This window comes from Tursiops truncatus, chromosome 7, assembly GCF_011762595.2.
Source record: "Tursiops truncatus isolate mTurTru1 chromosome 7, mTurTru1.mat.Y, whole genome shotgun sequence".
Classification (NCBI taxonomy): domain Eukaryota; kingdom Metazoa; phylum Chordata; class Mammalia; order Artiodactyla; family Delphinidae; genus Tursiops; species Tursiops truncatus.
Window position 1 is genome coordinate 57,184,158 of NC_047040.1, and position 72,089 is coordinate 57,256,246.

Here is a 72,089-nt window from a genome sequence, read left to right on the forward strand (position 1 = left end):
AAAAAGTGATTCTGAAAATGCCATCTCTTGTAAGAAGAACTGTAAAAACAAGTAATTTCACTCTAGAAGTGAACTTCCTACTTGAAGGGGAGAAAAATAAGAAAGATGGATGACTGTGGAATTTTCATAGAAGTTTTTCACGCAGGAGATACCGTGGGCATGTCCTCCCTTTGCAAAGCAAGTGGCTCTTTATGTGTGTCTCAAAACATCCTGTGGATTTTACCGTCTATTTCAGTGGGAGTTTTTGAGACATGGAAGGGAAAGAGACTTACTGACCTTTAAAAAGCAGCTGATCCATTTGTAGTCTCTACTGTCGACTTAGCAGTTGCTTCAATATTTCAGTGGAGGTTTTTAATAGAAAGGAGGTTCAGGAGTCACACATTTTATTTTGACTTGACCATTGGGAATTACCATATCTGACCATCGGGGAGGAATTATAAATGTTCTTTAGTGTCACTTTACTACATGACGATCAATTAATAGAGCTTGTGCTGAGGAGGATAGAGAATGGTAGCAATGAAGGAACTAGTTGATGTGGAACAAAAGAGCTAGTGAAAAGATTCGTTTTTCTGTGAAGTTAAAATAGACGAGTGAGTCTCTGGACTCAGTCTTTCACAAAGTACTAATGGCTGGCTTTCATTTGAGAAGGGACAGATTCAGGGCAGTATTGGGATAAAGGTTCATGTTCTCTTGTCTGGATAAAAGTTGTTCCATTCCCATATTGGAAAATTCTGAAAAAGTATTTTTCCTGAAAGTTAGTTTTAGTGTTCTGGTTTCAGTGAAACAACCCAGAGGGTTCTATGATAGTCCAAGAAGTACAAAAGGGATAGTGAGAAGGAGCCGTGCTTGGAGGGGACCTACATATCCCTTACAACCAGCTGGAGAGGAGTCCCTTGATGATTATAGGTGAGATATCCATAGCTTTTGAGTAATTGCAAAGGTAAAGTTAGAGAAAATAACTAGAACCATGATGGTGGAATGTTGTAATCATCCAGGAGAGAGCTGATCAGAGCCTGACCGAAAGAATGGAGTTGAAGGGGAATAGTAGAGAGATTGCATGAAAGGACAGTTGGCAGTATTCAGAAAGAGACAATTGCTGAGTGAACGGGAGTGGAAGAAGTAACAGTAATTCTGGGATTTTAATTTTTTTACTTGAGAGTGTATAATTGGACAGAATAGCCATGTGTGATGGGTAAACAAGGATGAATTTGGTGTTTGTTAGCAATTATGATTAGAGCCAGTCTTGAAAACAAAATGGACAAACAAAAATGGACCAACAAGGACAAAAGGGACCAGACAGATCTAGGTGTCATCTATGACTCTTTCTAGAGTTACTTGTGGTTCTTGCAGAGTGGCTTATTTACGGGAGTGGAATACAAAGCCATACTGAGCTACAGATAGAGTTAGAGTGTAGCGTATTTTGAAAATGTTTCCCAGATGATTTACCAAAGCCACAAAAAATGTAGTGAAAGAGGAATAAGCAAAGTGTATTGATCAAGCAAAATGTAACTGAATGTAATTAGCCAGTGAATAATTATATTAGAATCAAGGTAAGAATATCTCAATGCATAAATATCTTCTGAAAATTATACTGTTTTGAATTCATTAAAAATTCTAAAAAATCTGGATTACTTTTACTTTACTCCATTGATAGGAAAAAGAATATTCCTCAACTTTGTTCACCCATAATAAGGGGAAAAAAGAGCTTTACATAATAAAAAGATTAAGTACATGAAAGTTCCAACATATTTCTTAGCATAAAGTTAGTACTTTATAAGTGTGAATGTGTTGAATAAAATTAAGTGAGATTCCTACAGTTTGAGTTTTATTGCTAAGCTATTTTATCCTTTCAGTTGAATTTGTATAATATATAGTCTCTCCTAACACCTGCATCCATCTTTACCCTTCTTAAAAGAATAATCCAGCTTCATCTTCCCTGTTTTCTCACTTTCTTCCAATCTCCTGGCTTTGCCCACTCACCCTCTGCTCAAACTCACCTGGACGAAGTTGCTAATTGCCAACTTTCAATGGCATTTTCAGTTCTTACTTTACCAGACCTCACTGGAGTATGTGACACCACTTTTTCTTTCCTGCATCTGTATCCACCTTTGGCTTGCTGGACATTTCTCTCTCCGTTTCCCCCCAGTCTTTCTGAATTAATCTTTCTCATTTTCCTCTGAAACTTCCACTTCCTCTCTCCAGGCCTTGAATGCAGTACTTCTTTATGAGTGTATCCTTCTATTCTGCTCTCTTTCCTCTTTCTGCTTTCAGTTTTAGTATAAAAACACATCCATGGCTTCAGTTACCACCTTCAGGCCCGTGACTCCAGAAATACATATGCAGCTGAAGTCTCCCTTGTGTTCCAGAGGAGCAGTGCCATCTCCCTGGACACTTCCACTAGGACAGCCATGGACAGTTCAACATTACCACATCCAGAACAGAATTCATTTTGACCCTCTAACCCCATAAGCTGCTTCTTCTGTATTACCTATCTCAGTGAACCATAATACCATCCTCCCAGTTGCCAAAACCATAATCTGAGACTCATCCTTAACTCTTTCCTCATGTTCAAATGATGGAGATGTCAGTCCTCAACTACTGTTGATTATGTTTCACTCCTACTGCTATTATTCGAGTTCAGACTCTTATTATTACAGCCGTTTCATCCTCCTTGCCTCCAGTTTTGCCATTCATTCATTCATTCATTCACAACACAATTATGGTGTGTTTGCTAACATCCAGGCATTGTGCTGGGGATGCGTTCCAAGAGATGAGCATGGCCAACCTGGATTCTGCTGTCATGGAGACTCCACTAAGGCCCATAGTCACCTTAAAATCCAAATATGATCATGTCATTCTTTGTTCAGCATCCTTGAGCAGGCTCTCAAGCCTCAGGGCTACGTCTGCCTTTCTTAGATTGGTGTGGAATGGCTTGTGTGAGACACTGCCCATTGCCTCCCCAGGGGAACCTCAACTGCAGCTGGACACAGGGCCACCCAGAAGGCAAGGCATTGTCTTCCAGACTTCCATGCAACCAGGGTGGTGGCCACGTGACTCAATCCTGGCTGATGAAGTGTAAGGCTGCTTAAAGCCAGTTAAACTAACCTGGGAGGGGTGGTGGAAGGGGGCACTTTTTGCCCTCTGTCTTTCTTCATTCTTTTGCCCTGCTACACAGATGTGCTGACTGGAGTCCAGCAGCCATCTAGAACCACGAGGAGACCTTGAGTATGGAAAGGTGTGTACTAGGATAGTGAAGCAGAAAGATGGGAGCCTGAGTCCCTGAAGAAACTGAAAATTGTGGAGCCCTATACCATCTTTGGCCCCCTTACCAGCACATCTTTTTGTGAAAGAGAAATACACTTTTGCTCTTTTAACTTGATTAAAACACAGTTAGTTGGGGGTTTTATATTACATGTAGTGGAACTTAACTAAATAGATGAGACTTATAAAGACCTTTACAACGTGAGCCTTTCTTACCTGTCCAGAATTAGCTTATCTTTCTCCTCACGAAAGTCCTAGAATCCCCCCAACTCTCTCTTCTCTCTTCTCTCCCTCTCCTCCTCCTCTCCCCCCTCCCCGCCCCTGCCATGCACTCCCACTCAAACAGTGCACACTCACACCTTCATGCTATTGTCCCTGCTGCTCCTTCTACCTGGACTTCCCTCTCCCTTTACCTTCACACATTCTTAAGTCTAATTCTTACTGGCTTGGTTCAGATATCACTTCTTCAGACCTACTGGTTTGGTTCAGGATCCTTCACTACCCCTTCTCAGCCTGGCTTAGGTGGTACCCTCCTAAGTGCTTCTTCTGTATGCTGTGCTTATGGTCTTTTTAGTCTACTACCTAATACATTTCTTGTTTCCTTATCTGAGTTCTTCACTAGCCTGTAAGGGCAGAGGGTATATGTGCCTGTTTGAATGAATAGCTTGCACTCTAATTTCTCTTGCCCGTGCTGTCAGTTTCATATCTAGTCAATGGAAGAAGTTTAAACTAACAGGGTTGGGCTTCCCTGGTGGCGCAGTGGTTGAGAGTCCGCCTGCCGATGCAGGGGACACGGGTTCGTGCCCCGGTCCGGGAAGATCCCACATGCCGCGGAGCGGCTGGGCCCGTGAGCCATGGCCGCTGAGCCTGCACGTCCGGAGCCTGTGCTCCGCGACGGGAGAGGCCACAACAGTGAGAGGCCCGCATACCGGTAATAAATACATAAATAAATAAAATTAACTACCGGGGTTTTATAACTTGATGAAGGATGATCTTAGAATCAATTTGCCTATCTTCCTATTTTCTTTCTTGTGTCCTGGGCACATGTGTGGGTGGGGTGACTTCATGTGAGTTGGGACAAACTTGCTGAAGTGGAACTGTTCCCTCAGGGAAGATGGGGTAAGTGTGTATAGCAGTTTTCTAGGTACTCTTACAAGTCTTCTTACAATTGGCCACAAACCTATGAACCTGCTCCACACGTTGTTAATGTTCATTTGGAAATCTTTTGCATACACTAGGGCTAGGCTGAGCCGTCTCAAATCCAAATCTTCACCCTGCATGGATCTGCTTCCTCTCTGGAGATGTCCAGTCTCTTTAATGGGCCACACAGACCTCTCTTCTACTTCTTCGGCCTCATCTCTTACCACCATTTTGCCATTTCCTTTGCACACTAAAAAGCTTGTTCTTTTGGGATAGCCCATATCATTTCTTACCTCCAAACCTTTGCTCCAGCTACTTCTTCTGCCTGGATTGTCTTCCCTAACTTCTAAAAGTGCTAACTCCACCCATTGCTTAGGGACCTTAGAACTTGACTCAGGGGACTTTCTCCTCCCAGAACTCTTCCCCAGGCCTCCACTGGCTGGGTTAGGTTTGACTCATGGCCCCAGTAACCTGTGCTTGGCTCACCCATAGCACTTGCCTCAGCAGTGAATAACCCATCTCCAGTGTGTTGGCCCCTCCAGAGCCAGGAACTGCATCCTGTTCATCTTCGAATCTTCCTGGTGCCTGGCACATGGCAGGCATGCAAAAATATTTTGCTTAATTAATAAGTGAAATATCAAATGGAAATGCTGTCAGAACCACACAAATTACCTTATTGCACAAATTTTCCTGGTCTCACTCTGATGAGCCATCAGCTTTCCCCTTTGCACATTTCCACATCCTGGGTGGGACTGATGATTTAATCAGCTCATGTGAGAGTTTGGAGTGACATCTTGGGAACTAGCCTGATGTTGGAGGAGGCAGGGGGACCGACCGTAAACTCTTTATATGAGCAGAAGGCTGTTTAATAACTGAACATTCGCCCCTAGTTCTGAGCTTCGTCACAGCTCCCTGACATGCCATATCACACCAAACAGAGACCTGGGGTGCTCACTCTGGCTCAAGAGCGTTATCACCTGCCTGGAGCATAACCTGACATCCCAGGAACTTCCTCACCTGGGGAAACTGAACCAGAACTTAGAGGCTTAGAGGTTCTTTGGTGGAGGTGCCACTGTCTATGAGACCCTTGGCTGCTATCTATCCAGACTGAGTTCCCCTCCTTCCAGATGAAAAAGGTGCCAGAGATTCATATATGTGGGGGCCTAGTTGGTGCTGATAAAAGGTCATGTAGAACCTGTGTGATCTTAGATAAGTTATTTAACCTCTGTGTGGCTTAGACTCCTCATAAAAAGCATGAAAATGCCTATGTCATAGGGTTAATAGGAGGACTAAATTAGATAAATTACTGAGTCTTGCAGAGGCAAGGTCTGTAAGTAAGTGCTTATTATGTCAGTTGCTATTATTACTGTTGTCATAATACTGGTCTGTGGTGTCTACAAAGAACAAATCTTGAGAAGATAAGTGAGACAGAAAAATGTCCTGGAGGGGAACTGAAATGAAAATGTAAACCAGCGTCTCCGTGTTGGAATTCAGAATCGTTTCATTAAGGAAGACTATGTGTCATGTCATTTAATGATCTAAAAAACAAAAAAAAAACCAGAGTTTGCATGAAAAACTTGTATGATTATGACTACTTTTTCCCTTGCCTCCCCTTTTTGTGCTGTCACTAAATTTCCTGTGCAAAAGTCACATCTTGGGTCCCTCACATGGATTTTGCTCAATTATCTTTCAGCGCTGCTCTGACCTATTTATGGGAAGTGGCAGGAGCTTTCTGCCTTCCCCAGAGATCTCACTCCTCTTTTCATAAAGATAGAAAGTGGTCATTGTTTCTTTTAAATGCTAAGCTCTCTTGCCTACCTTAGACGATGTGGCTGACATCACCTTTTTGGTCAAGGGACTATGTTTCCTACTGAGGAAGCTTGAGATGGAGCAGAGGGCAGGTGATAGGCAAAACCAGGGAACACCTTAGGTCCAAAGAAGCCTCAACAGTAGGGAATCCTGGGGTGCAAGGTGCAGATAAGTAATCGTAACGCCAGTTTGCTTTTGCGTGTGTTGGTGGTATGCCCACATCCTCCTTTGCCTCTTACCTCTCTGCTGGCTGCTTCTCCATCTCCTTTGCAGAGTTCTCTTCCTCTGCTGGTCTTTCAGTGCTCATGTTTCTCATGGTTCTGTTCATGGGCCTGAGCTCTTACTTTTACTTTCCCTGGACCATCTCAACCATCCCAGGGCAACAGGAACCAGATCTGTCTCCCAAGCTCCAGACAAGTACATGCAACTTCCTTCCCGGTTCCTACTTGGATATCTCACAGGTCACTCAAACTCAATATAACAAAAATCACATGTTTATTCTCCCTCACATTTGCTTCTCCCTCAGTGTTCCTTGTCTGAGCAAACAGCACCACTCCCCACGCTGTTACCCAAGGAGCAACCTGGAAGTTGACCTTGACTTTTCCGCTTTCTCTCTCCCTTCCCATTCAATCAATCACTAATACCTGTCAGCTCCTCTAGTTCTTCTCTGCATTAATCCAGGCCACCAGCACTTCTCTCCTGGGCCAGTGCAGGAATTCCTCTGCTGCCTCCTCTGCTTCTAGGCTTGTTCCAAGCTATTCTCCATCCTGCAGCTAGTTGGATAGTCTAACACTGAAAATCCGCCTGATCTAACATTTTCCCCACTTTCCCATTGCCCTAAAAATAATACCCAGGCACCTAAACATGCTCTAAGGCCCAAGATTCAACCTTGATCTAGCTTCCAGCTGCATCTCTCCTCAGCCTTCTCCTATTTTTGTGCTCCAGTTACACTGAGCTTCATTCAGTTCCTCTCACCTCTGCACCTTTGCACATGCTAGTCCCTCTGCCTTAGCATGCCCCCACCTTTGGCATCCGGGTTAACTCTACTCCTCCTTTGCCTTCCAACTTAAACACCAGTCTCTCTAGAAGCCCTTCCCTAAGCTTGAATGGATCCCCTGCTCTCTCTATTCCTACCAGCATAACATGCATCACAACTGGCATCATTACTTGTTCAAGATTTGCATTGCTTGATAGTATTGGAGAGCAGGGAATATATGTCTTGTTCAATTGTATTTCATTGCCTGGCATACCAGGCACAGTCATTGCTCAATAAATATTTATTAAATATTTAAATAAATGAATAGAAATAACAAAAATCTCTTCATTGTTTTATTTTGAATTTTGCTGATCATCAATAAGATTGAACTGTTTTCGTATGTGTTTCTTGATCATTTATTTTTTATTAGTTGCCATTTCATATTTGTGGCCTATTTTTCTTTGTTTTTTTGTTATTGGTTGTTAAGAACTTTTTGTAAATTGAAGATTTTAGTTCCTTTGTATTTTGTAAATAATTTTTCTGATTTACCCCTTATTTTTTACATTTGGTATTTTTTCTTATAAATAAAGGCTTTAAGTTGTTACATATTCAAATTGACCAGTCTTCTGCATGAGGATTAGAAAGGGCTTCCATATAGGCATATGTTTGTATCTGCAAAGTAAAGAAGCATGCCTGACATATTTCCTCTGTAAGTTGATGTGGAGGGGAATGCCTGTGAGGAAACATTTATCTCTTACTTTGCTATAATGTTGTAAAGTATTTTGTAGATGCTTTTTATTTTCCAACAAAAATATTTAAGGATAACTGTTACGACTTCCACTTCCTAAAGATAGAGTGAATATGTTTTTCTCAATTCCTCCTGCTTAGCAAAACTAAAAACCTTAGACATTGTTTAAAAATCAAACACAAGACTCTGGAAAGTAGAAAGAGGAGGGAGATCATCTATGGAACTTGCAACCCCAGAAACAACATGGTGGTGAGTTCCTGGGTTTCTCTCGCATTATACATCCCAGTCTTAGAGTTGAAGAAGCCATTGCAACCCAGAAACGCCAAGGGGCACAGACAAACATAGCCCCCCAGAAAGCCTGCTGTCTAGTTAAAGGACCAGGGAAAAAGGCAGCCTACACACTCCCACCCATGCCAGCAAAAGCTAAGTTGGGCGGGTTACTTATGCCCACCCTAGGCTGTAACAAGGCACTTCTGTCCCCCTCCCTGCTGCTGGGGTGGTGTCAGAGAAGGCCAAGTAGGGAGCCAAGACTTTTCAAAGTGCCTTCCCCCAAGTATCATTGGAGACCATGTGGGGAGACAGAACTTTCCACTCCTCATGGCAGTAATGAGATACCTTTCTGTTCCCCACTGGGGTAGTGTCAAAGGAGACCTAGGGAGAGTCAGGACTTTCACCATCACCCAGGGGGTAATGAGGTCACTATCACTGCAGTGTTGATGGAGGCCACAGGGTGATCCAGAACTCCCATCCCCACCCAACAGTATCAAGCAGCCTCCCACCCTCTGTTGTCAGTGGAGGCCACGTGGGGAACCTAGACTTCTACCTCCACCTGACAATAATGAGGCAACCCCCTGCCAGAGTGGCATCAGAAAATGCCAGCTAAAACAACGTTTAAGTAAAATCCAGAGTCTCCTAACTTAATATGCAGCTCTTCAGGTTTCAGTTGAAAAGTACTCCTCATAGCAAGAACCAGGAAGATCTCAAACTGAATGAAAAAAGACAATCAGTAGATGCCTTACTAATTTCCTAGGGCTGCTGTAACAAATTACTACAAACTGGCATAAAACAATAGAAATTTATTCTCTCAAGAGTTCTGGAGGCCAGAAATCCAAAATCAAGGTGTCAGCAGGGCTGCCCTTCCTTCAAAGGTTCTAAGAAAGGGTCTGTTCCTTGCCTTTTCCAGCTTCTAGTGATTCCAGGTATTTCTTGGTTTATAGCTGCATCAGTGTAATATCAGCTTCCATGGACACATTGCCTCCTCCTCTGTATTTCCCTTATAAGGATACCTATCACTGGGTTAAGTCCTGCCCAGATAATCCAGGATGATCTCTTCAACTCAAGATCTAATCAACAGGATCTAATCAACATTTATAGAACATTTTACCCAACAGAAACAGAATATACGTTCTTTTCAAGTGCACTTGGAACACATAACAAGATAGATCATGTCCTGCACTATGAAACAAAACTTAACACATTAAAAAAAATCTGAAATCATACAGAGCACATTCTCTGACTGCGATAGAATTGAACTAGAAATAACAACAAAAAAAAAAATCACAGGAAAAATTGTAGCACTAAATGCATGTATTAGAAAAGCAGAAATGTCTCAAATTAATAAACTAAACTCCCACTCCAAGAGCTTAGGAAGAGAAGAGCAAGATAAGCCCAAATCAAGGAGAAGGAAAGAAATAATACAGATAAGAGTGGCAATCAATGAAAATGAAAAAAAATAGAAAAATCAATAATGAAAACAGCTGATTGTTTGAAGAGATCAACAAAGTTGACAAACCTCCAGAAAGACTGACAAAAAAAAAAAAAGATACAAACTACCAACATCAGGAATGAAACAGGGGCTATCACTGCAGATCCTGTAAATATTAAAAGGATAATAGGATAATACTAAGAACAATGTTACATGCATATAACTGACAACTTAGATGAAATGGACCACTTCCTCAAAAAACACAAACTACCACAATTCATCCAATATAAAATGGATATCTCTATATGTACTAAGGAGATTGAACTCATAATTTTAGAACAGAAAAATGAAATCACCAGGCTCCGATGGTTTCACTAGAAAATTCTACAAAGTGTTTAAAGAAGAATGGACTTCAATTCCACACAATCTCTCACAGAAAACAGAAGAAGGAATACTTCCTGATTAATTTTTATGAAGCTAGTAGTACTTGGACATCAAAATGACACAAAGATAATACAAAAAAAAGAAAGAAAACCACAGGCCAGTCAATATCCCTCATGATTATAGATGCAAAAATTCTTAACAAACTATTAACACAAAGAATTCAGCAATGTATAAGAAGAATTATACAGAAAGATCAAGTGGGATTCATTCCAGGAATGCTGGTTGATACCAGAAAATCAATATAATCCATCATATTAACAGACAAAAAAAATCATATCATCATATCAATTGATGCAGAAAAAGCATTTGACAATATTCAAAACATATTCATAATAAAAACTCTCAGAAAAATAGGAATACAATGGAACCTCCTTAACTGATAGAGAATATCTACAAAAAACCTATAGCTAACATTATGTTTAATGGTGAAAGGCTGAATGCTTTCCCCTCTAAGACTGGGAGCAAGGTAAGAATGCCTACGCTTACAACTCTTATTCAGCACAACTCTTCAAGTTCTAGCCAAAGCAGTAAGGCAAGAAAGAAACTAAAAGCTATAAATATCAGAAAGGAAAAAATAAAACTGTCCTTATATGAAGATGGCATGATTGTTTAGGTAGAATGTCTCAAGGATTTTAAAAACAAAGACAAAAATAAAAAACCTCTTAGAAGCTAACAAATGAGTTCAGCAAGGTTGCAAAGTACAAGATAAATGCACGCAAAAAAATTGTATTTTTACATACTAACAATGAACACATGGACACTGAAATTAAAAACACAATATTCTTGGGCTTCCCTGGTGGCGCAGTGGTTGAGAATCTGCCTGCTAATGCAGGGGACACGGGTTTGAGCCCTGGTCTGGGAGGATCCCACATGCCGTGGAGCAACTGGGCCCGTGAGCCACAACTGCTGAGCCTGTGCGTCTGGAGCCTGTGCTCCGCGACAAGAGAGGCCGCGATAGTAAGAGGCCCGCGCACCGCAATGAAGAGTGGCCCCCGCTTGCCACAGCTGGAGAAAGCCCTCGCACAAAAACAAAGACCCAACACAGCAAAAATAAATTAGTTAATTAAACCAGTCTCTTGGAGAAAGATACACATTATGGAAAAAAACAAAACAAACAAAAACCCCACAATATTCTTTATATTTATTCCATAAAAAAAGTATGAGTAAATCTAATGGAATGTATACAGAATTTTTATGCTGAAAACTATACAAAGTTGATGAAAGAAATAAAAAAATAAGTAAATGAAATAACATACCTTATATGTGAATTGAAATATTCAACACACTAAAGATCTCAATTCTTCCAAATTAATATACAGGGTTAATGAAATTCCTATCAAAATCCCAGCAAGATTTTTTTGTAGATATAGACAAAATTATTCTGAAACGTATATGAAAAGGCAAAGTAACTAAAATAGTTAGATCAACTTTGAAAAAGAATAATGTGAAAAAGAAAAATAATTTCAAGAACTATAATATAGTTACAGTAATGAAAGTATATGGTATTGGCAGAGGGATAGAAAATGGAACAGGATGGAAGGCCTAGAAATACATTCACACAAGTATATTCAACTGGTTTCTGACAAAGATGCAAAAGCCATTCAATGGAGGAAGCACATAATTTTCAACAATGCAGCTAGACATCCACAGGCAAAAAAAATCAACCTTGACCTAAGTCTCACATGTTATACAAAAATTAACTCAAAATGGTCATGAACTTAAATATGTAAGCTAAAACTTTAGAATTTCTAGGAAAAAACAGGAGAAAATCTTCATGACCTAGGGTGAAGCAAAGAGTTCTTTGACTTAACACAAAAAGCATGGTATATAAAAGGAAAATTGATAAATCAGACTTCATCCAAATTAAAAACTTTGAGAAAGATCCTGTTAAGAGAATTCAAAGAAGTTAAAGAGTGCGTAAAAGTACTTACAAATCACATATAATAAAGGACAGGTATCTAGAATATATTTTTAAAATTGTCAAAACTCAAACAAAAATTATAATTAGAAAATGAGCAAAAGATATGAAGAGTCTTGTCACCAAAATGACAACTAAGCACATGAAAAGATGTTCAACATCATCAGTTATTAAGGAAATGCAAGTGAAAATCACAATAGGATATTACTACACACCTATCAGAATGGCTAAAATAAGAAATTTGACACCACCAAATGCTAGTGAAAATGGGGAGAAACTGGATCACTCATACATTGCTGAAGGGACTGTAAAGTGGGTGGAGCCACTCTGGAAAATAGCTTGGCAGTTTCTTAAAATACTAAACATGCAACTACCATATAACCAGCAATTGTACTCCTGAGCATTTAACCCAAAGAGATGAAGACAGTGTCCATACAAGAACTTGTGCTTGAATGTTACAGCAGCTGTATTTGCAATAACCAGAAACTGGACACAACCCAGATGTCTTTCAGTGGCTGAGTATTAAACAAATTAGCACATTCATACCATGGAATACTACTCAGCAGTAAAAAGGAACATGTATTGATGCAGAATAATTTGGAACATGTATTGATACAGAACAATTTAGACAAATCTCCAGGAAGAATAATTACGCAGAGTGAAAAAAGCCAGTCCCTAAAGTTTACATACTATATGATTCCATTTACATAACATTCTTGAAATGACAAAATTATAAATTGGAGAACCAGTCTAGTGGCTGCCAGGGGTTAAAAAGGGGGTGTAGGTGGGAGGGAGGGAGGTTTGGCTATAAAAGGGCAACATTTGGAATCATGATAGAAATGTTCTGTGTCTGACTTCAATGTCAGTATCCCAATTGTGATGTTGTATAAAGTTTTGCAAGATGTTACCATTTTACATGTGATCTCTCTATATTATTTTTACAACTCCATGTGAATCTATAATTATGTCAAAATAAAAAATATAATTTAAAACCCCGACTAAAACCAGGTTTTAAAATAGTTTTATTTAATACTTTCAAGATAATAATTCGTAGAAAAATTAACTTGGGTTTTGTTAATATTACCAGAGCTAAAACAATTTGAGTTTTGATAGTGTAAGATTCCTTTGACCCATGTAACTTACTATGTCATAAATTTCTGGATATGTTGGTTTTTTTGTTTTGTTTTTTTAAATTTTTTGCTTTATTTTGTTTGTTTCTTTTGAGAAACCATGTCTTTAAAAATCTAGAGAAAGATTTTTTTAAGTATAATGCAACACTTGGAAAAGAATTATGCTTCTTTAATAATTCAAATTACAATTGGCCTCTATCTGCCCTAAATTAAATCTCTGTGAAAGAATTAGGGGAAAATGCTCATGGCTTGGAAAAGACTAAGTTCAGGTAATTATACTCTTGGCCACAATAAACCTTACTTTTTTACAATATACTTTTCTCTTGGAAACAAAACACAGAAAACTGCATTAGAGTACCCTTGCTCTGTCGTGAATGGTGTTACACTATGAGTAAATCGTATCCCCTGTTTACACATCTTGGGACATAAGGTGCTTTATTTATGGAGGCCCCATGGCTTTGTTTTTGACATTGCTGGTTTAAGTTCTGTAATCAATGAGAACAGGACTAAATTCCAGCTTTGTTCCACTTGAGCTCCTGTTAGGCCAGCAAGGTGGGCTTGAAGAGTATTGGCCTCGGGGTCACAGGGTTTGGGCTCAACTCTGCCTCTCTCATTTATGAGCTATATGGCATTGGGAAAGTCACTTGAACTACCTGAGCTTAGAATTTTTTATTTGTAGCAAAAGAAAAATTACATCTTCCACCCAGGATGATGAGAAATAGAGAGAAAATATATATAAATAGACTTGCTCACGTTATTAGCTCAGTAATTGATCACTCTTACTATTACTGTTATTTGGGCTTGACACTTGCTATGCTGTGTTTCTGTTTATCTTTGATTTATCCTTTCAACTGGATTGTGAGTACCTGGAGGGCAGACATGCCACCAAACCACCTTTATAACCCTCACATCTTTCAGGATAATGTCTTGCACTCAATAGGGGCTAAGTAAAAATATTAGTTGATAACAAAGATGATGCTATAAGTGGAACAATTGAAGGTAGTATATCATGTTGAAGTTCCTTTAACACATCTGTGCACAAATTTTAGTGCATTGGAATGAACTAGGGAGTTGGTAAAACAGATCTCTGTTCTCTACCTCCTACCCCAGGGAATCTGATACAGCAGGCCTAGGAGTCTGCATTTTAGAAAGCTCCCTGGGTAATTATGATGCAGGTGGTCCATGTACTGATCACATTTAGAGAAACCATGCTTTAGTAGATAACCTATGTCTTGCTGACTGTTAAGTTGTAAAGAGATTACCCATATGATACATAAAGTAGGAACTGATGATTGTTGAAATGAAAATTTGGTCTGCAGGGTCATCCAAAAAATCCACTTTATCACTGAGCTGCCAGGCACATATTACAAAACTAATCAGAACTTACTTTTAATTAACATGTTTTATGTCCTAGTTATCTAAGCCAAAACTATATATGTACATGCTGTCTTCTTGGCTCCAGCTTGCCTAGTGAAGAGAAAATAGAAATGGAATAAAATGCCCAGTGGGCATTAGACTGCAAATACATTTATCCTGCAGCAAAGCATTAATTTATAAAGGCAACTGCAATGCATTATGCATACAGTCCATCCTCATTTGGACCCCAAACTGACTCTTAGAGAGACATGTCCTTTCTCTAGTGACTGCTATTTAGGACAAAGACTTGGAACTAATAACAAAATGATTGTACTTCCTAAGAGTGCTACCCTAAAGCACTTTCTTTCATTATTAGGAAGACTTGATACAAAATTAAGCAAATAAGAACTGGTGGCAAGAGTTATGTCCTCCTTCCACCATAGGGACATAGGGACCATTTAGAGACAAAAATAAAAGTGATTTTGTTCTTCATGAGAACAAGTAATACAGAAAAGAGCTGTTATTTACTTTTGGTTTTCATTCAAAGACTTCAAAATAGTGATTAAGAATAATGCCTGTTTTCAGATGGGTAATAAGAAAAAAAGGGGAACATTTTTTTGTTAGGCTATAAAACTGAAAATAATCATTTTGATATCTTCTCCTCCATCCTTACATTATTTACAAAACTACTTCTATTAATATGTAAATTATCCAAAATAAAATATAAAATCAGTTTACTAAGAAATCACGGTTCTGTAGAAGATACTAGTATATGATATATGTATTCTGGAACTCAATGATAATCCAAGTCCTTGACCCTAACATGGGTTCTACAGTGAAATGGATGTAACTGGTCCCTCTTGTAGGCCATCTCAAACATTTCCCATTCCTGAGAATATGAACAAAAAATGGACTTTGAAAAAATGTGTATTCTTAGATCTTGATTCTACTCCAACTCTGCAATAATTACAGTAATTACAAAGATAAAGGGTAAAAGTCACAAAGTGCTGGCTGGGACATTCCAGAGCAGGAGAAAGCTTGGCGCCATTTTTATAGTTATGCCTGTTAAGATTTAATAGATGGAAAGTTTCATTAGTGAGCTGTGCTGCAATTAACTTCAAGGAGGTTCCAGACTACTGTATGTTGCTGTTACCGACAGAAAACTGTTCAGCTTTCCCTCTTGAAAGAGTGTATTGGATTTTCAACACTTTAATTATAAAAAGTTATGAGGCATGATTTAAAAAAATTTAATGTAGAGCCTAGTTTCTCCTTATCATAGAACCCATAGTAATAACAGACTTTTTTTCTTCATTTGACACGCTAATTGTTGACTCTCTGGGAGTGAGTCATTTTGGGATTGTATCATTATTGGTATTAATTATTTTAGACAGAAAAAAGGTACAAAAATCTTTGTACCTCTTTTTCCTCTCTCTCCTCCTATCTCATAAAATCATGTCCTAATGGGATTGTGGCAAATTTGGAAACTATGATTTCTTTAAATCAAAGAATTTCCTGAATCACATACTCCACCTTTACTGTAAAATGCTTGCTCTCACCTCTGACAAGCTGGCAAATTTCAGAGAATAAACATTGGAATCCAGTGACTTGCTTTTCTCCAGTGGCTGGTCAGATTCCAGCCTACTTTTGGAGCTTTGAGTCTAGACTTGAGTAAAGTGTCCATAGGCAGAACTTTGCAGACTCCTCTTCGCTGGAGGTGAAGATGGTGCTCCCCTTTATAGTATAAGCAAACCGTTGAAGGTCATCCAGTGTTATTCCTCATGGAAATTACTGCCATGTTCTGGGTTTTGTGTCCTTCAGAAGACTTTCTCTATCTAGCATGTTATTTGATTTCTCTATCCTATGACATGGCTAAACTGTTATGGTCCTTACTGTTATGTTTTATTGTGTTAAACAGCAGACTGCTATGAGTCTTTTAATGACTTAAAGAATGAGATATGTATTTCATGACTTTTACAACCTGTCTTAATACTCCTTCCAGTTACAGTCCACCCACCCGCTTCCATTCTACATGTGTTTCCGTTAATAGGCTGCAGATTTTTTACGTGTGGTAAGTATGTAACCATGATAGGCACTTTCAGAGACATCTTAGCTTTTTCAGACACAAGGATGCAGTTTGGTGTCTGGGAACAGTAATTTAGTTTGACAAGCAGTTATGGAGTACCTAAAAAACTAGAGTTTTAATCTACATGGAATTATCCCACAGACAGTGTTTGCTGCTGTCTGAGCAGCACAAATGCATCAGTTCTTTTCTACCTAAGTGTGAAGTCTGGAAGTGGGTGACATATTATTGATATTTTATCATGTGGTAACACTGTTGCTGACTTACGAGTGGTTGGAAGACCATGGTCTGTCTATTGGACTAAACTTCTCCCTGAACTTGGCGTGTCCCCAAAGTCCTACCTCCTCCCCAGTGGATAATCTTTCGTAAAGTTCTACACCCTCCTTATTTTCCTTGTCTTCGTGAATTCATCAGACCTGGCCACGCCATGTCCCAAAATGTGACCAGTATGTGAAGAATGGCAGGAAGTCATGCTTAGAGATTCCACAGTCCCCTAAGAGGTTCCACAATAGGGTACAGATCAGGGCACAGGGCCCCATCAACCCTTTCCACACACCACAGTTTTCAGTACTTTGATGCCTTTTGATGTAGGGTCTGTTTTTTGGAAAATCTTTTTTGGTTTAGTTCTGAGAAAATTATTAATACTTGGGTTAAGGTTGGGTCAGAGTTTAAGAGATCAGTATGTTTATTTGGGTTTTATATATTTGTGGTTGGTTTTAGTTTCTGCTCTTAAACACCAGCAGCAAATTCCTGGGGTTTGTGAAGCATTGCATCACTTTCTTTCTGTCTTCTTGTGACATGGTGTCTGGATAATGCAGTTAGAAATCAGACTGGGAATTAAAGTCTCTTTGTCGCAACTGAGTGAGTTCTGACCTCCGGTGCAGTACCTTGCATCATGTTATATATTTTTTGACTTCTCTGTTAATCAACGTGTTTATCAGTTTTCTCACAGAAGGGTAGTTAGAATTAATCTTTAAAATGCAGGTAAGCAGTGTAACATTATTAGAACTGGTTTGTGTATGTCAAATGGATTGCTACATTTTGCATATTTAACTATCTTTTTTGGTCTGCATTCTCATTTGAAGAAACATTTAACTTTTTATAAGCAAGGACAGTATAATATACAATGCTACTAAGCCTAATATTCAAGAATGTTTTCATACATGTCTTAGTATTAATTAGGGAGCAGTTCTTGTTTGACATGTTTACTTGGATTCTTAATAGGTTTCCAAGTGGGGTAATGCAGTAAGTACCCAGAAAAACTAACAATTATCTAGTCTAAAGAGCTTTGGATTTCACTGTAAAATTAAAATTGTGTGGAAATTGTGTTTTCATTCTACTCATATTAACCTTTTCTTATCCATATTAGCTAAAGGTTAACTTGTTCCTGCCATTTTTATGAAGTGAGAAGCAGGAACTTTGTCTTTTTATGAAAGGAAGCACAGGAGTGACAAGCAGTCATTAGAGATTGAAAGTAAAAGCGACTGTGAGATTGTTATAACATAGCTTATTGTATAAGCCCAATTTTGACTTTTGTAAGTGCTGATATTAGGAAGAGTGAGCATAATTGCATATATGAAATTTATATTCATTTTACCCTGTCTGATGCCAGTGCCTGTTGGGAGACAGAGTGCTGTGACTTTCTGGGAGGGAAATGAATCTCACAGGCGGGTGTCACTGCCCCCAAGCACCAGAGTTGAGGAAATCTGGGTTTTTTTTTTGTTGTTGTTGTTTTTATATTTTCTTGGCTGGGCTGCACAGCATGTGGCATCTTAGCTCCCCGAGCAGGGATTGAACCCACGCCCCTTGCTTTTGAAGGATGGAGTCTTAACCAGTGGACCACCAGGGAGTCCCTAGGAGATCTGTTTTAAGTGTAGCTCAGAGACCAAGGGAGAGAATTCCTATTGTTTTCTTTTTTTGTTTTCCTGACTTCACCACTGTGTTCCCAAGTAGCTAACTTGTTTCTCTGCCTCTCACAAATGAACAATATGGCCAAAGGAAATATTATTAGTGTCTTCACAAAATGGCAGAGTGGAAAAGGATTGTTAGGTTTCCAGATCTCATTTCATAAGTATTCAGGGAAAGGGAGACCCTGAGAGGGGTGAGTAGCTGGTTATCTGGATGGGAGAGTTATCTCCAGTAATTGTAAGGCTTTCAATAATGGTAAATTCTCCTAAGAATCTGAGGAAACAAAAATGGGAAATAACTCCTGTTTACTAGGTTTTTTAAAAGTTGATTGGAAACATTTTTAACCTCCCTAAAGAGAATAGGAGAACCTCAATCTTTTAAAACACTAGTTTCCAGTCAGTGGGGTGAACCTTTTGCTAGAATTTGTCCCATAATTTCTAAATGAGTTAACAGAAATAAGAAAGGTATTATACTATTTTATGCTGAATTAACCTCACTATATACTGCTAAAGCTCTATCTCTGGAGACACATCATAAAAACTAAGCACTTTTACCACCATGGCACTATTAAAAAGTATTTCATATTTTATTATTAGGGTGTAAAATTACTAATCAAGGGTGGGAAATGACCAGGAGAAAATAGGAGAAAAAGAGAGTCATTGAAACATGCTGAAATATTACCAAGCTTTCATGAATGTATTTTTCCCCTCATCTTTTAGGGCCAGCACATTTTAAATAGAAGTCAGTATGTTTAGAATAATAGATCATAATAAATACTGTTGCAAATGAATGAATTCTGTTTTGTCTAGCAGGATCATCAAGGCAGAAGAGCTTCTCTAAACGCATCATTGATTTCAATGAAAGCAAAACTTCTTTTAGGTTATGAACCCCTCCTATATTGCAAAATTGCTTCCCCTCATGCCAACACAAACAGTACCACCCCAGAATTAGGGGATTATTATGTTGGTTCTAGAAGGAGGGTGTTGAATTGATGTCTAATTTTTAGTAAATCCCATCAAAATTACTTTTTGAATAAAGGAACAAATATAATCATATATTTGGTAAACCATAATCTGGAGAACATTCCACAGGTCTTTGTCACCCTTCAACGTATCCTTAGAATGTACCTCAAGAATGCCTCCAGAGAGAGAGCTGGAAGTCAAGGCACTTGCATCGCATTTTGAGTTCCATCATGCTGTGTCTTACGTAGGCTTCTGAGACCCTCTAATCTTTCATTTTCTTCTCCCTTTCTATTGTTCCTTTCTTCTACATGCCAACAAGGCATTGGGAGATTTAGGTGACGAGATTGGACCCTTTCCTTCTCATGAAAGGCAATATAGGCTCTGGAGTCAGACTACACACGTTCACATCTCAATTTGATCACTTATAATGTCTCAGTTTTCTCATTTGTAAAGTGGGAATAATGATGGTTTCTATCATGGAGGGATTAAATAAATATGTATAAAGTATTTAGAACAGTTCTTGAAAAGAAATGCTATTATTATTAAGTGATTACTACTGTCTTTCTTTTTATTTATTTTTTTTTTATTGGAGTAAAATTGCTTTACAATGTTGTGTTAGTTTCTGCTGTACAATGAAGTGAATCAGCTATATGTACACCTATATTCCCTCCCTCTTGGACCTCTTTCTCACCCCACCCCCCATCCTACCCATCTAGGTTGTCACAAGTGTCAGTGCAAAGGCTGCATCCACTGAGCTTTCCTGGTTCTCCTAGGCAGAGTGTTGTACTTTGTGTATAATCCCAGTAGAGCAGTTTGTTTTTTAACAGTTTGTTTCCATGTGTATTTCCTCACTAGACAATAAATCCCTTGAGGTAGGGATTGGAGGATGGTATTTTATTGGTGTATTCCTAACACTAGCACAGTTTCCAGGCATTCATTAGGCATCCAGTGTTTATGAATGAATGAATACATGGATGGATGAATGAATGCATGTTTCACTTGTTGTCTCCCAATATCCATTCTCTACTTGTTTCTTTAGAAATAGAGTCTCCAAATTTTAGCAGAGCATATGGCTGTCCAGCTAATGACCACATTTCCCAGCCTCCCTTTCAGGCAAGGTATGGCCATGTGATTACATTCTGGCCGATGGAATGTACATGGAAGTGTGGTGTTCCTTTTATAGGTTATGCCCTTAAAGAAAAGAGTCACATCCTCCATTTTCCCTTTTCCTCCTGCCAGTGGCTAGAAGGTGGATGTGATGGTGACATCTGAAATAGCTGTCTTAGACCATGAGATGGATGGCACTTGTTGAGGATGGCAGAGCAACAAGATCTAATAATTCATATGTTCTTAATGATGTGGAGCTGCTACACCAGCCCCGCACAGCTTGTATTCAAATATCTCTCTTGTTTGGAGCACTGTTTTGCTGTTGATGTTTGTTTTGGTGGTAGGTGGGTCTTTGTTTCACCATCTGAGTCTGCCCACAGAGCTACATTTATTGAATCTCCGCCCTTTGATAGATAAGTTTCTAATGCAGATAACATTGATAAAAAAATAGATAAGAATTAGCTTATCACAGCTGATTAGAATTGAGCAAGTGTGTGAATTAAATATAGCAACAAAGGCTTTGGTTTAACTATTTGAAAAAAGCATTTAAACCTTATTGTTCATCTATTCCCAGTTGTCTAATGGTTGCTCCGACTGGTAACGGGGGAAGAGGGATGAAAGATTACACAAAACTCTGGGTTACAGGACTGAGGCCAGGGAGCAGTATTTATCCTAGGAAGTGTTTCTATTCAGACCTCATTTGGATGGGCAGGAGGGACAGAGTATTCCCAGGAAATTCCCATCATCTCAACAAAACAGCCTTCCTCCCTACCCGGTACCCTGTGGGCGAGCACTGTGCTTGCCCGGTAACAGGGTCAACAGGGAAAGGGTAGAACCCTCTTTTCATCTGCTCTTCTATTTGTCATGAACTCCTTTTTGACTTTCTAAGCAAGAGCTACTAAACAGAGAGCTGCTTGGGTCTCTGGATCAGGGATTTGGACTTGATGTGTGGCGTGAGGTAACCAGTTTTCTAATGTCAACAAAGATTTGCCAAGAAATTTACCAAGATGCTGTTCCACAGATTTTCATTGTAAAGGAAAATCATTCTGGGGAAAATTAAAAAGGGGTAGTAACAGCTTGATCGTCATTTTGAGAAAGTACAGAAAATAGTGATGAAACATGAACATTCAGATCCACATAGATACAGTTTTGAAACTTTTTATTAACATACAACATACACATAAGAAAGTGTCTAGACCATAAGTGTACAGCCTTATATACTCTTACGTACATAATTTTTAATTTTCAGGAGCCATACACACCCATGTTTACTAGAACACAAATCAAAAATGTGCAGCATACAGTTTAAAACTCTGGAGCTTCATGGTAAAATGCTGAAATACAGATGATAATATTTCTCATGAATATGGAGATATATAGCATGTTCTTGGATTGGAAGAATCAATATTGTGAAAATGACTATACTACCCAAAGCAATCTACAGATTCAGTGCAATCCCTATCAAATTACCAATGGCGTTTTTTACAGAACCAGAACAAAAAAATCTTAAAATCTGTATGGAGACACAAAAGACCCCAAATAACCAAAGCAGTCTTGAGGGAAAAAAACGGAGCTGGAGGAATCAGACTCCCTGACTTCAGACTGTACTACAAAGCTACAGTAATCAAGACAATATGGTACTGGCACAAAAACAGAAACATAGATCAATGGAACAAAATAGAAAGCTCAGACATAAACTTACGCACCTATGGTCAACCAATCTATGACAAAGGAGGCAAGGATATACAATGGAGAAAAGACAGCCTCTTCAATAAATGATTCTGGGAAAACTGGACAGCTACATGTAAAAGAATGAAATTAGAACACTCCCTAACACCATACACAAAAATAAACTCAAAATGGATTAGAAACCTAAATGTAAGACTGGACACTATAAAACTCTTAGAGGAAAACATAGGAAGAAGACTCTTTGACATAAGTCACAGCAAGATCTTTTTTGATCCACCTCCTAGAGTAATGGAAATAAAAACAAAAATAAACAAATGGGACCTAATGAAACTTCAAAGCTTTTGCACAGCAAAGGAAACCATAAACAAGATGAAAAGACAACCCTCAGAATGGGAGAAAATATTTGCAAACGAATCAATGGACAAAGGATTAATCTCCAAAATATATAAACAGCTCATGCAGCTCAATATTAAACAGACAACCCAATCCAAGAATGGGCAGAAGACCTAAATAGACATTTCTCCAAAGAACACATACAGAGGGCCAAGAAGCACATGAAAAGCTTCTCAGCATCACTAATTATTAGAGAAATGCAAATCAAAACTACAATGAGGTATCTCCTCACACCAGTTAGAATGGGCCTCATCAGAAAATCTACAAATAACAAATGCTGGAGAGGGTGTGGAGAAAAGGGAACCCTCTTGCACTGTTGGTGGGAATGTAAATTGATACAGCCACTATGGAGAACAGTATGGAGGTTCCTTAAAGAACTAAAAATAGAATTACCATGACCCAGCAATCCCACTACTGGGCATATACTCAGAGAAAACCATAATTCAAAAAGACACATGCACCCCAGTGTTCATTGCAGCACTGCTTACAATAGCCAGGTCATGGAAGCAACCTAAATGCCCATCGACAGACGAATGGATAAAGAAGATGTGGTACATATATACAATGGAATATTACTCAGCCATAAAAAGGAACAAAATTGAGTTATTTGTAGTGAGGTGGATGGATCTAGAGACTGTCATACAGAGTGAAGTAAGTCAGAAAGAGAAAAACAAATATCGTATATTAATAACGCACATATGTGGAACCTAGAAAAATGGTACAGATGAACTGGTTCGCAGGGCTGAAATTGAGACACAGATGTAGGGAACAAACGTATGGACATCAAGGGAGGAAAGCGGCGGTGGGGGCGGGGGTTGGTGGTGCTGTGATGAATTGGGTGATTGGGATTGACATGTATACACTGATGTGTATTAAATTGATGACTAATAAGAATTTGCTTTACAAAAAAATAAAATTCAAAAAAATACTTCTCATGAATACAAAAACGTTTTCTCCAGAGTTTCTATAATTTTACATTTGTAAGTTGGAAATAGGAGGAACTCATGTTTTTAGATGCCTAAATTTTTTAGCTCAATTTTTGCATACGTAGATAATGGGAATTCAGAGCAATTTATCTCAGCCTCCTCAGCAACCATCTTCTTGTCAGTTCCACATATGCTCCATTTGTCTTCAGTGCTACTCTCATCCTTAAGCTCTTGAGGCCTCAGTTTTCACAGCTATAGACTGGGAACAATAGCTGAACACAAGATTGTGCTGATCAAGTGAGATAATGTATAGAAGGAGGTTCACGTGACATTTGCATGTAGGAAGACATCAATAAATGGTGTTTTGTTATTATTATTATCAATGCCAATATCAACTGATGCTGGATTTAGGGGACCTACAGAAACAGCGGCATAATTGTATTGAACTATATAATATTCTTTCTCAGGTGGATGGGCTAAGCCTGAAGTGAGATTGCCAGATTTATGTCCTTTCTAGATGAAATGTGGATCCTTTAGCAACAGGAGGTAAGAGATATATGGTTTACATGTGGACTTCTGGTTATGACTCTTTTTAACTGATGAGTTATCATGTTGGAATTGGTGTAACTCTGAAGAGAATATTTCCAAACAGTCTTCAAGGAATGTCATGTAGCATTTATTAGAGTCACTCCAACAGGGACACTTCCCACTTGCTTTGATTTAGTGACATTACTGCTGGTTAAAAGCCTTAGGTAAGGCCACACACAGTGGCTGGCGATTTGGATAATTAGAAGGAATGGCAGAGGCCTGTCTCTTTACAAGGAAGTTAGCAGTGACATGCAATTAAAGCAAACCACGGAGGGATGCCGGGTAGCTCTAAGGATTATAGTGGATCGAGTGGAATCAAACCATACTTACAGATTTCCCTCTCCCACAAAGGATTTCTGCTTGCTTATTTTTAAAACATATTCCGGAGATAACTATGCTATTTCACACAAGCAGAACAAAAGGAACAATATAACTCACTGCATGGTAAATTTCCTCATAGTTTTGTGGACTGCAATGGCCAGTTGGTGAAGCTGTTTGTCCATTGGAATCTTGATAAGGCATCTGAACCTTAAGTATCATACATTTATTGGGGTGGTGTTTTCTGCTTGAAAAGATGCTTTCATATCTGTTACCTATTTTGATGCCCACAACTGTATGAAGTGAGGTGAGGAGTCACTATGAGGTCCATTTCAAACATAAAGAAATGGAAACTGAGCTCTGAGAAGGGATTTGCCGCAGTTTGTTTATGGGAGAGGAGAGTAAAACACCAGTTATGTGACTTACAGTGCAATACTCTTTCCGACACATGGAACCGTCTTCTCCAGCATAAATGTGCATTCTTGCTTTCTTAGCTTTTCCAGGGTTCAGTTTTCTTTCTTTCTCCTCCTGAGACCCTGCAGTGGTCATGAGTGCCTTAGAGAATGAGCTGAAAAATGCACACACATGCACAAACGTAAAAAATTGTATCACCTTCAGACCACCTCCTTCTAAAATCTGTGTGGGCAGCAGTATAGGGTTTGTGGAAAATACTAGTCTGAGCTTGTTGGGGCACATGGCCTTCTGAGGGGGAAAAGTCGCACCACGAAGGTTTGTTCGGCCTTAATGGCACTGGGTGTCGCTCAGCTCATGTCAGCTTGGTTCAAACCTCACAGCAACCTTCAAAGGTGAATATTATTGGGCCCATTTTATAGATGAGGGCACTATGAACACTTTAGTGGAATTTGAAGCCAGAGGGAAACTTTTCACCACAGTGCTGCACAGCCTCCCAAAGTGGTGACAGTCTGTTGGTGATGAGCTATTCTCCTAGTGGTCAGCCCATGCTTGTGTGTAATGGTATGGCTGGGAAGGGGGAAAGGAGGTTTCTAGAAGCCTTTCAGCAGCAAGCCTTCCTTGGGGAAATCCTTTCCTTGGGGGTGACACGTTGGAACTCTTACCAGGGGTAGAAATGTGAAGTGTGAAAGAAGTGTTGAGATACAGGGATAGGAAAGAACATGGTGGCATCCACAGGGTGGTCTGTTTCTCTTGGGATGTGTGTTGGATATCCAGCTGTTGTATTAATTTTTATAGATTCCATGCTACATTCTTGCTAACTTGGCAAATGATTCATGAAGTTACTGTAATGGGGTGAGTAAACTCATGGGTAGAGCTGGGGCTGGGAGAAAGGAAAAGGCAAATCCCTACAGTTGGGGTTTCCTGAGCCATAAATAACGGCCATGTTGCCATTCCCAGCAATATGCTTCTGTCATTAATTAACTTTTATGGAAAGCTATGGTGTTCATGACTTTGGCCTCTCCTCACTCTTGATCTATGTGGTGTTATGTGGTGTAGACAGCAGTGCTCACAGGTGGGATTTGTCTGACAGGGGAATCTGAATTAGCTGATGTGAAATGCCCACTAATATATGGCATGGCCCTGCAGAGGGCGAGTGCATGGGGAGAAAGCAACCATGACACGCTCCCTGTTCCTGCCGATTGTTTTTTCAGCGCCTACACATGTGATCAGAATATCCTGTTCTCTGTTAGGTTCAACTTTAAGTGTGAGATTTTTTTGGTGTTGTTAGAGAATGCTGAGCTGTCGCTCTAGGATTTGGTGATGTGGTGCTCTATGCTTGAGACACGAGCAATAAAGATGGAAAGTTCCTAGAGACACAGGACAGCTCCCATCTATCAGAGCCAAATGGGGCGATCCCAGGCCAGCCTTTTGAGATGCCCCACGGTAGTGTTAACATCACACCAGAAAATTATCCCTCACCTTTAACCTAAAGTCTTCCAGCTTGGTTTCCAGAACAGTTGTTTTTAAACATTAGCATACATCAGAATCGCCTGGAGGGCTAGATAAAACACAGATTGCTGGGCCTCACCTTCGGAGTTCCTCTTTTCTCTCTAGATTAATTGAGATATTATTGACATACAACACATGTAAGCTTAAGGTGTACAATATGATAATTATATACATGTAATTATTGCAAAATGATAACCACTATAAGGTTAGTTAACACCTCTACTATCTCACATAATTATGATTTTTTTGTTTGTGGTGATATTTAACATCAACTCTCTTAATTTTCAAGTTTGTAATACAGTATTGTTAATTATAATCACCATAATATGCACTAGAGCCCGATCTTCTTACTCCTATAGTTTGGAGTTTGTAACCTATAACCAACATGTCCCCATTTCCCCCACCCCCAGCCCCTGGCAACCACCATTCTACTCTCTATTTCTATTAGTTTGGCTTTTCTTAGATTCCACATGTAAGTAAGAACATAGAGTTTTTGCCTCACTTTGTCTTATTTTGCTTAGCATAATAAGTTTTATTCATGTTGTTACAAAAGGCAGGCTTTCTTCTTTATGGCTGGATAATATTCCATTTTGTGTGTGTGTGTGTGTGTGTGTGTGTGTGTGTGTGGTGTGTGTATATATACACACCAGAGCTCTAGAGTTTGTTTTTTTTTAAAACATGGTCTTCTGTGCAGTTTTTCTCTCCTTTTTATTTTGATTTATTTATTTAACATCTTTATTGGAGTATAATTGCTATACAATGATGTGTTCGTTTCTGCTTTATAACAAAGTGAATCAGCTATATATACACATATATCCCCATATCTCCTCCCGCTTGCATCTCCCTCCCCACCCTCCCTATCCCATCCCTCTAGGTGGTCACAAAGCACCGAGCTGATCTTGCTGCTGAGGTATGTAGCTGCTTCTCACTAGTTATCTATTTTACATTTGGTAGTGTATATATGTCCATGCCACTCTCGCACTTCGTCCCAGCTTACCCTTCCCCCTCCCGTATCCTCAGGTCAATTCTCTACGTCTGCATCTTTATTCCTGTCCTGCCCCTAGGTTCTTCAGAACTTTTTTTTTTAGATTCCATATATATGTGGCAGTGTACAGTATTTATTTTTCTCATTCTGACTTACTTCACTCTGTATGACAGACTCTAGGTCAATCCACCTCACTACAAATAACTCAATTTCGTTTCTTTTAATGGCTGAGTAATATTCCATTGTATATATGTGCCACATCTTCTTTATCCATTCAGCTCTCGATGGACACTTAGGTTGCTTCCACGTCCTGGCTAGTGTAAATAGTGCTGCAATGAACATTGTGGTACATGACTCTTTTTGAATTATGGTTTTCTCAGGGTATATGCCCAGTAGTGGGATGGCTGGGTCGTATGGTAGTCCTATTTTTAGTTTTTTAAGGAACCTCCATACTATTCTCCATAGTGGCTGTATCAATATACATTCCCACCAACAGTGTAGGAGGGTTCCCTTTTCTCCACACCCTCTCCAGCATTTATTGTTTGCAGATCTTTTGATGATGGCCATTCTGAGAGGTGTGAGGTGATACCTCATTGTAGTTTTGATTTGCATTTCTCTAATGATTAGTGAGTGATGTTGAGCATTCTTTCATGTGTTTGTTGGGAATCTGTATATCTTCTTTGGAGAAATGTCTGTTTAGGTCTTCTGCCCATTTTTGGATTGGGTTGTTTGTTTTTTGGATATTGAGCTGCATGAGCTGCTTGTAACTTTTGGAGATTAATCCTTTGTCAGTTGCTTCGTTTGCAAATATTTTCTCCCATTCTGAGGGTTGTCTTTTGGTCTTGTTTATGGTTTCCTTTGCCGTGCAAAAGCTTTTAAGTTTCATTAGGTCCCATTTGTTTATTTTTCTTTTTATTTCCATTTCTCTACGAGGTGGGTCAAAAAGGCTCTTGCTGTGATTTATGTCATAGAGTGTCCTGCCTATGTTTTCCTCTAAGAGTTGTATAGTGTTACATTTAGGTCTTTAATCCACTTTGAGTTTATTTTTGTGTACGGTATTAGGGACTATTCTAATTTCATTCTTTTACCTGTAGCTGTCCAGTTTTCCCAGCACCACTTATTGAAGAGGCTGTCTTTTCTCCATTGCATACTCTTGCCTCCTTTATCAAAAATAAGGTGACCATATCTGAGTGGGTTTATCTCTGGGCTTTCTATCCTGTTGCATTGATGTATATTTCTGTTTTTGTGCCAGTACCATACTGTCTTGATTACTGTAGCTTTGTAGCGTAGTCTGAAGTCTGGGAGCCTGATTCCTCCAGCTGCGTTTTTCTTTCTCAAGATTGCTTTGGCTATTCGGGGTCTTTTGTGTTGCCATACAAATTGTGAAATTTTTTGTTCTAGTTCTGTGAAAAAAAACCATTGGTAGTTTGATAGGGATTGCATTGAATCTGTAGATTGCTTTGGGTAGTATAGTCATTTTCACATTGTTGATTCTTCCAATCCAAGAACATGGTATATCTCTCCATCTGTTTGTATCATCTTTAATTTCTTTCATCAGTGTCTTATAGTTTTCTGCATACAAGTCTTTTGTCTCCTTAGGTAGGTTTATTCCTAGGTATTTTATTCTATTTGTTGCAGTGGTAGATGGGAGTGTTTCCTTAATTTCCCTTTCAGATTTTTCATCAGTAGTATATAGGAATGAAACAGATTTCTGTGCATTAATTTTGTATTCTTCTACTTTACCAGATTCATTGATTAGCTCTAGTAGTTTTCTCGTAGCATCTTTGGAATTTTCTATGTATAGTATCATGTCATCTGCAAACAGTGACAGTTTTATTTCTTTTTTTCCGATTTGTGTTCCTTTTATATTTCTTTTTCTTCTCTGATGGCTGTGGCTAAAACTTCCAAAACTACGTTGAATAACAATGGCAAGGGTAGGCAACCTTGTCTTGTTCCTGATCTTAGAGGAAATGGTTTCAGTTTTTCACCACTGAGAATGATGTCGGCTATGGGTTTGTCATATATGGCCTTTATTATGTTGAGGTAAGTTCCCTCTATGCCTACTTTCTGGAGAGTTTTTATCATAAATGGGTGATGAATTTTGTCAAAAGCTTTTTCTGCATCTGTTGAGATGATCGTATGGTTTTTCTCCTTCAATTTGTTAATATGGTATATCACATTGGTTGATTTCATTTATTGAAGAATCCTTGCATCCTGGGGTAAACCCCACTTGATCATGGTGTGTGATCCTTTTAATGTGCTGTTGGATTCCGTTTGCTAGTATTTTGTTGAGGATTTTTGCATCTACGTTCATCAGTGATATTGGCCTGTAGTTTTCTTTGTTTGTGACATCTTTGTCTGGTTTTGGTATCAGGGTGATGGTGACCTCGTAGAATGAGTTTGGGAGTGTTCCTCCCCCTGCTATATTTTGGAAGAGTTTGAGAAAGATAGGTGTTAGCTCTTCTCTAAATGTTTGATAGAAGTCACCTGTGAAGCCATCTGGTCCTGGGCTTTTGTTTGTTGGAAGATTTTTAATCATAGTCTCAATTTCAGTGTTTATGATTGGTCTGTTTATGTTTTCTGTTTCTTCCTGGTTCAGTCTTGGGAGGTGGTGCTTTTCTAAGAATTTGTCCATTTCTTCCAGGTTGTCTATTTTATTGGCATAAAGATGCTTGCAGTAATCTCTCATGATCCTTTGTATTTCTGCCGTGTCAGTTGTTACTACTCCTTTTTCATTTCTAATTCTGTTGATGTGAGTCTTCTCGCTTTTTTTCTTAATGAGTCTGGCTAATGGTTTATCAATTTTGCTTATCTTCTCAAAGAACCAGCTTTTAGTTTTATTGATCTTTGCTATTGTTTCCTTCATTTCTTTTTCATTTATTTCTGATCTGATCTTTATGATTTCTATCCTTCTGCTAACTTTGGGATTTTTTTTGTTCTTTCTCTAATTGCTTTAGGTGTAAGTTTAGAATGTTTATTTGAGATGTTTCTTGTTTCTTGAGATAGGATTGTATTTCTATAAAGTTCCCTCTTAGAACTGCTTTGCTGCATTCCATAGGTTTCGGGTTGTCATGTTTTCATTGTCATTTGTTTCCAGGTATTTTTTGATTTCCTCGATATCTTCAGTGATCTCTTGGTTATTAAGTAGTGTATTGTTTAGCCTCCATGTGTTTGTATTTTTTACAGATTTTTTCCTGTAATTGTTATCTAGTCACATAGCATTGTGGTTAGAAAAGATGCTTGGTGTGATTTCAATTTTCTTAAATTTACCAAGGCTTGATTTGTGACCCAAGATATGATCTATCTTGGAGTATATTGCATGAGCACTTGAGAGGAAAGTGTATTCTGTTGTTTTTGGATGGAATGTGCTATAAAGATCAATTAAATCTGTCTTCTTTAATGTATCATTTAAAGCTTGTGTTTCCCTATTTAAGTTCATTTTGGATCTGTCTATTGGTGAAAGTGGGGTGTTAAAGTCCCCTACTATGACTGTGTTACTGTCGATTTCCCCTTTTATGCCTGTTAGCATTTGCCTGATGTATTGAGGTGCTCCTATGCTGGGTGCATAAATATTTACAATTGTTATATCTTCTTGGAGTGATCCTTTGATCATCATGTAGTGTCCTTTTGTCTCTTGTAATAGCCTTTATTTTAAAGTCTATTCTGTCTGATATGAGAATTGCTACTCCAGCTTTCTTTTAATTTCCATTTGTATGGAATATCTGTTTCTGTTCCCTTACTTTCAGTATGTGTGTATGTTTCCCTAGGTCTGAAGTGGCTCTCTTAAAGACAGCATATATATGGGTCTTGTTTATGTATCCATTCAGCCAATCTGTGTCTTTTGGTGGAAGCATTTAATCCATTTACATTTAAGGTAATTATCGATATGTATGTTCCTATTACCATTTGCTTAATTGTTTTGGGTTTGTTATTGTATGTCTTCTCCTTCTCTTGTATTTCCTGCCTAGAGAAGTTCCTTCAGCCTTTGTTGTAAAGCTGGTTTGGTGGTGCTGAATTCTCTTGGCTTTTGCTTGTCTGTAAAGGTTTTAATTTCTCCGTCAAATCTGAATGAGATCCCTGCTGGGTAGAGTAATCTTGGTTGTAGGTTTTTCCCTTTCATCACTTTAAATATATCCTGCCACTCCCTTCTGGCCTGCAGAGTTTCTGCTGAAAGATCAGCTGTTAACCTTATGGATATTCCTTTGTATGTTAATTGCTGCTTTCCCCTTGCTGCTTTCAATATTTTTTCTTTGTATTTAATTTTTGAGAGTTTGATCAATATGTGTCTTGGCAGGATTCTCCTTGTATTTATCCTGTATGGGACTCTCTGTGCTTCCTGGACTTGATTGACCATTTCCTTTCCCATATTAGGGAAGTTTTCAACTATAATCTCTTCAAATATTTTCTCAGTCCCTTTCTTTTTCTCTTCTTCTTCTGGAACCCCAATAATTCAAATGTTGGTGCGTTTAATGTTGTTCCAGAGGTCTCTGAGACTGCCCTCAATTCTTTTCATTCTTCTTTGTTTATTCTGCTCTGCAGTAGTTATTTCCACCATTTTATCTTCCACGTCACTTCTCTGTTCTTTTCCTCAGTGATTCTGCTATTGATTCCTTCTAGAGTATTTTTAATTTCATTTATTGTGTTGTTCATCACTGTTTGTTTGCTCTTTAGTTCTTCTAGGGCCGTATTAAACATTTCTTGTATTTTCGCCATTCTATTTCCAAGATTTTGGATCATCTTTACTATCATTACTGTGAATTCTTTTTCAGGTAGACTGCCTATTTCCTCTTCATTTGTTTGGTCTGGTGGGTGTTTACCTTGCTCCTTCATCTGCTGTGTGTTTCTCTGTCTTCTCATTTTGCTTGACTTACTGTGTTTGGGGTCTCCTTTTTGCAGGCTGCAGGTTCATAGTTTGCGTTGGTTTTGGTGTCTGCCCCCAGTGGGTGAGGTTGGTTTAGTGGGTTGTGTAGGCTTCCTGGTGAGGGGGGACTAGTGCCTGTGTTCCAGTGGATGAGGCTGGATCTTGTCTTTCTGGTGGGCAGGACTGCATCCGGTGGTGTGTTTTGGGGTGTCTGTGACCTTATTATGATTTTAGTCAGCCTCTCTGCTAATGGGTGGGATTGTGTTCCTGTCTTGCTAGTTGTTTGACATAGGGGGTCCGGCACTGGAGCTTGCTGCTTGTTGAATGGAGCTGGGTCTTATTGTTGAGATGGAGATCTCTGGGAGAGCTTTTGCCATTTGATATTATGTGGAGCCAGGAGTTCTGTGGTGGACCGATGTCCTGAACTCGGCTCTCCCACCTCAGAGGCACAGGCCTGACATCTGGCTGGAGCACCAAGACCCTGTCAGCCACACGGCTTTTGGGAAGTCTGAGGTCTTCTGCCAGCAGTCAGTAGGTGTTCTGTAGGAGTTGTTCCACATGTAAATGTATTTCTGATGTATTAGTGAGGAGGAAGGTGATCTCCAGGTCTTACTCCTCCACCATCTTGAAGGTCTCTCTGTAGAGTTTTTGATTTTTCTGGAGTCGGGCCTGAGAATTTACATTTGTAACAAGGTCCCAAGTGCTGCTGCTGCTGCTGTTTCAGGGACCAAGTTTTGAAAAGCATTGCTCTAGACTATGATTATGAGGGTAATAGGTAAAAGCATGAGTTTTGGTGTCAGAAAGCCCTGGATTCAAATCCTGCTCTGTCACTGTGAAATTATGGAAAAGTTGCCAAGCCTAGGCATCCTTATCTGTAGAAAGGGGATTGCAAACATCTGATTTGGTTTGGTTTGATTGGGTAAGGATTAAATGAGATAATCTATGTAACTTGCTTAGCGCAGTGTCAGGCACATGGAAGTGACTTCGCAGATGTGAACTTGTGATATTGGTAGTGTGCCTCTTAGAGGTAGGGTCACCAGAACTGCTGGCCCAAATGTTAAGGCAGAGACATCTATTTAGGGCAGTGTCTTTGAAAGTTAAGAAAGTCAGAGAAAATGTAGATGTGAAGAATTGTAAAACAGAGAACATGGGACCATATTCTGTAAGACTTTCTGATATGCTACAGAAAGAAAGAACAAGAGATCTGTCTTGCATCAAATAGTGAGAGAGTCATCCTCCAAAAGGTGAAGTTTAAAAAGGGGGGTAGAAATGGAAATCCTGAACTGGACATTGGGACTATTTGTATTTAATATGTAATTCCCAACAAGTATATGCAGAGTGGAGTGTTTTCCACAGTGGGCTTTTGAAGTGAAGGGATGAAGAACATGTAAGTGAGGGAAAGCAGGATACAGTACAAGGCACAGCACTGTATATGAGCTTATTTATTTGCAAAGATAGTACATGCTTGGGCCAGTTATAAAGCAAGAAATGTTTGTCATCCTGGGACCAGATGTCTCCTGTCTTCATCTTCATCCTACTTCTGGCTCTCCATGTGCTCTTTACTCAGTGGTGTGTATTGTAGCTTTCCATCTCCTTCTCAAGCTGCACCTCGCTAAGGAAGAATTTACAAAAAGGAAGAATTTACAAAAATTGTTAGCATAGTGTAAAATTATGTCCTAAGCTATGAGCATCCCTAGAATAGCATCTCTTAAGCTGTGTTTCTTGGAACAATGAATAGGTGGTCTGTGGAAAAGCATTCTTGATGTAACATGTATTTGCATATTAAAGGACTGAGAAGTCCTGAAGTTAAAAAAAAAGCTATGTGATTTTGATTAAATCATCCTTTTAAAATATTTTCAACATTTTTCTATAATGAGCATGTATTACTCTTATAATAAAATGTGAATCAAATTACGTTAGAATAAAAAAGAATGCAGTCTAAGCCACCAAATTTAGCTTCCAGCCTTCTTTCTTCTCTACCTGTTACAGATTATTTGTGTTCCCCCCCAAATCCATAAATTGAAGCCCCAACCCCCAACCCCCATCTGGAGACTTTGGGAGGTAATTAAGTTTAGATGAGATTATGAGCTTGGGGTCCTTATGATGGGATTAGTGTCATTCTCAGCAGAACAAGAGAGACCAGAGCTTTTTCTTTCTCTGCCATGTGAGGATACAGCAAGAAGGCCGCCATCTACAAACAAGGGAGCAGGCCCTCACCAGATGTTAAATCTGCTGGCACCTTGATCTCAGACCTCCCAGTCTCCAGAATGTGAGAAATAAATATTTAGGGTTTAGCCATACAGTCTTTTGCATTATGTTACAGTAGCTCAAACTGACTAAAACACTACTCTTCCCTCACTTCTGTGGAAGAACTAAGGATGGCACGATGTCAGATTCTAAAATAACACGTTCTTAAAATGCCCTTTTTGAAGGATAACTGAACGTACATAGTTTGTATGATTGTCGAATGCCTCAAATATTTGCCATATGGAAAACCTCCTTCATCCCAATTAAAGCCATGAATCCACAGTCACCCTGAGCAATTAATTGTTCAACCTACTTAGTCTAAATTGGGTCAATCAAATCATGGGACATAAGAACTTACGGTGACAGGAGAACCACAGAACCGAGGAACTATATATCCAACTTCACTCTTCTAAGCTTGAGCACAGGCACGTGGTCATGGACATCAGTGCTACATTTGTAGGCAACAACTCAGCGAGCAGGCTTTTCCTGAGAAAGGAGATCTTCTCCCAAGATTGGGTTCAGTACAGACTGTAAGGGCCTAACCTCATATCCTTTGGAAATCTCGACTTCACCCCTGGGAAGTGTTTAAAACTTCAGTTGGGGTGTGGTTGTTCTATAGGTCACATTCTTCTTGGGGAGAGAGCATTTGAGGTCTCTGGTATTTTGAGGATAATCAGGGGCCTAGCACTATCAGGTGAGATGCCTTTGGAAAGAAACTGAAGTGTGTGTTAAAATTAGGTTAGAAAACAATATATGTTTGACATCTAGAAAGCAACTTTAGGCTGTTGAGTCCAACAGTGTGGCACAGTTTTTCCAGTAGGCAATAGAGAAGTTCAACAAGGCTTGTCTCTCTTTGGTGGAAATGACATGTAATCCAAATTGGGTAAGTATCACCCAGGCCAGCAAAGTTGATTAGACTTCTGTCTCAAGTGGGCATTGAGGTCATGATCACACTTTGATCTTATGGAGGGGTGCCACCTGCAAGCAGCAATAGGCCATTTGGGCTTTCCTGAGCAGAGGTCTTTGGGCAAAACAAGTTCAAACTCGAGGGAATGTGGACACAGGAGTTACTGTGCTGACCTGTCCAGAACGCGTGTGAATTAATGACAAAAATTGTTAATTTTGGTAAAAATAAATTTCTTACTGGAAAAAATACTGACTTTTTTTTAAGCAATTTGGGAATTGAATTAAAAACTCAATATTCTTAATTTTTAAGCAGTCAGTTCATTAGTATTAAACTGCCAAATATCTCTTACTGGAAAGGACCACAAGGAGATGAAATAAAACACACTGTAAGGAATTGTACCTGTAAAAGGAAACAATAAGAACAACTGCAGGGCTCACCCCTTGCACCTGGCTCACAGTGGCAGTGGAATTTGGTACTTGGCAAAGTGTGTACTGGGCTCTCCCGTGTGGTTGTGCTTGAAGCATGTCTTGGTGGAGTGTGCTCTCTCTCATTCCTCGTGGCGAACTGTCCTAGTGAGAGGAAGCTCAGAATTCATGCATAAGACATGTCATGGTAGTAATAATAGCACTTACTCATATTTACATTTATATGTCTGGTCTTTTCTTAATCTATTTCTCAGAAAGAAAACTCTAATACTGAACTGTCTGGTTTAAAACCAGACACATGGCAACCATATTTACTAAAACTTCACTGGCTGCCAGGCAGTGTGCTATTTGCATTCACATGTATTATGTGTATTATGTCTTATTAAACCCTTGTAATGGTTCTGTGAGTAAAGTATTTTATTCCTATTGTACAGATGAGGAAACTAGAGCTCTGAGAGGTTAAGTAACTTGCTTAAGGTTATCCAGCTAGTTTCTAATAAGGTAATATGGTCTTGGAATATGTAACCTCACATATCTTTATGTTCCTTTGATATTTGATACACTGAAGTAATGGAAGATTTCCCTAAATCTGCCCTCAAGCTTTTCCTTGATTGATCTGTGAGTTTAGAACACTTCAAAACTGAAGAGTATCCTTGGGATCTCAGAAAGCATGATGTCTGTGAAGTATTAGAAAAAGGTCTGAAGAGTATCCTCAATAATCAACTGTTGATAAACTTAAGTGAGACCAGATTTTGCACACACACACAAACACACACACACAAATTCCCCCAACAAGCCATGAAAGACAAGAAGAATTACAGGCTTTGATAGTGACTGGTGTGGTCAGAAGTCACCTCAGGGTCTCAGTATACTGTTAAGTTTCAGTACCTACCCAACTGGGGTCACTTACTGGCTACTGGGTGTCTAGTTTGATTAGATTTTCAGACTCTTTATTATTTTCAAAATTTTCAAGAGATCTGGTGCAATGGATAGAACCACATGGAGAGACACTGATGCCTCTTCCATCTTCCTAAGAAAATGCTCAGAAAAATCACATGGTAGTTTTCAGATTGCAGGCTCTTCTAATGGTGTGAATGCTTTAGGCTGTGATTCCTAGAGGTATGAACGAATTTCTTCCCAAGAGAATTTTTACTCTCCCTTCCACTGATACGTTGGAACTTCCTATAAGGGAGCATTTCACAACAAAACTTCTAGAACCATCAGCTGTATATTAGTACAGACTTGATGAATATGTCTTGGTTTAAATCCGGGACAACAAAAAGGACTTCTGAAATAATGTTGCAAAAAATAAGTATCTTTATCCATTAACTGACTTATGGTTGCATCGGTATAGCCATTTCTATTTCTGAATTAACTAGAGGCATTTCCCCTGGTCTTCTGAAAATTATACAACTCCTAGATTTTACTGACATAATGCCAGGTGGTGGGTACTGTTCCTCAACTTCATTTTAAAAGGTGTAAAGAGAGAGGACCTTCAAGATGGCGGAGGAGTAAGATGTGGAGATAACCTTCCTCCCCAAAAATACATCAAAAATACATGTACATGTGGAACAACTCCTACAGAACACCTACTGAACGCTGGAAGAAGACCTCAGACTTCCCAACAGCCGTGTGGCTGATAGGGTCTTGGTGCCCTGGCCAGCTGTGAGGCCTGAGCCTCTGACGTGAGAGAGCTGAGTTCAGGACATTGGACCACCAGACACCTCCCAGCCCCACGTAATATCAATCAGTGAGAGGTCTCCCAGGTGGCTCCATCTCAACACTAAGACCCAGCTGCACTCAACGACCTGCAAGCTATAGTGCTGGACACCCCATGGCAAGCAACTAGCAAGACAGGAACACAACCCCACCCACTAGCAAAGAGGCTGCCTAAAATCATAATAAGTTAACAGACACCCCAAAACACACGCAGTGTGTTTTGCAGACACCTCACACAGTCCTGCTCACCAGAAAGACAAGATCCAGCCTCATCCACTGGAACACAGGCACCAGTCCCCTCCACCAGGAAACCTACACAACCCACTGAACCAACCTTACCCACTGGGGGCAGACGCCCAAAACAACAGGAACTATGAACCTGTAGCCTGCGAAAAGGAGACCCCAAACACAGTAAGTCAAGCAAAATGAGAAGACAGAGAAACACGCAGCAGATGAAGGAGCAAGGTAAACACCCACCAGACCAAACAAATGAAGAGGAAATAGGCAGTCTACCTGAAAAAGAATTCACAGTAATGATAGTAAAGATGATCCAAAATCTTGGAAATAGAATGGCGAAAATACAAGAAATGATTAATACGGCCCTAGAAGAACTAAAGAGCAAACAAACAGTGATGAACAACACAATAAATGAAATTAAAAATACTCTAGAAGGAATCAATAGCAGAATCACTGAGGAAAAGAACAGAGAAGTGACGTGGAAGATAAAATGGTGGAAATAACTACTGCAGAGCAGAATAAACAAAGAAGAATGAAAAGAATTGAGGGCAGTCTCAGAGACCTCTGGGACAACATTAAACGCACCAACATTTGAATTATTGGGGTTCCAGAAGAAGAAGAGAAAAAGAAAGGGACTGAGAAAATATTTGAAGAGATTATAGTTGAAAACTTCCCTAATATGGGAAAGGAAATGGTCAATCAAGTCCAGGAAGCACAGAGAGTCCCATACAGGATAAATACAAGGAGAATCCTGCCAAGACACATATTGATCAAACTCTCAAAAATTAAATACAAAGAAAAAATATTGAAAGCAGCAAGGGGAAAGCAGCAATTAACATACAAAGGAATATCCATAAGGTTAACAGCTGATCTTTCAGCAGAAACTCTGCAGGCCAGAAGGGAGTGGCAGGATATATTTAAAGTGATGAAAGGGAAAAACCTACAACCAAGATTACTCTACCCAGCAGGGATCTCATTCAGATTTGACGGAGAAATTAAAACCTTTACAGACAAGCAAAAGCCAAGAGAATTCACTACCAAACCACGTTTACAACAAATGCTAAAGGAACTTTTCTAGGCAGGAAACACAAGAGAAGGAAAAGACGTACAATAACAAACCCAAAACAATTAAGCAAATGGTAATAGGAACATACACATTGATAATTACCTTAAATGTAAATGGATTAAATGCTCCCACCAAAAGATAGACTGACTGAATGGATACAAAAACAAGACCCATATATATGCTGTCTACAAGAGACCTACTTCAGACCTAGGGACACATACAGACTGAAAGTGAGGGAATGGAAAAAGATATTCCATGCAAATGGAAACCAAAAGAAAGCTGGAGTAGCAATTCTCATATCAGACAGAATAGACTTTAAAATAAAGATGATTACAAGAGACAGAGAAGGACACTACATAATGATCAAGGGATCACGCCAAGAAGATACAACAATTGTAAATATTTATGCACCCAACATAGGAGCACCTCAATACATAAGGCAAATGCTAACAGGCATAAAAGGGGAAATCAACAGTAACACAGTCATAGTAGGGGACTTCAACACCCCACTTTCACCAATAGACAGATCAACCAAAATGAAAATAAATAAGGAAACACAGGCTTTAAATGACACATTAAATAAGATGAATTTAATTGATATTTATAGGACATTCCATCCAAAACCAGCAGAATACACTTTCTTCTCAAGTGCTCATGGAAAATTCTTCAGGATAGATCATATCTTGAGTCACAAATCAAGCCTTGGTAAATTTAAAAAACTGAAATCATATCAAGTGTCTTTTCTGACCAAAACGCTATGAGACTAGATATCAATTACAGGAAAAAAACTGTAAAAAATACGAACACATGGAGGCTAAACAATATGTTACTAAATAACCAAGAGATCACTGACGAAATCAGAGGAAATCAAAAAATACCTAGAAACAAATAACAATGAAACCATGATGACCCAAAACCTGTGGGATGCACCAAAGCAGTTCTAAGAGGGAAGTTTATAGCAATACAGTAACATCTCAAGAAACAGGAAACATCTCAAATTAACAACCTAAACTTACACCTAAAGCAATTAGGGAAAGAAAAACAAAAAAGCCCTAAGTTAGCAGAAGGAAAGAAATCATAAAGATCAGATCAGAAATAAATGAAAAAGAAATGAAGGAAACAATAGCAAATATCAATAAAACTAAAAACTGGTTCTTTGAGAAGATAAACAAAATTGATAAAGCATTAGCCAGACTCTTCAAGAAAAAAAGGAAGAAGACTCAGATCAACAGAATTAGAGATGAAAAAGGAGAAGTAACAACTGACACGGCAGAAATACAAAGGATCATGAGAGATTACTACAAGCAACTATATGCCAATAAAATGTACAACCTGGAAGAAATGGACAAATTCCTAAAAAAAACAACCTTCCAAGACTGAACCAGGAAGAAATAGAAAACGTAAACAGACCAATCACAAGCACTGAAATTGAAACTGTGATTAAAGATCTTCCAACAAACCAAAGTTCAGGACCAGATGGCTTCACAGGCGAATTCTATCAAACATTTAGAGAAGAGTTAACACCTATCCTTCTCAAACTCTTCCAAAATATAGCAGAGAGAGGAACACTCCCAAACTTACTCTACAAGGCCACCATCACCCTGATACCAAAAGCAGACAAAGATGTCACAAACAAAGAAAACTAAACACCAATATCACCGATGAACATAGATGCAAACAGAATCCAACAGCACAGTAAAAGGATCATACACCATGATCAAGTAGGGCTTAACCCAAGAATGCAAGGATTCTTCAATAAATGAAATCAATCAATGTGATACACCATATTAACAAATTGAAGGAGAAAAACCATATGATCATCTCAATAGATGCAGAAAATGCTTTTGACAAAATTCATCACCGATTTATGATAAAAACTGTCCAGAAAGTAGGCATAGAGGGAACTTACCTCAACATAATAAAGGCCATATATGACAAACCCACAGCCAACATCATTCTCAATGGTGAAAAACTGAAACCATTTCCACTAAGATCAGGAAAAAAACAAGGTTGCCTACCCTCACCACTGTAATTCAACATAGTTTTGGAAATTTTAACCACAGCCATCAGAGTAGAAAAAGAAATAAAAGGAACCCAAATCAGAAAAGAAGAAGTAAAACTATCACTGTTTGCAGATGACATGATACTAAACATAGAGAATTCCAAAGATGCTACAAGAAAACTACTAGAGCTAATCAATGAATTTGGTTAAGTAGCAGAATACAAAATTAATGCACAGAAATCTGTTTCATTCCTATACACTATTGATGAAAAATCTGAAAGAGAAATTAAGGAAACACTCCCATTTACCACTGCAACAAATAGAATAAAATACCTAGGAATAAACCTACCTAAGGAGACAAAAGACTTGTATGCAGAAAACTATAAGACACTGATGAAAGAAAGTAAAGATGATACAAACAGATGGAGAGATATACCATGTTCTTGGATTGGAAGAATCAACATTGTGAAAATGACTCTACTACCCAAAGCAATCTACAGATTCAGTGCAATCTCTATCAAACTACCAACGGCTTTTTTCACAGAACGAGAACGAAAAATTGCACAATTTGTATGGCAACACAAAAGACCCCGAATAGCCAAAGCAATCTTGAGAAAGAAAAACGCAGCTGGAGGAATCAGGCTACCGCAGTTCAGACTATGCTACAAAGCTACAGTAATCAAGACAGTATGGTACTGGCACAAAAACAGAAATATAGATCAATGCAACAGGATAGAAAGCCCAGAGATAAACCCACTCAGATATGGTCACCTTATTTTTGATAAAGGAGGCAAGAGTATGCAATGGAGAAAAGACAGCCTCTTCAATAAGTGGTGCTGGGAAAACTGGACAGCTACATGTAAAAGAGTGAAATTAGAACAGTCCCTAACACTGTACACAAAAATAAACTCAAAATGGATTAAAGACCTAAATGTAAGGCCAGACACTGTAAAACTCTTAGAGGAAAACATAGGCAGGACACTCTATGACATAAATCACAGCAAGAGCCACCTCGTAGAGAAATGGAAATAAAAAGAAAAATAAACAAATGGGACCTAATGAAACTTAAAAGCTTTTGCACGGCAAAGGAAACCATAAACAAGGCCAAAAGACATCCCTCAGAATGGGAGAAAATATTTGCAAGCGAAGCAACTGACAAAGGATTAATCTCCAAAATTTATAAGCAGCTCATGCAGCTCAATATCCAAAAAACAAACAACCCAATCCAAAAATGGGCAGAAGACCTAAATAGACATTTCTCCAAAGAAGATATACAGACTGCCAACAAACACATGAAAGGATGCTCAACATCACTAATCATTAGAGAAATGCAAGTCAAAACTACAATGAGGTATCACCTCACACCTGTCAGAATGGCCATCATCTAAAAATCTGTAAACGATAAATGCTGGAGAGGGTGTGGAAAAACTGGAACCCTCCTACACTGTGGGAGGGAATGTAAATTGTGGGTGGGATTGTAAATTGATACAGCCACTATGGAGAACTGTATGGAGGAGGTTCCTTAAAAACTAAAAATAGAACTACCATATGACCCTACCATCCCACTACTGGGCATATACCCTGAGAAAACCATAATTCAAAAAGAGTCATGTACCACAATGTTCATTGCAGCTCTATTTACAATAGCGAGGACATGGAAGCAACCTAAGTGTCCATCGAGAGCTGAATGAATAAAGAAGATGTGGCACATATATACTATGGAATATTACTCAGCCATAAAAAGAAACATAATTGAGTTATTTGTAGTGAGGTGGATTGAACTAGAGACTGTCATACAGAGTGAAGTAAGTCAGAAAGAGAAAAACAAATATTGTATGCTACCACATATATATGGAATCTAAAAAAAAAATGGTTCTGAAGAACCTAGGGGCAGGACTGGAATAAAGACGCAGATGTGGAGAGTGGACTTAAGGACACGGGGAGGGGGAAGTGTAAGCTGGGACAAAGTGAGAGAGTGACATGGACTTATATACACTACCAAATGTAAAATAGATAGCTAGTGGGAAGCAGCCACATAGCACAGGGAGATCAGCCCTGTGCTTTGTGACCACCTAGAGGGGTGGGATAGGGAGGGTCGGAGGGAGATGCAAGAGGGAAGGGATATGGGGATATAAGTATAGGTATAGCTGATTCAGTTTTTTATACAGCAGAAACTAACACAACTGTGTAAAACAATTATACTCCAATAAAGATGTTAAAAAAAAAATAAAATGTGTGAAGAGTGTGTGACCTGTCCTCTTTTAGAATCTGCAGTCATGATTGATGAATTTGTAAGCATAGCACTTCTGAAGTCTTTGGCAGCATGAGCAGAAGTTGGTTTCTCTGCAATGATATACAGGATTTCTGGGGATGAATGTTTCCTTTTCATTAGAGGCAGAAGACCCATCTATTAGAAGCTGCTCTCTAGTTTTTCAGGCATGTAGAACTATACCAGGGTACTTTACTGGGCCATTAGAAATGTGACCTTTGAATTGGTCAAGAGGTTCAGAAATCCCACAAATTTGGGGGTTGAGAAACGGTGTAGTGTAATGGCCTCACTAGTCTATGGATTTTTTTCATGAAATTTAAGTCCCTTATCAATAATTGATAGGGTGGATAATAAGCACTTTTCAAACAATCTGATGTGTTTATCAAATACCCTCAGTTTAAGTGAAGCAGGATAGTGAGAGTTTTTAGAAGAACATACGTTGTGCCTCACAGATGTTGAGAAACACAGCAGGAATGTGTTCAGGGTAACTTTATCTTATATGCTTCAAAATACGATAAGCCTGTCAGCATGTGTAAATGGTAAGGACTCTTATTCACAAGGAATAGAACCTGCCTCAAACAAGCAAGAACACCAAAGGAAACTTACTAGGTCCCAGATCTGGGGAAGCCTGGGGCTGGAGCTGTCTTTGTGACCACATTGACCTACATGACGTCCTTGGCTTGCCTTCTCTCCCTCATTCTATTTCTAAGTAGTAGCCTTATTGCTTTTCTCCTTCATTCCAAATGCTTCCTTCCTTCATGTAGAATCTTCAGGCTTACATTCATCCAGTTTAACTATTCCACAAAGGAGTAAAAAGAGCTTCTTTCTTGCAGGGTCTTATGCAAAATCCAAAAGAAGGACTCCATTATTCCTGTAGTGTCCTGTGTTCGTCACAAGCCCACTGTTTCAACAAATGTATGAGACACTGGTCCATGCAGTGTGAGGAAATCAGAAAAGAACTCTTAAGATCCTGGGCTTCCTACAAAATGGTAGGAGGTATAGGGCATTAACAAATACATAATTTGAGGCAGCATGTGAAATTAAGACAAGAGAAATCTAAAACGATGGTAATCAGACAGATCAGCTGACTGTGACCAGAGCTCTTTCATGAGGAAAAATATTTAATCTGTTTATTGAAGAATGGATTAGATTTCAGTGGTGAGAAGTCAGGGGCAAGAGGAGAGTCATTCCAGAAAAAAAGGAATGGTATAAAGAACCACAAAGGGACAGGAAAAAGGGAAGAGTTAGCAGCTTGATGTGAATAAAATATGGGTTTTGTAAAGGAAGAAATGTGAACTAAAGTTAGTATGAAATATTGGTATCAGATCGTAGAGGACTTTGAGATCTTCAGCCTTAACCTAGTTGTTTCCACTTAAAACAACAACAACAAAAAATGCTGTGTAGGTCCAGTAAAGGTTTTAGAGCAAGGAGAGGCAGGATCAAATAATTCATTAGAGAGTTTCAAATGGCAGTCATAGTGAGGAAGGATTGGATGGGGAATTTACTGTAGCTGGCCATTTCCTTTTATGTCCCACAACCACCTCACATTCAGTGCCACCTCTCCCATTGTCTTTTTGTGGCTGCATCATTTTCTTAGCAGTTCAGCCACGGCCGTTGGTGATAATAGGTGACAACATGGATGAGTCACAGTGCTGTCCTTGAACACCAATATTTTTATGTGGATGAAAATCAAGTTAAAATGAGTATAGAAGACACACTGAGAGGAAACACATAGCTGTCTCCCAGCCTGGGGGCCAAGGAGCAGGGAAGGTCCTGCCCTCTTCTGCAGGTGAATCGAGCTGGGTGAAGTGAGCTAAAAGTCTAATTGCTATGGACAGACAGACAGACGGGAACCCCAGATCATTCTGAGCAGTGGCAGGTGGGGAGTCTTTCTTCACCTCTAGCAGCCAAGTCCTGGAGACAAGCCCCCTTGCAGTAATACAGAGGTCCCCCAGAGGCTTCATCCAGGTCCAGAAAAATTATCAGTATGTATTTGAATACAGGTCAGTGTTATAACCAAGACCTCAAATAATAGTGGCTTAAATCAGATAGAGCTTCATTTTTCTCAGGCAATAATCTGAGCGTAAGCAGACCAGAGCTGACATGGCAGGTCACAGCATTAGCAACACACAGCTTCCTTCTCATGGTTTCATCATGTCCATAATCCTACCATTAGGAGGGGGAAGTGGGACCCTACAAGGGTTCACTGAAAGCTGTAAACGTCATTTCCACTTACACTCTAATGACCATAATGTAGCCATATAGCTGCACATAGCTGGAAGTGCTCAGGCCATGTGCTCAGCTAATAATAACAGCTGATGCTTACATAGTGCTTCCTGGAACCAAGCACTGTTCTAAGAGCTTTGCACATGTTGGCATAGAACAACCCCATGAGATAAGAACTAGAATTATTCCCATTTTACAGATAAGGTAACCAAGCACAGAGACATGGAGTAACTCACCCAAGGTCATCAGATAGTAAGTGATGGGGGTGACATTCAAACCCTCACTGTCTGGTTCCAAAATGTGTGATTTTAACCATTCTGCAATGTTGCCTCTAAATTCAGGGTTCTGTTAGTAAGGGAGAATGAAAATTAGGGGACGATCAGTTATCACTACTCTAGCACCCCAGCATTCATGTTTGTCACACACAGCGATGGCTCCAAGCTTTGGAATACTCTCCGTCATTGCTCTGTTCTTTCCAGTTTTCCACACATTGCCATTCACAACATTTTACGTCCCCACGCCACATCCCTGTAGAGATGGCTGACATGATAACTTCCGGTCTAGCCTCCTGGCTTCCAGCCTCCATACTCCAGCCTCCCCTATAATTCCCCACCAAATGAATCTTTCCTAAATGCCATCTTCTTCATGTCATTCCCCTCTTTAGAAACCAACAGGGATAAACACTACTTAACTGGATCAACTTCCTTCTTCTAAGCCTGGCCTTCACTTTCACAATTTGGTACCAAACATACATTCCAAACTTACAAATCCCTCCTCAGGGCCCATGCAAATCCTCTCTACAGCTGTCACATTGGTCTGTTTATGCCATATGTGTTCCTATAACCCAGCTCTCTTGGAAGAGAAGGAAGGGTCACCCATATATATATAGGAAGTTTGCTCGAGTCCTTGGACCACTGAGAATGGCTGCACCTTGCCCCTGTTCGCTTGTCTGAAGTCTACCCATCCCAGCTTGCATCCTACCTGCCCAGTGGCTAACTTAGAGTTCTGTTCCCATGTGCACTGAATGAATATATGATCAGTGGCTTACCCACCAGCCCATGACATCCACTCCTCCCTGTGCTCTCATTGCTCCTCCCACCCCTGGCCAAAGGTGTTAGCCCTCTTTCTATGTATATAGTCTTGCACCGCATGAGATGGAGGCCAAGTTTTGTCCTATTGTGATCCCCTGTTGCAGTGAGGTGCTCAATATACTTTGCTGATTGGCTAGGGGTCGGTCCTAAGTGACTTATTTAGTCACTTTTAAGAATCCCTGTAAGCAACGTAACTTGGAAAATGATTGTCCACTAGTGATCTACAATAAGCAAAAATGTCACATTAAGTCTGCTGGATTGCCTAATGTTAAATGTAAAGGAAATAAGAATATGGCATCTTTTCCTTTGCCATGATGTATATTGTCCACGTTAGACAGTCAGAAAAAGTAGATATAGACTTGAAAGGATGTCTCATCCTCAGACACTTTCCTGTATTTTGTATAACAAGAAGTATTAAAGAGTTTTTCCAGATATTTGTAGATAAATTTGAGCTGAAGTTGAACATCTCTTGAATTTTGAATATCAGCTATAGGACATGGGGTAGGAAACCAACGGACATTAATGAAAGAGCTTTATTTCAGAAAGGATGGGATCACGTGCTTCTGGAATGAAGGAGGAGGAATGTACTTTCAAAGGGGTACCTTCCAGAAATCTTGTTTGTGCTCTTGGCTCCAGGGTAAGAAGGAAGAAGTGGTGACATGAATATATTTTAAAGTCAGGGCATTGTAAGCTTGTCTTAGACTTCTGAGCTTTCAGAGTGTTTGTTCAGGAGGTGGTTGCCAAGGTTTTACAACTTTGCTAAAAACATTTGGTCTCCTCTTTAGATCCATTCAGTTGATATCATTTTTAGTGACTGCCAAGGCAGCATTGTTGCTGAGAATTGATGCGGCAATGAGTCTTTACTAGCACCCATCTAAACTGGACTTTTGTATCGTACATTTTACTTTGATTACATTTTTTCTTTTAGAAATTCCCTGGAAACCAGCTTTGTCTTGTCAACTGAATAACAAGCATGGAATTTATATAATCACTGCCTTGCCACAGTGCAACTGATTTGCATCTTCTGGCTAAATGCAAATTGTCCATCCTTAAGTTCAAGGCATTTGCCTCTCTTTAAATGAACAGCACTAAAGTGACTTGTAGACATGACTGTTTGTTTAGCTTGGCTTCTCTCTTTGATCTCATGTTAACATACCTTAATGGCAGGTAATGATTGATAATAGAGTATTGTAAAGTTCAGGTAATAAATACTGCTTAACTCATAATAATGCTGAATAATGTACTTTTTATGACTTGGTTTGTTGGAAAATTTCCTTGTCAGCTTGGTCTAATTGTCCAAACAAAACCACCCATTACTTGAAGAAATACATGTCCACCTTAGACACATTAATTAGGGTCATGGCTGGGCTGCACAAAGGAATATAGTAACACTTTAGTTATCTTTAAATGTAATCTTTGGACAATCTTACTAATGCTAGACTCAGGTTTAATGAGAAACTTTTGTTTACACTTGCCCTTTGAGGCTCACGAGCCTGCGTTGGAATCTATGGTGATGGCTGTGGACCACATGTACACACACCATGGTCTCTCCTTTGAGGCTTCCAGAAGTCATCAATTCTAGTGGTTTGGACATCAAAAGTCACAAAATTAAGTTTTCTTTGGCACGAGGGGCGGGGGTATTTGTATGAAGAGAAAAGGAAAATCTTTTAAATTTTTTATTGCTAAATATTTGAAGACACATGGCATTGAGATTAGAGTAAAAAGGGGATTTGGTGTCTTGGTATTGACAAGCTTGAGGGCTGTACATAAAAGTGCTGGGTGAAGAACTGCTTGCCCAAATATGGTATTTCCATGATGCTTCACTGACTTTGAAGTCCCAGGAATATTCTAGAGAATATAGTACAATAGAAATCCAGATGACCATGTGGGCTTTTTACAAAACGACCAATGTAACACCCAAGGTTTGACTGCAGAGCATTCCCATAATGAATCCAAAAACAGCTCTCTGAAAAAGAATGCTTGGTTTTAAAGTTTGGAATGATTCAATTCATGATTCCAAATGCATGAACTGCTACTATATTCAATTCAGGGGCTTGTTTCCTGCATATTGTGAAAAAAAAGTGTGTGTATAATTTTTCAGATTTGAGCCAAATTGTTATTTCATTGATGACAGTTTCATGTCTTATTTTATACCTGAAATTCTAAGAAAACCCACAATGGGAAAAATTTTATTCTCACTTTGTTGTAATCACATCATTTTCTCTCCTGACAGGTCTCTATAAATGACTTGTTCTTTAGTTCTTATACATTTATAGTTTTTACTGCCATTAGGTTCCTAGAATGGCTCATTTTGATGAATAATATTGTCCACTTCACACACACATTACTTGCTGTCTACCTTAAGTCTTTTTTTTTTTCTTTTTGGCCACACTGCGAGGCATGTGGAACTTCCCTGACCAGGGATAGGCCCATGCCCCATGCAGTGAAAGCGTGGAGTCTTAACCACTGGACCACCAGGGAAGTCCTACCTTAAGTCTTATTTTTCTTAAAAGCAGGATATTTCAGATTGACTTTAAAATAAACAAAATCTGTTGGTCCTTAACAATTTTGTCCTTTTATCCTGATGATTTATTTCATGTTCTACTTTAGTCTGTTTTTGCTGAAATTCTTGGAAGATTACAGAATCAAAAATGACAATCTTTAGAAATTTGGTTTCTTGGATGTATACATACAAAGATTGGTGTCTTGGTGGGATTGATTTGCTTGCTCCTTTCAAGTAAAAACATAAATACTTTTTTATCATTGTTAAATATGAGAATACGTGCCTAAAACTCTCATAGCAGTTAATAAATAAACCATGGACTTCCAAAAATGTTCGAGGTTAAGAACTGCATGCATCAAACAATAGGTACATTGCAAATATCACTGCCAATCAACTGCTTTCCCTTTCCTGATGGATCTGTGCTGATGCTGTGTGAGACTCACAAATTGACATGTCTCATAAGTTTTTAAGACAGACTAATGCAGGAGGAATGGTCATTTGACCAGTTTATACTTGGATTACATTCATCTTTTCTGATTTTAAAATTCATTTAGATAGGAAACAAGTCTTCAGAATCCTTCAGTTTTATATATAATCTATTTCAAGGGGAATCCATTTCAGCTGTATGTTAATGTCTAAGTAGGTATTTTTAAGCAACCTGGAGACAGTTAGTGCAAGTGTTCTCAACCCTGGCTGCGTGGTAGAATCATGTGGCTAAGTATTTTTAAAATGTTGATATCCCAGGTCAACCTAAGAAAACTTAAATTCGAATCTTGGGGCTGGGACTCTGGCTTTATATGGGTTTTTTTTTTTAAACTTTTCCAGGTGCTTCTAACATGTAGATCAGAAGTTAGAAACCACTGATTGTGTATAATGTTTCTAAAATCCAAGTCTAAGAGAGCCCTTGTGCAGAATTGACTGGGGCACTTGTTAAGTGCACTTTCCCAAGCCACCCTTGCTCAAGACCTCCTGAAACAGAACTGCTGAAGAGAGCCTGGAAGCTGAATTTTTCACGTGAACTTCACATGCACACCGAAGTTTGAAATTTACTACTGCGTTTGAAATTTACTACCGGTCTCAGGTCTCACCTAAAGAAAGTTAATCCTCACAACAACCCTTTGCAATGGGTTCTAAGACTACCATTATACAGGTGGGAAAACTAAGGTAACTCTCTGGAGGTCCCAGTTCCACTGTGGAAGCAGGATTTGAGCCTATGGGGTTGACTTGACAGCTGTGCACACAGCTACTACTTCATAGCTCCACAGCCTCTAGATATGAGCACTGCTCTGGGGTGATTACATATGTCCAGCTCTGTGGTAAGTTACGTGTTAATGAAGCACATTAAATAAGGTGAAATGAATGGTGAGATACAGAAACTGGAGGATTAATTCTGATTGCTGGTGAGGGTTTCAGGAAAGCCTTCATGAAAGGACCAGGCACCTGAGCTGACCCTCTAAGGATGGGGAGGGCTTCTCCAGGCAGAGGCTGTGCAAACACAGGCAGAAGAGTGTGTGAGGTGCTCAGAGAATGGCAGAAGTTTTCTATAGCTCAGTGCAGGGTTGTACTAGGTAAGACTGAAGTCTGGAAAAGTAGATTTGAGACCTTGTATGTAGGAATTGGATGCAGTTTGCTTCTTACTTATTCCAGCAATAAGCCATTCAACCAATAAATATTTTTATTCCAATACTAAATGGTGGTTAGTGAGCAGAGGAGAAAATTTTTTAAATAGACTCTTTAGTTACTGGCATTCAGGAAGTCATACTCCAGTAGTCACTCATGGATACTTTAAAATATTATTTATTAACTTTTGAATAGGAACTACCTTTGCATGGGATAAAATCCAGATGAACAAAAGGCTGCGAATGAAAAATAAGTCTCCCACCCACCCCTGACCACCAGCCACCCAGCTCCCCTTTCCAGAGGCAACAATTGTTGTTCAGTTAGTAAAGCCTTTGTTCTCTCTCCCTCCCCCCGCCACCCCTGTCATGGTCACATGGTAACATGATCTGTGTAGTTGTAAACCCTTTCAGTCCCATTAACTCACCGAGATTTGGCCTGGTTATACATTTGCATCCAGGGTTCTCATGGATATTCGTTCAACAAGCATTACTGAATGCCTACTGTGTGTCTACTTTTGAAGGCCTAGACTGGGGACTGGGAGAGCAAGAAGAGGTAACACTTGCCCTTAGGGATCACACAGCATAATAAGGTAAACCACCAAAAACTAATTATGACAGTGCAATCTGGGAAATGTAATAGCAGTAAATTCATGGCTTTATGAGGATAAGTGGCCTCTAAGGCCCAAGCTCTTTTTAGTTCCTGCTGCCTCTGGGCAGAGAAAGATGCTGAGCCACTAAAGCCCTAGGCTAATGTCATACTTAAGGTGAACTGTATCCTTCCAAACTCACTGTGTTTTTTATTTTTGCATAACTTGATCAAAATCATTCCTCCTTGTCACAGTCTCTTCCACATCTAGACATTTTCAGATGTGTATTCTCTTGTTATTTTATTACTAATTACTAATCATGGTTACTTATTTTAGTTGATTTATTTTACTTCTAAATTCTCTTGCAGTATAGTTTTGAGTCTTGGGCAGGTGGAATAAACCAAATTTTGTGAGTTTTGTGCCACTGGCATGTGATTTTGAGCACTGCTTTGTTCTGTTTAATTCTTATGTGGTCCCACTGAAATATCAATAGGTTATGAATATTCACAAGAGTACAGGTGGCAGTAACTCCTTTTACAAAAAATAATGCACATGTAGCACATAAAATTTTTATTCTTTTGAGGCAGTTTTCCAAGCTGTGTTCCAAGGACACATTTTATAATATATTAATAGATATTATACTGAAAAAAATTCTATGGTTCAGTAAGTTTGGATATGAAGAAATAAATGGGCTTTACTTGAGAAATTTTTAGAGCCTTTAGTATGTTAACCTACATTGTGAATTTCTAGGAGAACATTGTATGTGGTGCTTCTCAAACTTATTTGACAGTGAAAACTAGTTTTTGTTTGTTTATTTTTTAGAAATATAGCCATTGTCCTCTTGGGACATTCTGTTTTATTAGATGACTGATGATGTCTAGTGCAATAGATTCTGCATGTGAAATGCCCCAACAAATGGCTCTCCATCAGAAGAGAAACACTCTTAAAAGTAGCCAGATATATACATATTTATAGTTACAAACCATGTGTATGTAACTAAAGTGGAAGCTTATTTCTGTGTGTTGATGGAACTTCTGGTTTACTTTCTTAAGCTCTTTACTGTGTCCTGGCAAAGCCTTGAATGTGGACGGCTCTGACTTGACTTCAGAAAGAGCCCCTTCAGCTCTGGGGCTGGCCTTCTCCCATTTGATTCCTCTCTCCCTTTTCAGCCTTTTGATTTTTGTTAACACTCCCCTCTTTCCTCTTCTCCAGCTGCTCCCTCTGCCTTTGGGGAGATGTGGACAAGAGACAAGGACTGTGAAGATGGCAAAAACAGGCAGAGTGGGGAAAGACTTGACAGAGAGCACAGAGAAGGGGATGGGGAATTATGAACAAAGGTAGAGGAGAGGAGCATGGCAACCATGGGCCTCTAACAATAATCTCTAAACATTTACGCCTCATCATTTCTCCTTGTGGGCAGATGGGGGATCGAGCGGCATGCAAATCACATAAACCCAGACACCAGAAATGTTCACAGATTGCCGGGGAGGGTTTGGCAACAAAGAGGAATGTTGTCATCTTTGTTGCTATGTGATGAAGACCATTGTGGAAGTTCTTTAGGAAAGTTCTAGCCGGACAAGTTTTTCCTTTTTGTTGTCACTTCCCCCACCATCAGATTCTATGCATCTATAGTCTTATCCATGTTCATAGAATGAACGAAGCTGTAGTTTACCTCCATCTGTAGCCATTCTCATTGCATTGCTGAGAATGAGGAAGAAGGGTGTGAAGGGAAGAAATAGGCTCAGAAGCTCAGAAAATCACCAGTGGATGGATGAGTGGAACATAAGAAGCTGCAGACAGAGGTGAGCAGACTTCAAAAGAAAACCTTTCTTAGGGTGTATTACTTAGGATTATATTCAGATGTGAGGGACAGAAAACCCAAGATAACAATGGTTTACATAAGATAGAATTTTATTTCTCTCTCATCTAGGAGTGTGGGTAGGCAGTGTGGGGCTGGTGTGGTGCACCATACACCTTATATCTTTTCTATTAGAGGCATGGCCTTCACCTCGTGCTCCAAAATGCTAACATCAGCATTGTAGGCAAGAGGATGGAGAAAGGAAGGAAAAAAGAGAGAGTGAGGGAGACATAGGGCAATTATGTACTCTCCTTTCAGGAAGGTTTCTGCAATGACTGTCCAACATCCCGCTTACATCCCATTGACTATAAATGGAATTGGCCAATACCTAGCTGCAGGAGAATCTGAGAAATTCAGTTTTTATTCAGAGCAGCCATTTGTCCAGTCAAAACTTGAGCTCATTTACTGTGGGAGAAGGAGATAACCAATGTGAGATTGGGGAATGTGGTAGACTGTGTAATTATTCACAGCATTGTTTAGTCCCTCACTTGCCACTGACATCAGATTTGGCCACATGACTTACTTCAATCAGTGAAACATAAGCCAAAGCTTTAAGAGCCATCCAGTAGTTTACCACATCCTCTTTGCCCTCTGCCATGGGACTGGCAATATTCCAGTCACTGGAACATCACTAGGTCCTGGAGGGGAGATGACACAGAGCAGAGATGCAGCTGGCTTGTGACAGACCTGAGACATGAGTGGAAAATCAACTTGAGATTTGGAGGTCATTTGTTACTGCAGCATAACTTACCCCAGTGTTTTCAAAATATTTATCCCCAGACCATCACCATCATCCTCTTCCAGGAACTTGTTAGAAATGTACATTCTCAGCCCCACCCTGGACCTACTGATTAGAAACATAGGGGCAGGGCCCAGCACGCTGTGGTTTAACAAGTCTTCCAGGGGATTCTGATGTGGCTAAAGTGTTTGAGCCACTGTCCTGGTCTATTTTGACCGAGATGGGGGACTAGAGGTATCTGTCTCACACATGGGCTTGACTGTCTGCTACCTATAGGTGGAACTAGGGAGCAAGGGCTGCCATCTGTTCCTCATGCGAGAGAGAAAAGAAATGGTTTCAGTAACTACAAGAGTGAAAGTGGCATCTTCCTGTCATTTGGTGTGACTTTAGCCGCAGGAAGGAGACAGGAAATTTGTTATTGCAAGAAGTGGATAGTTGTACCCATATCCTTGAAGAAGCAGGAGAAGAGTGATGCATTAGAAGTGGATTTCTCACTTCTTTGACCTTATGGCACCCTATTGTTATGATTGGAGTGCACACAAACCACTAAAACAACATATCTTACATGTTAAAGTAAATTGCCCTATTAAATGGCCTATATCTGATTTTTACCAGATACTACCACCTCAAGACAGTTGAGACACCCTAGTTTGTTCCAAAACATGGCTGACAAATTACACTTTGAATTCTCAGATGTGCTGAGAATGATGTGTGCGCATCCTGCAGAGAGCAAAACCTGAGGCTATTCCCAGAAATCCCTATAGAGTAGGGCTGGAAATAAGCAATGGACACATCCTCACAGTAAGTTTTTTTTTTTTTTGATTGCGTTGGGTCTTCGTTGCTGTGCGTGGGCTTTCTCTAGTTGCAGCGAGCGGGGGCTACTCTTCGTTAAAGTGTGCAGGCTTCTCATTGCAGTGGCTTCTCTTGTTGCAGAGTACAGGCTCTAGGTGCACGGGCTTCAGTAGTTGTGGTGCGTGGGCTCAGTAGTTGTGGCTCGCAGGCTCTAGAGAGCAGGCTCAGTATTTGTGGTGCACGGGCTTAGTTGCTCCATGGCATGTGGGATCTTCCCGGACCAGGGATCGAACCCGTGTCCCCTGCGTTGGCAGGCGGATTCTTAACCACTGCGCCACCAGGGACGTCCTCACAGTAAATCTTTGGTGCCTTTTTCACCCCCTTGCAGAACTTTCTGTATTATCCAGATTGCTTTGGTCTACTGGACAGAATTCCATATTCTAGATGTTTCCTAAGAATCCAACATCTCCGTTTTCCTGTGTATTATTCTCTTATGACTCCAGGTTTGATGATTAAATGGATGGGAGCTAAGATATCTGCTGGTATCTTACTCTCTTAGATATAGGTTTTATTTCAACACTGCCAGTCTAAAAGTATGAAAGCCCATGGTACAGGCTCTAGGAGATGTCTGTGAAGAGGACCATGAAGAGAAGCCAAACCACGGCAAAGTGTGGGAGGAGAGAGTGAAGCATGTGTGAGGCCAGCAGTCTTGGCATGTGGTGGGAAGGTGGCACTCATGCCCCTCCTTACTTCAGGTGACTGACTGTATTTCCCTCTCTGCTATGCTTTTGTGAGAAATTCAGGTTTCAAATAAAAATACCAAATAACCCTAATGAGGCAGCGGTTTAGCTTGAGTCAGCAATATTCTACATACATTTGCCTCTCAGTGTGAACTGAGCAAACCTCCCCATTGTGTGAAGGAGCAGGCACCTCATTTGCTGCCTTTGGCTGAAGAGTTGCCATATTCAAAAGAACAAACATGATTTCCCTAGGATATAACTTTGAATGTGCTATGGTCAGTTCTCAGACTAAGCTTTTATATTAGTCATTTGGCGTTTTTCTGAGTCCACATGGAAACCCCACTGTCTCATCCTACTGAATGTTCTCTGCAAAATACCACTGCATCAAATCCAAATGTCCTGAAGTGCGTGGGAGAAAACCACAGAGGACACAGTTCTGGCCCTGATTCCTGAGCAGACTTTCTGCAAAACCCCAGTGCCTCTTTGCCTGGGACCATCTCCAGAGCAGTGCAGGGCCCAGGACAAATCCTCACCTCCACTTCCTAATATTTTTCTATAAGGAAGATCAGATTTAAGTGAATGTCAAGGGGAGCAGAAAACTAGAAGATGTCACACAAAGGCATCATGATGCTGAGAGTGGGGACAAGGGTGAGTTGTAAGGAAGGAACACAGGCCCAGCATTCCCTCTGCTTGTGGGTCTGTGAACTATCAGGGTCTTTTAACACTGGTTACTTGACCTTGACAGTGAATTTTGAAACTCTGTTTGAGGTTCTTTCTTTCCTTTGAAAAAAATAGTATTGCTCTGAACTGTTTAGTAACTGTGGGGAGAATATGACAAATGAGACAGAGGCAAGCAGCTTCTTTAAATTTCTTCCTGCCTCAATTTATTTTCAAGACCAAACAAACATTGGGTCATTTGGCTTTTGGGGATCAGTCCATGGAAATTTCTGGGTTCTGATGATGAGCCAACAATGGAAGGTTCTCCACAGAATTCGGAGGTGAATGATATCCCTGAAGCTGCTCTTCACTGGGGTGGCTTGTTGGAGTGACCTACCCAAATGGGTATAGCCATAGGATGGGATGACCCTCAGCTGGGATATGGCTCCTACATGTCAGACCTCTTGCCTGAGTGTTCCTTGTCTGTCTCTGCCCTTTTCTTCCCCCAGGTTTTTATAGCTGTGCCTCTTCCTGGTCTGATGGCTAATCACTATTACAGACACTCTTTCTGGGCATATCTCAGCTTCTAACCTAAGCTGCACAATTGTAGTGGCCTCTTTCACCACGATTGTTACTGAACCAGGTTCAGTTTGCCTGTTGCTCAGCAAGCCAGAATGCTAAGACACCCAAGTTTGCAGCAAAGAGAGTTTATTTACAAGGCAGCCAAGTGAGGAGACAGGAGAACAAGCCTCGGATCTGCCTCCCCAAGGGCAAAGGGGCTGGGGTATTTATGGGATGAATATAAAGAAGCAGGGTGGTCTGGGGCGTGGGGGGCATGGGCACCATGGGAAAGGTGATTGGAAAACGGGGTGGTAATTGTCGCTCTGTGCAGGTGTAACTGAGCTATAGGCCTCTGCACGTGCTTAGCATGATCTGAGGGTGGAGTTTCACCCCTCTGATGTCAAAAGATCATTAAGGGGACATTTATGCATGCCCAGTTGGAGGGTCCAGTGGTCCTATCCAGTCTTAACCAGCTCAGCTCGAACTAGACACAGCTGATTCCATTCCTGGAAAACAACTCGGCAAACATCTTATTGTTTAGGCTCCCTGCTGCTTGGAGGAGGTGCAGGTCTTTTGTAGCAACAATTAAAACTACCTTGATTAGTGAAGGCAGGTGAAGTGGATTTGACTAATGATTACCCATGGTTTCAGTGTCCCCTATCTTTTGATCATTCCTCAGTCTTGAGGGAAGAGGAGCAATGACCACTCTGGGTACTTCCTGCTAATAAGGGGCATAGACCTCACAAGCGCTTGAAGAATGAAACAGTCTAGCAACTCATCATTTTCTGCAGTTCACAGGAATAACTTAAAAACAATATACATATTCTAATGAAGGCAAATTATTTGCTATTTTATCATTTTTATATTCACAGTCAAAACTTGTGCAACATTCCCAAACCACAATGGTAGAGACTTAATAAAGGGCTAAAGACATCCATCCCCACCAGCCCTATCCCTTCCATCTTAATAGAGTCCGATGAGTTCCCACACCAAGGAGGAGGTGTGGGGGGCACACCCTCCCAGGCAATGACTGTGTCCCACCCTATGGCACAAACGTCAGTCTAGCCTTCAGGTTGTCATGTGGCTGAATTCTATTCCCTACTGGAAGAAAGTGCATGCTGCCATTAGGAGCTGGGTTGCCCAATCCACTTCTGCTTGCTGGAAGAGAGTGGTATTTTTGCATTATCCCTCCCCTCAGGTAAGACCTCTGCCCCAAAGACCTTGCCATCTTATTCCTAGCCTCAGGGCATTGACCTGGCTGCTACTGGTATTGCCGTGGCTCAGAACTGCACTGAGGTGCATTTTCTCCTCCTTTCTGTATTCTCTTCTATCTCACTCCTCCTGTTTTCTTTGTCTCTCCCACATCATTATACTGTCCCTCAGTATGATGTGTTCCCACAGTTTTTCTTATTCTGTCTTCCTCTCCTTCTAGGAGATTCTGCCCTTATACAAAATGTCATCATCAAGCCAAAAACAGTAAACAAGAGAAAGTTTCCAAACAGTAAATTCTATTTTTTAAAAAATTCCGTATTAGTATCTGAGTCTAATTTACTATATTTCCAACTTTTTATTTTGAAAAATTTCAAACCTACCAAAAATTTCCAAAATGGTACAAGGAACACACATATGGCCATCACCTAGGTTCACCAGTTGTGAACATTTTGCCACATTTGTTTTTTCTTTCAGTGTGTATATATTCGTTATTATTTCTTGTCTTGCTGAATTATGTAAGAGAAAGTTGCCGACATCATAACTCTTTATCCCTAAATACTTCAACATGTATCTCTTAAGAACAAGAACATTCTTTCACGTAACCACAACATAATTATCAAATGCAGAAAATTTAATAGTGGTACGATACTACTGTCTAGGAATTCAGCCCTGTGAGTCTATTTAAATATTTGAAGGAAGAATCTGCATTTGGCTTTGGTTTACATAATCTAAAAATAGGGTTTTATTGTAGTTTCACCAAAATCCACATCAATAGGAATGGGTGGTAGCCTCAAGGAAATGCTTTCCCCCCCTTATTCCTTAATTGATTTCACTTACACAACACATACACTGATAATAACATCTATCAACCAAAGGAAATTAGCTGATGAACTGTAGTGTTAAAATCATTGAGAAGGTATTGGTGGGGGTGTGTTCTAGACCCACAAAGATCAGTGCCTAGTTTGGAGATAACTTTCAGAGCCCTTACATGACATTTTGATATAATTTGATTTCCTGAGAACTCACATTTAGGGGCATAACCAATCCAGCTTCTTCCAGGGATATACTTATAGTAGATAACCCATTCAGAACAACAGAGATGAAGTTGAAATGGAACCCATAGCTCTTTGTTGTGTTTTTAAAGGAAGAGGTGTATGCTTATACATATGTCAACAAGCAGACAGACAGTGGGCAACACTGTTGGCTTAAGAGCATCTGTATTCCTGCATCCCAGACAAATAGCTCTGCCTGACAACCACTGAAGTCCAGGGTCAACTTGAGATGGATTGCACCAACAGGATTGGAATAAACCTAAAGAGACGCCTTCCCAGCAACCCACCAAACCCAAATCAACGCCCCAGAAATTTGTACCTTTCCTCGTTTGGTTGTTCTCCTGCAACATTAAGAGGACATCTAGTCTTTTGCCAGAAGGGATTTGTCCTTTTTATCTAGTCAGGAGAGTGCTTCAGCTATTTGCATTTCTGAATTGCTTAGCTGCCCAAGCATGCTCTGTGTGTGCTGTTTGAAATGTGTCATTGAGGCACGTGACTGCTGTTCTCAAGCTGATGTTGGACTTTCTCCAACAAATATGGATTATGTTAAAGTCGGTTCTGAATTGACGAGGATATGTTAATAACTCCCAGATGGGCATCTCTGTGCTCTCCAGCAGGGAAATGCAAGCAGTCTATGGCAGGAGCAAGTGTTTGGCAGGTCCATCATTCCGTCATTAAAGGCCACATTATTACTTACAACTGTGCTTGCATGACAATGGCTGCTATGAGCCCAGCCTCAGAGTCATCAGCACTAGGAATGTGCTTCTAGGTAAATTGTTTTCCAGGTGGGGAAAAATATTTTATATGAAATCTCCCTCTTCCTAGCCCCAAATAAGATATTGTGAATGAGTCAAGAGGCAGGGTAGCGGGGGGGGGGCCGTCTATGTTAGTTCTTGGAGACCCAGGACAAGGCAAAGATATATAGCCAGGGATATATGTCTAAGAACCCTTGTGCAGAACAGCCCTTGCTCAATGAAGCAGCTTTTCTCAGTGGCTGTCCTGAGCTGTGTCCTTCAGTGCAGACTTCCTGTCCTAGCAAGTTCCAGCTGAAAAAATTAATTAGAGTTGTTTGCATTGTGGGCGCAGCTTCCATTAATGGCATATTTTCTTTGTCTTTGATTCTTAAGCTATAGGATATGATTGTTTTACAATTTTTTTGAAAAGGAAATAAAAAAGGTGCATCTTCTGTAATCGTATTTCTAGTCAAGAAAGAAACAGTATATTTGATGTTAAATACCCGTGTGACAGCTATTACCTAGGAGTATGCAATCATGGACTATGTGGCTCTTACAGTTAGTTGTGATGAAGTTGGATATTAAGATGAAAGGGAATAATTTGACAGAAAAAGAATCATTTTGGTGACTGTGTAGGTACTGCTACAGATTTGCCATATTTCAAAGTGGTGAGAGGCAACAGGGTCTCCATTTGCAGAGTAAATGCTGCATGTGCATTTCTTTCACTTAGGATATAAAGTAATGTTTTATCCCAATGTATATGTTGTGGTGAGAATGACCAAGAACGATAAAAAGTAATTGAAAACATTCAGTTGCAGATGATACGCTTTCGCCTTTGCTCTAGGTCCCTATTTCAATAACAAGTAATCCAGCCACAGCAAGTCCCCTTGCTTTCCAGTCAGGTATTTTATGATGTCATTTCACCTGATAGGCATATCTATATGTTCTCTTTTCCATTTAAAAGTATAAAACCACATCTGCCAATGACATAAGGAGGAACCATTTAGGATTTCATTTTTTACAAGGCAGCAGCACTAAATGCCATTGATTCCCAGCATGCCCTGGTACATTTTTAATGCTAACGGTCGGGATTTTAAAACATTTCATTATAAGTCATTAAAAAATATCTTAAGATCAGCAAAAGATTTCACAGAGCTTCTGCATTGAGCCTGCCTGAAGAGGGTTTGTATGGGTGTGGGACTGTGAAAGTTAACAATTTGGATATCCCAAAAGGGTGGAGGAAAGATAATCTAGCTCACAAGGTTTACCGTAAGGCATGGCCACAGAGCTCCCTGAAGGCTGCTGTCTCCAGACCATTTTTGCCATCACCTGCATGCAACCTACCACAGTCCTTTAGAAGTGTCATACTTCCTTATCTGTGAATATCATGAAGTCTAAGAGTTCACACAACCCTGAAAGATTGTGTATTTATTGAATATGTCTTCGACTTACCCTAACATTGAGGAATGTAAGACAGCCCAGTGGATTTGGATCCACCAACCCCAATGTACAAGGTACCCCTCCTTGCCTGAACTGGCCCAAGCAACATAAAAGGGGGAAATTGGTGCTTAAAAGATACTATTAGTTTATTGACCCTGGGTATTAAGACTTCAAATGTACTTTTGTATTGTTAATATTTCATTAAAGAACCTCAATTAATGAATTTCTGTTTGTAGAAAGTTTGGGGAGTTGGCAGGTACAATAAAAATAGAAGAGACTCTATTTTAGTGGCCATTAAGTTGAAACTTCCTGAGATACTATAAAACCCCAGTTAGTTCGCTGAATATCACCAGGGGTTCATCATTGTCATTTGGTATTAATTAGGCAGCTACAGAGTGCTAGATTCTCTGCAAAATTCACAAAAGCTACTGTTGCTGTTTGGGGGAAACTTACACTTCCAGGGGTGGTGGTCTTTGTTGTTGCTACGTTACCATTTGTAATGAACATTTGTGGAATGAAGGACTTGGTATTATGAAAGAGCTTTACAGTTTCTGTAGCCTCAATAGCTCATAGCACACAATGTTACATTTACAGGAAAGGAAACCAACTTAGAAAGAGGTTATGTGGCTGAGCTGGCATTGCCGTCAAGACTTTTTGATACCCTTTTAAATGTTATGTCACCTTTGACAGAACATACTCTGACAACTCAAAACGGTATAAAATAGGAGAGTTTGAGAGGAGAGACCCTTGTGTAAAAGCACCAGCGGTATTAGTCAGAGATCATCAACACAGGCGAAGGGGCAAGTTTTCTGATTTTTCCTTCTCTACCCTTTACCATATAGGACAATATTCTTCTCATAATGGCACTCAACTTTCTGGATTGTTAAGAAGAAGCTTATAAGGGCAATTGAAAATAATACGGGCATTTTAATATTGTGGCACTTAATGCTACATAAAACCTTTGTTTCCTCCAGGTTTATTGAGCTGGTGTATTAGATTTCCTGCTGTATGAGCAGGAAGATTATGGTGGCTTAGGTCTAAGTATACTTTGGGGAGGCATTTTCTATTTTCTCTATAAATAGTCTTTCTAAAACAACACAGTTGTGTAACTATTAATGTTTACATTGCATTATACATCTTCCACAGTTTGCTATGCATAGTGTGTAGAGTATGGTAACCAGAGGAAATTTTTTGTCTATGAAATAATCTGAGAATTGTCATTATCAAAGTAAATCTATTTTACTTATTATTTCATCAGTAGGATTTTCATACTTTGGTGTTGCATTACGGTGTTATGTTATTACGTCTGTAAACTTCTAGGGGCTAGAATTTATACATGTATATGCACACATCCACATGTATGCATGTACATGTCATGTTTTGAAATAACAGCTATAGCAGAACTGAAAGACTAACTTTAAAATGGAAATAATGTAATTTAGGTGAATCCAAAAAGGGGAGAAAACTTGGAAAATCTTGGTTTCAACTGTATGGTTTTTACAGATAAAAAATTTGATGAAGAGGGCTATCGTTCAGAGCATGCATCAAAGCTTATTTTTCATACTGAAATAATTTCTCAGGCTTAATGAAACTAACCAAATCATTAATTCCCTTTTTAAATGTGCAGAATAATTCTCACAAGTGCATGGGAAATTGTAGCCCTGCAAAAGTACAGCACAGATTTCAACTTAGGTTGTACTTTTGTTCCTTTTCCTGGGGAAACATAACCAATGGTGAAATTGCACTGCTTTGTATGAGTAATTTAATGAGCAATTTCTTCAGAATTTTTATGAAAAGGGCCCCAGACCCAGCACTACAGGTCCTCCCAGAGCCCCTTTTCCTTCCATACATAAATAGCCGGTTTCTTTATGTTCAAAAACATAGCATGAGAGAAACCAATGTTGAGGGTTGTTACATCGAAAGAAATGAAAGATTATCTTCTCCAAGCAGCAGAAATTAGATGTATTGGGCCTACCTTTGAATCACTCTTAGCTTCAGATAGAACATGATGTACGGGTAATCTGCAATTTGCTAGGGGCATTGTTAGCATGCTTTGCCTCCGGGGTAGGATTTTAACCAGGCCTCCAGCAGCTGTGTGTTTGGCATCTCAGCCGCATTAGGTATACAGAACCCCCCTGCTATTATCCTGGTGAAACCTGTGCCAAGGCCCCTGGTGACACAATAGAGGTATTAGGTCAGATGAGTTACATTAAGTGGCAAGTGATAAATTCAAGATGACAATTCAAAACAGCAGTGTTTCTTCTAGTAATTAATTCCAGTGGTGCCTGAGGCGGAGCTTGGTTGCTGCCACTGGTGTGGCAATGCTGCGTAGCTAATGAGAAAACATTACAGCGAGGATTAGGGGCCTGTGCATTCTGGCAGGCTGAGGTCACTATGATTAGGAAATATTAACACAGACTTACTGTGATAAACCATATACACCCAGGAAATTTAATTTTTTTTTTTCATGTAAAAACTGGTAAACACTATACAGTGTAATGATTCACTAAGTGGGCTGTGGAGAGGGGTGAGGCATTCCACCCTGGGTCTGGGGCAGCCCCTCAAAGGCTATTGGGATGGCGACAAAAGGGCTTGCCAGAGCCACTGGCCCTTTTTTCTTCTGTCTGTGGACATAATGTCTTTGGCACATAGGGATACTATAAAATGTTAGGCCTCTTTTACTTTTCTAAATGTGACTTAATCAAGACCTTTTGTTATGTGACTCATCCTCCTTGCTTAAGAAATGACTGCACCGGTTGTATGGTGGTCTTGTCAAGCAGTGGACAAGGTGTTTACCTCCTCTTGCTAAGTCCTCAACAAGGGTACCTTTGATTTCATAGTGCTATCAAGTTTTCAGAGGGCTTGCTCACATTTATTCTCAGTGCCAAACCATCCTGTGACCTATGTAGAAGAAGTGGTGCTACTCCAATCGGATAAATGAGAAACTTGAGGCCAGAGTAGTCAAGGGAATGGGTCGAGGTCACACAGTCAGGTGGCCCATGTTGGGCCTAGAACTCAGCACAAAACACCTAGGATGTTGCTTATCTGAATATCTTACAGAGAAGGATGCAGAGCCAACAGTCAAAGCTGTTTCCTCTAAGATTCCCAAGGACTGTTCTGCTGGGCATCCTTTTGTGCATATACACATATGTGTGCATGAGCATACCTACATGCACACACACATACACACACACACACACAAAATGGGAGCTCATTCCTAGTGAAGGACTTTTAGTTTGAGCAACTACAGATGTCTTGCCGTGTATTGGATATATGGCCTATAAAATACCTATTAAACACTTCGCCTTTGGCACTGAAAAATGAACTGCTTCTAGAGGTAAGACTGTTTCCTTATCACCTGCCATAAATTGGCTCTGGTGCTTGATACTCATGTTCAGTATATGCTCTGTCCCATACGTATGTGTGTGAGTGAAGGGAGATGAGTAGAAAGGCCATTAGCAACACGTGTTCTCTGAAATGTTGAAGTGCTACCAGACACTCACTTACATCTTTATGTCCTGAGCTTCTTAGTTTATTAAGAAGTCGATTACATTTTAGAGAAAATAAGAAAAACTATAAATACAGTATATTTTCTTGTTTTTCTGAATTCTGTATAACAGATGATATTGATCTTGCATTAATGACAATGAAATTTAGCTAGTTCCATTTTCTGAAATTGTAGAAATAATGGAGTGAGCTCTTACTCCATGATAGTAGAAGAGGGGAGGCTCAGTTTCAGCAAAGGAACAATTAAAAACCACTCATATTGTCTATGTAACTCTTGTCACTTTGTGTATGAGAAACAGGAAAAGTCAATATTTAGCAAGTAAATCTAGCATTTCTTTACATGTTTTGAGCTGATGATTTGAAAAAGCACCAAAGAGTTTCTATAAAACGTTTTCTTAACTCTGTAATTGAAGTGAGCAAAAATGAAACTCTTATGAAAATAAGAGGCCCACGTTACTAAAGGAGCAGGTAGAATGGCCAACCCCGATCCCTGGATCATCCACAGCAGGCACGAGTGAATAAACTAATGTGTGATGAAAGGCAATGAATTTGAGTGAACTCGAATGGTTTTCATCTTAATTTTTATATTTTAACCTTGAAATAGTCCAGTCTTTTTGCTTACTTAAGTTTCCGTAGTTGAACAAGAGCATTATGCAAATCATTTTCTGGAGACTAAAAATCTATTGAGAAAAAAAAAAACTTCAGAAATGTGTAGGAATTCATAGTTCAAAAACGTGACCCTAAATTGGCTTCCATTTTAGGTAAGGAAAGAAGACTGTATTTCCTTTCTAAGTGCTTAAAATTATATTTTGTTCAATTTATATCATACTGTTTAATGATCTAACTTCATCTGTAAGTTCACAGTTAAGAATTTAAAATATTCCTTTAGTAAAGAGGAAAGGAAATTCACATGTCAGGCTTTGGATGGGATGTTCTTTTTTCCCAAAGACAAGTCAGAAAATAAAAAGTTTCTAATGTTTTGAAGCTTGTCACATGTCTAAATCACTAGACAGGTTTTACTACTTAAAACAATGCCAAATCTTACATAGAAAAAGGTTCTAGAACAAAACTGTTATTTCATCTGGATTCAAACCTGCTCTCGCCTTCTGTCTAATCATCTTTTTTTTAATTAGGCACTTGGATATTCCATGCAAACCTGAAACCTATCAGAAACCAGGCAATTTCTTCTTTGTTTCTGCCAAGCTTCAAGTTTCTTAGAGTCTCATATTTTAAAATATTTTCTGTTGTGCTATGAAAGGAAGAGCACTGTACTGGAAGCCCAAAAATCTAGGTTCCAGTTCTGGCCCTACCTCTGACTCACTGTATGAACTGTAGGCCTCAGTTTTCTCATCTGTGAAATGAGAGAGAAGGTTTCCAAACTTGTCCTCAGTCATATCATATGCACTTAGAAGACTTTCTTTTTAAAAACTTATTTAGAGAGTATTTAAATTATATAAGTAATTTGTGCTTGTTTTAAGAAGTCAAGCAAAATGGACATATAAAGAAAAAATTTGGTAATGCTCCACCCTCTTCTGACTTAAACAAAATAGAAGTTTTTTTCTCTCTCACCTAAAAGATGTCCAGAGGTAGGATGTCCAGGGCTGGTGTAGTGGCTGCAGGGTGTCATCAGGAACTCAGGCTCTGTCTCTCTGTTCCACTATCCTAGTTCATAGCTGCCATCTTCCAAGTCATCTCATGATTCAAAAATGGCTGTTGGCGCTCCAGCTAACAGAGACATACTGATGGCCAGAAGAAAGATGGAAGGTGGAAGAAATAAAAAAGAGGTAGGGGAATCCCTCTCATCTGACTTATCTCTCATTAAGCACACAATTTTGTCTACATCTTACTGGCTGAAACTGAATTACATGATCACAGTCATAGCAAAGGAGGCTGGAAAATGTAGTATTTTATTCTGAGTGGTAAGATGCCTGGATAACAACTAGTTATAATTCTAAAGAGGAAGGAGGGTATGGCTGAAAGGAAGGCAATTGGCAACGTCTTCACCAGTGCATATCTTTCCATACTTGTTTTTCATGCTCGTACAAACATATACAAATGTATAGAGTTTTCATCTGGTGGTTCTTTTGTGGTTGTTTATTAAAATGGATGATATTGTACACGTTTTTGTATAACTTGCTTTTTTTTTCTCTGAATGTATTATCAACATCCACCAAAGTCAATGTATGGAGATTGGACTTATTCTTTTCAATAATTACGTGATATACTGTAATATGAATTTATCCTAACATATTTAACCAGTCCCCTACTGATCAAATTCAAACTTTCCCTACTGATCAACATTCAGAAAAATATTGAAGTAAATATACATATATCTTGAGCCATGTTTTCTTACATTTAAAAAATTATGAATGCCATCATATACACAAATAAATATGTACAATGTATATGCCCTGTTTATAGAAAAATAAAACAAATGCATGTGTATCCACCACTCAGTTAAGAAAAAATAATTATTATTTAAAAATTGTTTTAATTATAATTATTTTTTAAATAATTAATTTTAAAACCCATACACTATTCACACATAACATACCTCTCCTCCTTTCCAAATTATCTTGAATTTTATTATTTCTTTGCTTTTCTTTATAATTTTACTACAGATAAATATACTCTTAAAACATTATTTGATTTTACTTGTTTTTGTCATGTGACTTTATCTTTTTTTTTTTTAATTTATTTATTTTTGTTGTGTTGGGTCTTCGTTTCTGTGCGAGGGCTTTCTCTAGTTGTGGCAAGCGGGGGCCACTCTTCATCGCGGTGCGCGGCCCTCTCACCATCGCGGCCTCTCTTGTTGCGGAGCACAGGCTCCAGACGCGCAGGCTCAGTGCTTGTGGCTCACGGGCCTAGTTGCTCCGTGGCATGTGGGATCCTCCCAGACCAGGGCTTGAACCCGTGTCCCCTGCATTGGCAGGCACTCTCAACCACTGCGCCACCAGGGAAGCCCGACTTTATCTTTTTTTGCCGTACATTATTTTATGAGATTTATTGATGCTGAATGTATGTAACTATCGCTTATTAATTTTCACTTGTGTATAGTAGTAGCCCATTGTATGAATATACCACTATTTATCTTTTCCCCTGGTAATAGACATTTGTTTACATTTTTATTGCTAACACAAAAATGCTCTTTTATCAGTTCTTGTTTGTTCTTATTTTCTTGTGCATATGTGCAAGAGTTTCTCTTGGTTACATACTCTGGAATACAGTTCCTAAGTCATAGGGTATATAAGTGTATTTTTTCCCCCAAAGTATTTATCCCAGATTACACTACCACTGGCAGTGTGTAAGCATTACTGTTGTTACACATCTTTGTCAAAAGTTAGTAGTATCAGACTTAAATTTTTGCCAGGCTAGGTACAAAATTATCTGGAAGGCTTTTAAAAAGTTCTTTAGCTCTAGAGATATTGATTGAATAGGCCTGATTTGGTCATTTATGGAGGGTCCTGGCATCCATACTTTAATAAATTCCTGGTTTATTCTGATGCTCAGCCACGTATGGAACCACATATCTAGACTGATCTTTAAGACTCCTTATAGTGTGACTATTTCCAGATTCTCTGTTGCCTTTCATTGCCCACAATGATACCACCATCTTTGCCTGGGAGTCTTTCTCGGCAGAGTTCTTTGCATTTCCATTTCTCCTTCTTTTCCACTTCCTTAGCAAATATATAAGCCCTGAATCAAGTCCTTATTATTTTGTGCCAAGATTAGAAATGACATGGAAGGTGGTTACATTCACAGACTCTGGAGTGAGTCTGGGTTCAAAGGTTATTCCACTTACTAGCGGAATAACCTTCAGTCAGTTACCTTCTCTGAGTCTCTGTGTCTTCAGTTGTAAAATAAGAATGATAATAAAAGTACCTATCACACGGGGAATGTGTAGATTAAAGGAGTTAATATATGTAAAGATCTTAAAACGGTGCCTGGCACAGGGTAAACAGTCAATGAAAGTTATATAATAATAACAATAATTATTATTGTTATAGTTCCTGTTACTTCAACTGCCTCCTGGAGGAGTATGGGGAATTTGAAAGAGAGCCTCATTGACAAGCTGTCTTCTAATTCAGCTCTCTTTACATCAGAGTGCTAAAATAATCTTCTACCAGCACTATTTCATCATATTCTCCACTGTTCAAGAATGTGCAGAGGTCCCTTCTGCATGTCTTGGGGAAATAACTTATCAAATGCTCATGGAAACATCCATGGTATGAGGCATTTGCTTCACTTGAAAGAAGCAGTTTTCCCTTTTTCTTTCTGTTCCAGTGTGGTTTGTCTTCGACAATACTTAACAAGTGTCTTGGGTAAATTGTATTAGTCAAGATTCTGGTTCAGCTGCTTTAACAAAGACCAAATAACAGTGTTTGACAAGGGAGAAGTTTACTTGTGTCTCACTTAACGCCAAGATTGTAGGCAACCTGGGAGGTGAGTGGCTACGTTTCATGAAGTTTGATCCTGGTACCGTCCCCCTTGTTGCTATACCATTCTCTAGTGCAGGGGTCAGCAAAATTTTCTATAAAGGGCCAGAGAGTAAATATTTTAGGTTTTGGGGGCTAATTGGTCTCTCTTGCAACTACTCAACTCTGCCATTGGCGCATAAAATCAGCCATAGTCAAAACATAAATGATTGGATGGTTATGTTCCAATAAAACTTTATTTATGAACACTGAAATTTGAATTTCATATAATTTTCATGGGTCACAAAATATCATCCTTTTAATTTTTGAACCATTTAAATACATAAAAACGATCCTTAGCTTGTAAGCCATATAAAAACAGGTGGTGAATTTGGCCCATGGACCATAATTTGCTGATTCCTGTTGCAGGGAGTTGCTCTAATCTGCAAGATCAAATATAGTTCACCACCACTATACCCACAACCCAGCCCCCAAGAAATGGGGACAGAGACAGCAAATGACAATCATCTTCCTTTAAATAGAATCATAATTTGCCTACATTGCTTCTGCTCACATTCCACTGGCCAATGCACTGTCAAATGGCCATCCATAGCTAGTTGCAAGGGAGTATGGGAAATATAGTCTCTAGGTGGGCTGCCATGTGCCTAGCTAAAACTTTAGGGGTTTTAATATTAAACAGGAAAGAGGGGAGTTTGGATATTGAAGGGCAATTGGCAATCTCTGCCACAGCACTTGGGAATTGAATTGGAATAATGACAGGAAGATTAGCTCCTAGACTTGGGGTCCTTTGAGGTTTGTCTTCTTGTCATTGCCAGAAATGAGATCTATGATGCTCAGTGACTATAAAATAAGTCCCCTTCACTGTCCATGAGACACACATGGTGGTTGTAGGACTCAGGGGGAAAAGGTTGCTGGTCATCTAACTGGGAACAATCACTATAGCACATAGTATTATCAAGCCACTTGGTTGATAATTGTCATTTAACATTAAAAATGGGTGTCAAAAATCACTTCAGAAGCAAAGTCCTTTTTGGTATTGGTTTTTATTCTCCACTTACATTTTTTAAGTTAGGAATGTTGATATCTGGTAAACCTTAATATAATTATAATCCAGCATCCCTTATCTAGATGTTAACATTGAGACTGGCTACCTGACTCCCAGCCCCAGATTTTCAGCTCATGCTGGAAGAAGAAGGGCAGGAAATAGATGCCCACTGAGCCTGTTCTTCTAGTCAGGAAAATAGCTCTCTGGATAGTCTCAACCTGTAAACTTTCAATCTGACAAGAGGTAAAAATCTTTTTTTTTAGCTAGGTACACTGCTACCCTGAAAAAGCTGAGGTCCTGTTGGTAAGCAGCAAGATAGATTAGTTGTTGGATGGACAACTCACTGTCTATCCTGTCCAATTCAATTGTTAAGTTTGAAACAGATTTATTGAGCACCCTACTATGTGCGGGGCACTTTACTGAGCCCTGGGAAGGCAAAAATTAATAATATAAAAATCTGCTTTTGAGGAGGGAATAGTCTAGAAGGGAAGACAGATTAGCAAACACGTAATTATCATTTAGTATGATAATAGAAGTGTGTGTAAAGGACAGAAAGAACTGAGAGCAGGTAGTGATTGACCCTAACTTTGGGACAGTGAGAAAGAAGGTCAGAAACGAATTAGTATCAACAGAAACATTGGAAGGAGAATAGCATCATCTTTCTCCCAGAGATTAGAATCTGGTTATGAATGGAATAGCATCCCATTCTGCATGTATGTGATACGAGAATTTGATTTGATGTGAGAATGATCACATCAGCTGTGTGGGAGAGTGCACCTGTGTGTATGTGTGTGCTTTCACATGCACACATCAGCACCAGGAATTATACTGTTTCCCCCAGGGGTCTGAGGCTACCTGCCTGCAGTTGGTATTATATGTACTTACTTACCGTGGTGCAAGAGCTTCTCCCAACCACAAGGGCCATTTTCACAAGCTCTACCTTGTCAAAAAATATGATTTGTACACATATAAAAATATGCATGAACTATATATATATGTATATGCTCATTTCTCTTATTTAGTGCTCACCTGGTAAGAGGTAAAATTACATGCATTTCTTAGGGTATGGGAGACTTATAAGCCAGAAATCTCCCTTTTTATTTCTCAGATTAAAATGGCTTGGCTATTGTTACATGGCAGTATTTCATTTTTTGTTTACCCTGAATGCTGCCTGTGTTTGCATATTGGATTTAGGCATCATACACCCCCAACAGGCATTAAAAGCAAGAAGTAGAAGGCTCGGAGAATATAGAAACGCTGAGAGATGACAGGCTTTTGCTGCAGTTGGAAGCTGGGGAATAGATAATTACATCATTGTCTCTCATTCTGTTCCCACGTGGACTTGCTTAAATGTCATTTCCAACTGCAGGTTCTCACTCTTTCCTACCTCGGAAACCTTATTCAACCTGTGCTCAGATCATGAGAGCGGCACCTGGCTCAGAGTGTGCTCCGTGGGGAATTCCTATTCAGGCATCGCCGGTCTTGACCTGGCTATTGTTGTTTGTGATACTTACTGGTAAAGTTTCTCAATCAATACAACATCAGCCCGAGGAGCTCCTGGGAATGGAAGCCTGCGGCAGCGTACTTAATCTTGGAGCCAGCTTGTGCTCTCTGCTCGGCTGCTAAACTGGGTAGTTGGCCTACTTGATGTGGCATTATTGCTGCTGAGGTCAGATGTGAGCGGCTGGGTGAGTGCTGATGAATGGCTGTTTGTGATGAAGCGCCTCTCCCGCCCACCAGGAGACATTTAATAATGATAGACCATAACTGCACTCGCACAAAAATCTGTGCCGCTTGTTTGTGAGTCTTCTGGGCTGGAGGTGTAGAACGATTGGCATTATGATAGAAGGAAACTTTGAAAGTGGTATTTTTTTGGATTAAACATAGAAAGGGCAGGGGAGAAGCTTAGGAACTGTTGCAATATTTTAAATGATAGTAAATGAAGTTTTCCCTCCCTGCTCAGAGAAGGCAGCTGTTACACAACGTTCCATCACTTCACGTTGTCCTTCCTCTTCCTGTTCACCCTTTGTTTTAGCATGACTTCTAGGCAGTGTGAAAAAAAATAAATGGGAAATTATTTTAATTTTGTTAAAATGGGCCATTATGATATGTTCATCATTGAGGGAGTAATTATTCAGAATGTGAAGCATGGATTTGGCAGTTAACACCCACTAAGATGAAGGAGAAATTA

The 72,089-nt window shown here is 39.5% G+C and overlaps 1 long non-coding RNA gene across 1 annotated transcript; it reads left to right on the forward strand.

Moving 5' to 3' along the window:
• Positions 1-8,120: 8,120 nt before the first annotated feature.
• LOC141279074 (uncharacterized) lies at positions 8,121-43,957 on the forward strand. Its single transcript, XR_012332826.1, has 3 exons — positions 8,121-8,183; positions 24,020-24,098; positions 43,933-43,957. It is a non-coding gene; the product is annotated as an uncharacterized lncRNA (long non-coding RNA).
• Positions 43,958-72,089: the final 28,132 nt, after the last annotated feature.